The sequence below is a fragment of the Takifugu rubripes genome, chromosome 14 (genome assembly GCF_901000725.2).
Source record: "Takifugu rubripes chromosome 14, fTakRub1.2, whole genome shotgun sequence".
NCBI classification, from domain to species: Eukaryota; Metazoa; Chordata; class Actinopteri; order Tetraodontiformes; family Tetraodontidae; genus Takifugu; species Takifugu rubripes.
In genome coordinates this window covers 3,952,498-4,020,716 of record NC_042298.1, presented here as the reverse complement: position 1 = coordinate 4,020,716, position 68,219 = coordinate 3,952,498, and the positions used below count along the sequence as shown (strand labels likewise).

The following is a 68,219-nucleotide window of genomic DNA, read 5'->3' as shown; positions in this document are numbered from 1 at the left end:
TCCTGAAACATCCTCAGAAGTTCCTTCCTTATACTGTCTGAATGGTGTGCCGCAAGGTGACCCAGAATTCCCACCACTGAGCCGATCTTTGGCACTCTGCTGCCTTTGTCCACCACCATCATCATGAGCCCTTGGTCCTTAGTACCGTGAGAGCAGAAGTCCTTTAATCCGCAAGCCAATACTCGGCTGATGATAGTACCTGGGAATGCAGAGCCGATGTGAGCCACCACCCAGTCAAAATGCGGAGAGTGCTGAACTGACGTATCTAGAAGTGCATCCACACAAGCATCGGGACACCAAGCCAACATGGCAGCCAAGCACTGGGAGTAGGCCTCCATGAGAGATCGCGTGGCAGCACAAGACATCCAGAGCTGGAGCAGCTCATTGAGGCTGGATGAGTGTGGGGCCACCCTGCGGCCAGCATGTTTGCTGCTCAGCTGACCCAACAAGTCCACAGCCCAGGTCGAGACCAACGGAGCCCAGGCCCGGGGGTTCAAACGGATAAACTCGGACAGCACACTGTGAATCTCCTACAGACAAAAATATAATTACTGTAGTAGGGAATGATTTGACACATTTTATGATTTGCAAAACACAATTAATATAAAGTGTATAATTTTTGGAAGGTCATGGCGGTGTCTTCTTCTTGGTTGCATCAAAATTTGGCATATTTGGAAAATACTGTAATGATTTGCTCTCCAATTATTATTGACCTTTAATTTATTTTATAATACAACATGAGCTGTACAGGAAGTCCATGTCTCAACACACCTGTATGATGTCTTCTAGGTTGGAGCTCACTCCAGAGCTGCTATCACCATCTGTCTCCAGGTGGTGCAGGAAAGCAGAGACGTGCTCATCATACACACCTCTTAAGTGCTCCAGCACAGCACCTCGACAGGCTGGAACCAAACGCAGCAGGCGCACAGCACAGCGAGCATGTTCACGGACGCTGAGCTTCCGTCCTTGAGCAACATCAATACCATTGATGAAAGACTTGATCTCCTGAGAAAGTTCCTGAGCACTAAGGGAGGGAATAGAGTTAAATAATGGCAGCCGTTCCATTTGAACCAGATAATAAAAAAGGTAATAAAACAAAAGTGAAATACCTACATGTGTGGGAAGAACAGATAAACTGAGACTAGCTGGTCAGACATTGAAAATGTTTGTGACTCTAACGCAGATGAATTTATGTATGTATAACGTGTAATGCAATTTTAAAAAAATTAGAATACTTGCGATAAGGATTAGTCCTTAATTTAGTTTAATTTTTTATAAATAAATAAAATATAATCAACAGCTAGTAAACTATAAGTCAACTGAGCCTTATAGAAGGTATATTTTAAATGTATAAAACTATCAGTTCTAAAATTCCAGTTCCTTTCTCTCCACTGCCACACTCACCTCGGGGTCTGCGGGGTGTGAGTGTGTGTGCTCTGCATCGCTTTTACTGGATTAGCGTCGAACGCCACAGACATCGCTGGAACATTTAACGTGAAGTCGTCACATCAAAACAGCCTCACGGCTTTGTTGCGTCCGTCCGAGCAATGGCCAGCGGTTTATGCGCTTTTCCCGTTAAGATTTCAGAACAAATATTCACCGACAGGGCGCTCCAAAACCGGAAGTTGTGACTTCTTCGTTGAAAGTCAGACAACCATTACAAACTAGTGGTTAATCATTGGCGACATCTGATGGTAACAAATAGAAATGATCATCCATTGACTTCTGGAAAAGCTAGAGCACGGCCTCATAATGTAATTTATTTTAGTATTGTTACGTGTTTGCTCATTCTACAAACCACTGTCGCATCATGATTTTATTTTTGGTAATTTTATTTTTTTTAGTTTTACGTTATACATTTCATTGTTAACTTGTTTTTTTGTTGTTAACTTTTTTATCGATTCCGTTTTGGTGTCCCATGTGTTCTCAACATTTCCTCGTTTGTTATTTTGCAGTTCAGTTACAACACTTTGTAACCCAATGGTTTACATAAAGTTTGTTTTAAAAAAACGCATGTGTAAACCAAAGGGTTTACATAAAGTTTCTCTAAAAAAAACACATCCATATCACAGCTGATCCTTGGTGCGGCTCGCGCTGCTGCACTGACGGATATCGAAGGTCACAGGTGAGACGACAAACCGGGACTATTTTAGATGAGCTGTCCGGTCATTAAAAGGCCTGTTAATGTCAGATGTAAACATAATTAGAATGTCTTTTACATCAGTGGCGTCGTTGCGATGCAGGCCCACTGCGAACTCCTTTGAACTCCTCTAACAAACTGGTTTCGTTCTCATTATTTCGATGAAAATCGCCTTTCTTTGTACTTTATGAATTCAGTAGAATCCACGACCTTGGTTGGCTGAACTCAAAATACTGCGATTGCTGCGGAACACATGCGTAATTTCGTAATACTTGACAATTAACTATGAGACGTAAACAGGAAATTACTTTTTCCTGCAGGTGTTGAAAGTTCGGGCTTTATAAACAGAACTCTGACATGGCTCCAGTCCTGGTAAGACTATTGTCTCTGGTTTTGTTGTGTCCTCACTTGTTTTACGTTTAAAAAAAATAAAAACAAATAAAGTTTAGTTCAAAGATAGGGTGTCTGACTGCTCTTGTGTTCTCTAGTATGATGAGAAACCAGAACTGGGAGACTTGATAGAAATACACCGCGGTTCCTATCAGCACTGGGCCGTCTATGTTGGTGATGGATTTGTGGTTCATTTGGCACCACCATGTAAGTTCACCACAGAGGTCACGACTGCCTCTGTGCATCTTAGTCTGAAACTAAAAGATGTCCTAAAGTCACTGAGAATTATCTGTTTCCCTTTTTCCCCACATCTGGTTTTCACAGTTGAAGGACGGGGTGGACAGTCCAGCAGAGTCATGTCACTCGTTGCTGATCGGGCTGTCGTGAAGAGAGAGGAGCTGTGGGATGTGGTGGGAACCGACAAGTGGACAATCAACAACGGCTTGGACAACAAGTATCAGCCCCGTCCAAGTCACATCATCGTGAAGGCAGCCTGCGAGCTGGTGGGCCAGCAGCTGCCGTACTGCCTCTTCAGAGGCAACTGCGAACACTTTGTTAACGAACTCCGCTATGGAAAAGCAGAATCTCGGCAGGTGAGTGCAGAACATTTACAATCACATCTCCTTTGCAGCACATCTGAAGGTCTCTCAAGGTCACTGGGCCAAAGCACAACGCTGTGGTTGTAAGCTTGCAGCAGTTGTTTTTTTGAGAACTGAGTAGAGAAAGATAAATACACGCCAGCACCTGAAGTCTGATCCATGTGTAAAAACATGCTGTCGGCATTGTTGTGGCAACCTTTGGACTTACCCCATGTGGACCAGGATAGCTAACATCTGCTTACTGGTGTTACAAACAAATTCTGAATTATGACTATCAATAACTCGTTGGGTAGATGTTAAATCTATGACAGCAAATCTTAATGACAGCATGTGTCATAAAACTAAATAACACCCATGTAAACACAGATGAATTAGTCAAGCAGCAGTTAAAGAACAACAAAGTGAACTGTTGTCATGGCCACGTCATGGTTAAATCCATCCCTCAGACAGTCTGCTGAGAGCAACGAATACTGAATCACGACTAAAGAACAATAAGGCTTAAATATGGAATAGAGGTTTGACAGAATTTAAGAGTATATTTCTAAATGAACATCACATTGTACACACATTTAATGAGCTTCTTCTTTTCCATCTGCAGGTGCGCACGGCTGGTGAAATGGTCCTGGCTGCAGGGGTGGTTGCTGCGGTGGGGTTTGGGATCGTGGCTCTGGCAGGAGCTCTTTTTGGAGGCAGCAAGAAAGAAAACAACACAAAGTGATTAAACCATCAGCACTAAACCTCAACATGTGCTTATTAAAGCTGCACCCAGGAAAAAACACAATGTGAACACAAGCATCTGTCTATGTCATAGACTCTATGTCATAAAAGCTTTCTTGAAGGTTTTAGCAAATAAATAGGGGCACTTTTAAAATGAAGGCTTTTTGTACACATAGGCACAAATAACAAGTATTTTACTGACTAAACATAAACTGCTCAAATAAAGTTAACAATTGAGTCACAGATATGGGAACGCAATAAAATATTCCAGTTAAAAATCCTTGATTATTTCAATATGTCGTGTATATTAAGATGTTCAATATAACTATGTTTTAATGTAATAGTTAACTATATAATCTGTAATTTGATGTTTTTGTGGTTGTATAGCAGAATGCGCCCTTTGTGGTACCTTATCTAGGACAAAGGACAGTTGAAGAGCCCAAAATGAATTCAAAACTTTTGCACTTTTCTCCCGAAACAGCATCTCAGTTTAACCAACAGTCTGTTTCCTTGTGTCTTTGTGAATTAAAGATCATTTGTGTAAAGAAATAAGCTTGCTCATTTTATAAAAACCTCCCTAATCACTGGTCTTTTCCTTTACCTCTTACCATGAAAGGATCACGTTTAACTGCTTTCCAATTCCAACTTCATAAAAAAAGCTCCCAAAATAAACTAGCATTTTTCTTTCTTGAATTTGCATATAAAGAACAGTTGTGTAGTTTAAAGTCTGCACCAGTCAGCACGCCTTTCAATAAAAACTCATGACACCTAATCAAACACTGTCAAATATGACATGGTACAAACCAAAGTTGTCATTATACATTATAGATTCTATTATCAAATATGAGGGACAGTTTTTTCAGCTCCTGTATCCTGGAGCAGATCCCGAACACACGAAGATAAACTTTATTCAAGTACACCCACAACTAGCAGAGGATTCGGTTAAAAACACCAACCAGGTGGAGACCAGGTCGTGGCACACATGCCTCATTCAGTCATCAGGACATGCATATCAAGGACGTCTGTGTTCAGGCACACCCAGGAGCAGTAAGGCTGGGCCAAATCCTGCCACCTAGCCGTGGCATTTTCGCTGGTAAATGCCACCGATTATGCCGCTGTTTGGGGCAGATAAGACGGCTAATGCCCGGTCTGCCTGGGGTTATAGCAGCGGTTATAACAAGTGGTCACTGCCACTAGGGGGCGCTTGAGACACAGGTGGCGACCATAAAGTTACTGTGAACATGCGTGTCTGAAGTGTTTTAATATTTCTAATACACCTTGGTGACAACAGCGGGATAAATGTCACTGTTTGGATGCGTTTTCAATGTAATTGGTTTAAACATTACTCTATTGCATTTTGTCCTTTGTATGAAATCTTATTTAAACTCAGGACTAGTTGCAATTCTCTTGAACAAAGATAATTACATTTTCATTCAGTTGTTACACACGGTGTGTGGCTCAGCACCATAAACTTTAACTAAAACTGCAACATAACCCAAAGTAAGATCTCTGCGTTGACCAGACTTGTTACGATGCAACATTAGGCAACATAACTTGTTTGTGTACTTGGGTGCTTCTCACAGCCTTCACAGAGATGCCACAGCTGATGCTGCACGTTGTGGAAGATGCCGTGGCATGTAAACATTATACATGAACATTGTTCATACAGTGCTGAGAAAACAAACAAAAAAATGGAATAACCTGTCTTTCATGTAGGTTATCTTTATATTATATTCAGTTATATATCCAGAATATGATATGAGGTCAACATGAAACAGTTGACTGGTGCCACCAGCCACAATTTGCACTCTTGCTGCCAGCTGTGCTTTCAATGGGAGAAGAGGAGAAACAGGAAGTTCTCCAGGAACTGCACAGCCGGCAGGATGTGCGTGAAGAGTCCCCGTCCCCATTCCCGTCCCCTGCTTACATTTGTTTTTGGGGGAAAAGGACTATTAAAAGTTAGATGACGAATTAGTTGAAAATTAAAACGTCAAATTGTTTGCAAGATTTAAGGAGATGACAAATTAGAAAAAAATATATCTCTGCACATGCACACTTTTATATTTCTGTATATTTTGTATCTTATTTTTTATAGTTTATTGAAAGATGTTTTTTTTATTTGTTGTCGCTTTCACTTTGTCTTCTTTTGATTTGATTTCCAACTACTGTATCCAACAGAATTGATGTGATACAGAAAACTATTTCAGTTAAAAGATGGAAATAGATTTCCTACAGTGTTTTAACAGAGACTGTTTCTCCAAGAAGTGACTATTAAGTAGTAACTAGGCAGAAGTGCCACAATTAGTGGGGTTCTTTAAGATGCCCACAATCAATCATATTTCAGGTGCTTTCCCTGGACATGATTCCTGCTCATAATGACAGAGCCAACTTGTCATTTAAAAGTCAGAAGTTCGTACTTGTGCCCAAATGCCAGCCAGGTAGCCTGTTCCGCTTCTGTTCTCTCAGATCTGCTTGATTAGTATGTGAAGGCGCTCTGTACTCTGCTGAATTCTGCTGCCAAATTCATGTTAAAACCTCTACCAAAGACTCTAAAACCTTATCTTCCTGTTTGGATCCTCTTCCTTCTGTGATTGTCTTGCTTGCACACCCTTACCAGCCAATATCCCTCTTGATGTGCATGTATAGTCCACTCTTTTGAGTCCCACCGCTCCCTCTCATCAAGGCCTCAGGGGGCTGTTGTCCTCTGATCTGACAGTCATCCCCTAATGTCTAGGCAGACCATTATCAGGGAATGAATACATCGAGACAGAGCCTGAGACCAAACCTGATTTCTTGACTTTGCAAATAGTTGTGTGCAATATTGGGTTTAATCTGGAGTTTTCTGACTGAACTCCCAGTAGTCCTAAATGTGTATTCAGGAGAATCCCTCCCATGACGTGAATGTTCAATGCTTTACAGTCCTCTGATGCTAAAGTCACTTCAGCTGTGCCTTCTTCCAAAGCTGTAATCCACTTATTGGCTCCATCAGTGAGGCCTGCCATGTCACAGGATGACCATGGCTCAAACTGTTGTAGACCAGAGGTTTTAGTTATTCTAAAGAAAGGGGATCTTGGTTCATCATCACCCTCGTCATCCGGGTCACTGTCACTGTGAACTGCACGGCGGGGAAGCACTTTCCTGCTGCGGAGCATCATCCTTCTTGTCTAAACTGGGTTCCATGTTTGGCTGTTGCCTGTGCACTTTACATCTGCTGTTCTGAAGACCAGCTTGATCCAATTTGGCCCGGAACTCTCTCCCCCCTCGTGCTCTCCTTATTTCCTCAGCTATTGGAGAGTAATCTAGGAGGCTCACGTTTGTTATGTGGGTGTTTCCACACTCATATCTCACTCTGACTCTTCCATTTCTCTATCAGGGGCCTACAGACATCTCTCTAATGTCTTCCTCTCTTGGTTTTTCTGGCTCTGTTCTTCCCACTGGCAACCGAGTGACAACTTGTTTTCCTTCTGGTTTGTTGTCTCCTTGTAGTGTTTTTATCAGCACAATTCTATTACTGACAATAATGCCAGTTTTCTCCTTCCTGAGTTGCCTGTAAAGAAAGATGACCAGGATCCTTTATTTGTGAAAACAAAAGGAAAAGCCAGGCGATTGTGAAAATGTGCCATCATAATAGGAGGAAGATTTTTTTTCCCCAAACAAATGATATTTAATTCACAATGACATAAGGAACCAAACTTTTGGTTAAACTGTGACAAAAGTGCAAAAGTTTTGAATTCACTTTGGACTCTTAAACCTTATTGTCCTAGATAAGGTACCACAATGTGCACATTCTTTTATACAACCACAAAACCATAACCTTGCATATTATGTGGTAAACTATTGCACTGGAATGTGTATATTAATCATCTTAATATGCACAACATAATGAAATAAGCATTATCAACTGGAATGTTTAAACACCTTTTCATATATGTGGCTCACGCGGCTGCGTGGGGCCGACCCACCATGGGCCGACCCACCATTGGACCGACCCACCATGGGACCGACCCACCATTGGACCGACCCACCATGGGACCGACCCACCATGGGCCCGACCCACCATGGGACCGACCCACCATTGGCCGACCCACCATTGGACCGACCCACCATGGGCCGACCCACCATGACAAAATGAAAACTATTTCACCAAATATGGTGAACACTGCCCAGGACTTTACAACAAATGACAAATCCAGACTGTTACAGTAAACTTTGTTGTTGTTCGGATCACTAAATGATCCTAACAGATCGACATTTGGAAGTCGACATTTGGTAATCTATAAAGACTTATAAAGGTTATTTTGCAGTTCAGTTACTTTTTTTCAAGTGTTTATGACATCATTGTGTAACCTAGTGGTTTACATAAGGTTTCTCCAAAAAAAACCATCATTCGTCAACTGCTGATCCTTGGTGCCGCTCGCGCTGCTGCACTGACGGATACCGAAGGTCACAGGTGAGACGACAAACCGGGACTATTTTAGATGAGCTGTCCGGTCATTAAAAGGCCTGTTAATGTCAGATGTAAACATAATTAGAATGTCTTTTACATCAGTGGCGTCGTTGCGATGCAGGCCCACTGCGAACTCCTTTGAACTCCTCTAACAAACTGGTTTCGTTCTCATTATTTCGATGAAAATCGCCTTTCTTTGTACTTTATGAATTCAGTAGAATCCACGACCTTGGTTGGCTGAACTCAAAATACTGCGATTGCTGCGGAACACATGCGTAATTTCGTAATACTTGACAATTAACTATGAGACGTAAACAGGAAATTACTTTTTCCTGCAGGTGTTGAAAGTTCGGGCTTTATAAACAGAACTCTGACATGGCTCCAGTCCTGGTAAGACTATTGTCTCTGTTGTGTCCTCACTTGTTTTACGTTTTAGAAAAAAACCCCAACTAGTTCAAAGATAGGGTGTCTGACTGCTCTTGTGTTCTGTAGTATGTTGTGAAACCAGAACCGGGAGACTTGATAGAAATAGACCGCGGTTTCTATCAGCACTGGGCCGTCTATGTCGGTGAAGGATTTGTGGCTAATTTGGCATCACCATGTAAGTTCACCACAGAGGTCACGACTGCCTCTGTGCATCCTAGTCTGAAACTAAAAGATGTCCTAAAGTCACTGAGAATTATCTGTTTCCCTTTTTCCCCACATCTGGTTTTCACAGTTGGAAGACGGGGTGGACAGTCCAGCAGCGTCAGGTCACTCGTTGCTGATCGGGCTGTCGTGAAGAGAGAGGAGCTGTGGGTTGTGGTGGGAGACAACCAGTGGAGAATCAACAACGGCTTGGACAAGATGTATCAGCCGCGTCCGAGTCACATCATCGTGAAGGCAGCCGGCGAGCTGGTGGGCCAGCAGCGGCCGTACTGCGTCCTCAGAGACAACTGCGAACACTTTGTTAACAACCTCCGCTATGGAATAGCGGTATCTCTGCAGGTGAGTGCAGAACATTTACAATCACTTCTCCTTTAGGTTGGTGTGAAATGAGCAGAGGGAGTAATAGGATACAGACTAAGCTCCACCGGGAGGTGGCGCTACAGTCACAAGTGGAGGCTTCACTATTGGATGAAAGATAATAAACTTTAAGGTCATAAACTAATTTATATGAACTTGAATTTTATAATTGCAGGACTTTTTACAGGCATAACAGTCCATTGAGACTAGAATTAACCCTGTTAATGTTGAAGGATCTGTACCTTCCTCATTTTCCTGAACGTCACCTGTGTTAAGACCTTTACTGCTGAATATATTTATTTATAAATGTATATATGAATGAAAGGAAATCTAACGTGCTTTTTCATTTTGGTCTGCAGGTGTTAAAGGCTAAACTTCTGGCCCTGGCAAGTTTGCTTGCTACGTCTTTGCTGTTTGGTATCGTGTCTGGAGCAGGAGCTCTTTGCATGATCTAGAAATAAAAGCAAAAAGTGATTAAAAGATCACCACTAAATCTAAGATCATGCGATCCGCATCCAGGAAACACCATGATTTAAAAACAAACGCCTCTTGTTTCTGTCGTATTTTCCTTCCTTATGGCTTTCTTCAGTAAAAAGATGGTGGGTTAAATGTTGGAAAAATTAAATGTCTGATACTTTTTAACATGCAAAAGTATTCTGCAGAATAAAGAACAAAAGGCCAAACAGAAGTGGTTCATGCTGAATGCTTGTTTGGTGGAAAATGCAAAAAGATAACTCGAAGTGGCCCAAAGGCGGCAAGAACGGATCAGACCAGTTGCCAGGGACTCACCGATGTTCTTCTCCACAGCCTGGTCCTGCTCAAGGTTTCTTCCTGTTAAAGGGGAGTTTTACCTTCCCACTGTTGCTTGTTGGGGGGGGGGTCAGGCCCTGGGATTCTGTAAAGCACCTGGAGACACAGACACTCTATAATTAAAGATGATTTATTGATTGATCGCCGAGTCTTCATTTTACCACTAAGCTGACCAAACCATCGGGCGCTGGTGACCAGGAGTCTGGGGCTGAAATGGCCAGTTGATGAGTAATCGGCCGCAGGCGTCACTGTCACCAGTGACACCTGCGGAAAAGTGGCTCATGAAGTTGCTGATGCAGTTACATAAGCAATTGTACACACAATATTAGCATTTAGATGACACAGAATGCCTTTTCCAAATAAATTAACTGGGGCAAATACGAGAGTGGTGCTGCAGTTTTTCCAGCTCTTATCATAGGAATTGGGTGCGTAAGGGGAATAATTTGAGTTTTCTCAGAGAAACTACTTTTTTACTGATGAGCCTGAGAGGGGAAATGTGGACCTATATATTTGCTAGAGTAGATAGTAGCTCCTGTGTCCATCATGAAGACATGGTCCTCTCAACGGATTCTGTGGACAATCAGGTGGGATAGAGTTCTATTTCCTTGATTTGTACGCTCATTAAACTAGTACAAAGCCTGAGAGCAAAGGTCAGACAAGGTTGCTTAATTTGTAGCTGCAGTCTGGGCTGGAGCCACCAGGAGGTGGCGCTACAGCCACCAGTGGAGGCTTCCCTCTTGGATGACACCACAAGGTGCCTCGAAAATTGGTGCTTGTTGCTGCGGTGGGGTGAGAGCAGGAGCTCTTTTTGGAAGCAGCAAGAAAGAAAAAACCAAAGTGATTAAAAGATCAGCACGAAACTAAACACGTGCTCATTAAGGCTGCAAAAGGATGGTGGACTGAAATAGGGGCACATATTTAAATAAAATAGGGCTTTTTATGCTAAAGAATTTCATTTAATGATGATGACCTTAGCGACCTTTTCACAATCACTGATTTTTTGCTTTCACAAATAAAGGATCATTGGTCTTTATGACCTAAAATGTAATATTGTCACACATTAGAAATCAGCAACAGCTTTGTAGAATCTGCACATCAAGTACAGATGGGCAGCTTCAGGTTTGCACCACTCAACCTTTTTTCAAAAGAAAGAAAGAACTGTTAACGAAAAACACATTTATTTCCTAAACCTGTTCACATGCAACACGACTTCCACCTTCATCAGTAAACAGGACACCCCCACACACCCCTCCATCAGCTCCAGTGATGATGGCTAATCTTTACAGCCTCTTGAAACAGACGTCACAACGGCCCTTTCAACACTCTCGGACATGAACCGTTTACAAAAACTGGGGGCGGGAAACACTTTTTAAAATTGTTGAGGCTTTGGAGTTCTACAGAGGGGTCCTGCACGTAAAGGCACAATTAAAATCCACTTTGATGTCGCCAATGTGACAAAATGAAGGTGTGGAACAAAATGTGATGTGTAACCCCCTTCGCCCTGTTTTCTGAAGGTTTCAAAATAAATCCACCTCCACGTCCTCTCCATCAGAGCAGTAACCCACCACGGGATACAGGAAAAGGCAGAACACAAATAAATTCTCCTACCAACCCAGTTTTTCAGCGGTGGATTCCACCCAGTTTCCACCAGGATTTCCTGTTTGCATCCAAATGTTAAACTGAAGTCCTTTGCCACAGAAATGCACGAGAGCATGCGCTTGATTTAATTTTAAATCTCTAATTTGGTGAACTAAAACATTCACATCCATTGCAGGTGTGGAACACTTTAAAACGTACATGATGATAATAACAGCTGTTTGTACTTTCATATTTATATATTCTGCATTATATGAAGGTCTCATTCCCTCTTCAAGACCTGAAAAATCATTTATATACATTGAGTTTACAGCCAAATGTTTGGCTTCAATAACAAAATGGAGGGGACGTCTAGTGTGATCTGCTGCAGTAGTTTGATCTGTGAAGCATTTTAAAGAGCTGGACTGGACATTTCCCCCTTCAGTCAGAACAGCTGAGCAGCCTTCAACAGGAAAGGCTGCTCCCTTGGGACTCTTGTTCCTGGTCCTTTGTTTTCTGGAATGCCAAACTGGAATGCTCCCTTGTAGGGCTGTTTACTCTGCTGCATGCGCCACCTTCTCCATCATCCTCAGATCTCTCTGTCCTTCTCACATCAGTCCAGCTTGCGAGCGCCAAGTTTAAGAGGACCTTTCGCAGCTTTGCGTTCCGCCCGTTTGGCCTCCAGCTCTTTCCTTCTCTCTTCCCGCTTCTTCTTGTTCAGCTCAGCCTTACTAAGACCTGGGTGGTCAAGAAAAGATGGAGATTTTTGCAATGCAAAAGGATCCAAAACCAGAGATGGATTTATATCTGAGGTTTTACACTTTTAATTCAGGGTCCAGATAGAGACCTACCCTGGTTTCCATCCACTGACTCCCAGCTCTCCTCAGTTCCCCAGTCTCCCGTTGGCTCAGAGCCCCAACCTTCTGCAGCCTGGCATGGAGGAAACAACACAACACTGAGCTGATCTGACCCGATCACAGCGACTCTCCTGTTACCATCAGCTTCAAGTCTCCATATAGAATGTGGAACATAACCTATTTCAAGAGTTTTATTCAATAAGAAGTTTGTTTGATGTCTTCACTTAACTTTATTTAAATATACAGTATCTCTCAATTTACTCAGCATTCAGAGATAAACTGCATATGAATGCTTCACCTCCACTACATTTTAATACCAATAGCATGAAGGCTGATTCTTTTTTCTGTTAAACCCAGCAAAAGCTATAAAAGTAAGCTATAAAATTGAATGCAAAGAATTATCCCCCATCAATTCCAGAACTGGTGATTCCTGACCATGAATGATCAGACCCCCGTCCCTTCCTCACCGTGCTGCTGGGTGGATTTCTCTGGGACAGGCTGGCAAACAGATCGTTCTGATTTGCTGCCTTTGCCGCTCCGCTGTCCCAGTTGTAATCGCTGGCTAACCGCACGCCATCGGGCAGAGGGAGCGATGCGTCTGTCAACGTCACGTCTGCGTCGTCCTCTCCCCAGTCGTTGCCCCATCCGTCCTCCCCCGCAGAGCTCTGTCCCTGCCCCTCTTTCTCGTTGGACCAGCTGTCATCAGCGTCCCAGCCCGAGCTGCTCCAGTCAGAGCTCTGCTTTTTCATGGCTGTGGCGGCTGACCTGGCCACCTGTGGGAGCAACGACAGTAGTCAGTGGGTTTAGAAAGCCAATGTTGCTCGGGATAAAGAGATGTAACATGATAAAAATGCTCGTACCCCTCTGTCGCTGGCCTTTTTCTTGGATGATGGAATTCCTGACCAGTCGGTGTTCCAGTCTTCTGGATCTGTGCGAGTCTTATCCGGCTCCTGCGTGGGAATCAGTCAATATTCTATATCTGAGATTGCATTTTGAAATAAATCCTTGCCGCGTGTCCTGTCCTCCAAGCCAAACCGGAGCCATCATACCTCCAAATTTCCCCAGTCCTCATCCTCTTCCCAGCGGTCTCCAACTTGCTCATCGTCATTTCCCGTTACGTCATCAGAATGAGACTGATTGGCCCGATTGGAGGTGGCGTGGCGAGTGAGAGTGGCTGGGGACGTTTTTTCTTCAGAGCCTTTTGCCAGAACAAAAAAAGAGTCACAGTTCTAGACTGGAACAAGCAGGACATCTCAAATGTAATCTGCAGCAGCCTGTACCAGGTGGCGGTGCTTCATTTGTTGCTGTGGTAGAACCGGAGTTGCTGGGCGGTCCGCTACCATCGGCCAGAGCCCCATCTGTCCCGGGAGCGTTGCGGATGAGTTTAGAAGTAATCGAGGACATACCCGTGACGGCCCAGCCAGCCCAGCTGGAAGAGCTCCCGGCGGGCTGAGCCGAGGACGCTACATCCTTTTCTGTCAGAGAAACAAAACAAGTCCAAAAATATCAAATTAATTCATTTTGAATTCATACTCATGTTTTTAGACTGAAACAGAGCCACTCATGTTAACAAATACACGACATTTAAGCAACAGCGTCACCTAGTGGTACCTCTCGGATCTTAAATCGATTCAGGCAAATCACTTAAGTTCATGGTGTTTGTAGTAAACCTAACAAACAGGATCTTAACCAATAAATAATCTTAATTGAAATAAAAAAGACTCATAGGTTTCGTGACCCTGATTTAGGAACCACCGAGCTTTTTAAAGGTGCCAGGAAACAACAGTTTGGCGTTACAGACCTATATCTGCCAGCTTTGTGGGGTCTTCGGATACGATTTCCAGCTTAGACAAGAAACTTTTGATGGCTTTAAAAGCCTGTCAGGGAAAAAAAGGCATACAAACAAACAGAAAATGACATCTGTACATCAACAAAAGTGTTGTTCACAGTTTAGTATGATGGCTGGGGATTCTGGCTCTGTGATATGCTGCAAATCTGATGGGTGAATGCGTCACAATACTAAGAAAAGATAAATCATGCTGCAGAAATCAAATCTCTTGGTTGTGTGTACCTGGTCCCTGACGCTCTTATCAGGGTCGACGGCTAAAGCGCAGAGTGTTGGAAGGATGCGTGCAGCAATTTCCGTCACACTGTAATAGTTATGCGTGGCGGCAAAACCCAGTACTCCAGCAGACCTGGAAGCTGGAAAAGGGTCTTTAGAGGCTCGAGAGAAGGCGGAAATTAGTACACGTTGTCGGGTCTGTGAAAGAAAGCAATTGTTTTTTTAAATGTACAACTAATTCAGGAACAAATTGTTTTAAAAGGCCGACTTTTTTTTACCCCAGTATTAAGGTATGAGGCAATTTTGCCCAGGCAGACTGTGGTATTGCACCGGATCGGTCCCTGCTCATCTCGGGCCTGCAGGCGGGCAAAGTGGCGCATCAGCTCCTGGTTTAAGTTGGTCTCATTGAGCTTTGGAGCCAGCAGCAGCATAGACTGTGTTGAGTGGGAAAGACCTCATGAGCGCTACAAATCAGCATCCAGTAAAGACATTGTGTGTCATTAGAACTCTTCTTCTGTGGTTTCAAGTCCAACATCTACCTTAACAGTTTGCTCTCTGATGGCAGGGTTGGTGTCTGTGAAACCGTGGACAACATGAGGGAAAATCTGGGAGTTGACAGCTGCTTCATTTAGATACTGAATGAACTGTTCCATCTGGGACAGAGAAGAATGTGTTTATAGCAAATGAATGAATGAAGAAACCAAAGGTTTATCTCCTAACTAGACCACTGCAGGGACCTTCATCACAGCTCAAAACAGACCTGCTGCAGCAGTCGTATCCTCATGGCTCTGTCCGTGGAGGAAAACATCTTGACAATAACAGGGATGATCTTCTGTTGGTATTCTTCTGCTGACAGGAACTTCCCAACCTGGATGGATAAAGAAGAACCTCGGATCAGATGCCTTTTCCAGTGTCATGCAAAGTGTCTCTGTGAGTTAGTTGGGTTTTTTTGAGGGGGGGGGACTTTAGTTAGAAGTCAATACAAACTGCTTCAAAGGAAATTAAGGCCTGACCTTGAAAAGTGGAGTGAGGACCACAGCTCCTGCATTTCCAAACTCAAAGGCAGTGAGCAGCTGGGGCAGGACCTTGTGCTTACAGAAGTCTTCAGGAAATGAATCTAAATTGTCACTAAGGTCCTGGAAGAACTGCTGCTTTTCAGCTGGCTCCTTAATCTAAAGAGAAAGTTTTATTTCCACTTTTATTATCATCAGAAATTAAACAGTGTTTCCTGGTTTTCTACTACTGCTGACAAAAATTACTCCATCAAAGTTTGCTACGTGAGACAATTAGATAGGTATTAATAACATAGTAACAGTCTGCTGACTTCAAAATACAATGAAAGGTGTGGACCTGTATCTCTTCGAGGAACAGGTTGCTCTCCACAAAGCTGCTACTGAGGAAACCTCCAGGCGCTCGACAGTTCTGGAGAAAACGGGCTGGATTGGGCCTAGCTCGAGGGTTAGCCCCCACCAGCTCGCAGTAGTGAGGGACCAGAGTCTTGGGGATCTATGGGCATGGTGACGAGGACAGAAACAGGACATAAGGCTCAGACAACAGGTTTTCTAGTCACTTTCACTAAAGAACCTTTAGTGGAGGCTGCAGGTTATTTCCTTGAACAAAGCTTCCGAATCGATGAGTTCATCCCAGTCTTTTTCCATTCGGTATCACGAAACATACTCAGGAAAAGGTGTCATACCTTTCCCAGTGAGCGAAGAGAGGATGTGCGAGGCAATGGACCATTGAACACCTCCCAGATCAAGCAGCCAAGCCGCCAAACGTCCCCAGCCCTGCGATACACAGGCAGAGTGCAGTGCATGAAAAAAGGCTACACACCATTACAGGTTATGTTATTTAATCCCTCTGTAAACTGTTGAGATCTCACAGGGTCAGTTTTCTGATTAAGTGTGTTCACGCATGTTTGTCCAAATCATTTTGAGCCCAAAAATAAAGGTTAATTTCCATTTTGTTATTTATTTGAAGCATTTCCCTCTTACCATTTTTCTGCACCACTACTGCTCGACTCTGGAGGGTCGTATTTCTCCATGTCTGGATAAACAGCTTTAGGAGCAGGTAATGAGATGCCACTGGGATCACCTTGCTCAGGAACCACATGATCAAGACCCCCAAGCTTCCACTCTCCAGCTCTGTCCACAAAAACGGCCCAGATGCCCAAATTGTTGTGGAGCAGGTGGCAGTCGTTAACCAGGAAACTCAGTGCTTTCTGTTGGTGGAGACAGTTGGCACAAAGGGTAATCAGGGCTGAAAGAGGACACATGGTTCATTAATGGTGCCCCTAAGACTGTATGATACCACTATCTGATGAAGTCCCCACGAGACCTCCAGATCCCCAGCTCCACCCTTCTCTGCCTGAGCCTTCAGGTGGACAGCCAGTGGTGTCACCTGCTCAGTCACCAGGTAAAGACTCTTCTCAGTCTGAAAACAGAATCAAAAATAACACTCCATACATAGATGTATGAACATTCTTTTATAATTCCTTTTACTAAATTACTACCAAGACTCACAAACTGAAGAATGGGAAGCTATTTACGTGAAAGTAGAACACTATAATTGCTACCATTAGCATTTGTTCACTCACCCCAATCTGAAAGTCACATGCAGAGAAAAAAAAACAGGGTGATACGTGAAAGAAAATGCTACGTTGCTTCAGGTGACTTAGCATAATTAGGCTCTATGCTGGTTTGTGGTGGAACATAACACAGACAAAAGAATATATACCTCTAAGCCATCAACATAAGCCAAGATATTTGGATGACGCAGAGTCTTCATGCGCTTGAAAGCAGCTTTGGCCAACTGGGTTTGCTGTTCTGTCCCTTGTGCTACCTCGTAAACAAACACAGACACTGGCTCTCCGTTGGTCTGAAAATACAGTTTGGTATAAAATGAATCGTACAAGCAACATAATCGCCGTAATATGTTTCACGCGTTTCTCCCCTCAAATTGATTAGCCAGAAAATTTAAAAGATCTGTCAATGCGGATGAAACAGGAAGTAGGTGTTTGTTTTCTGAACCGAGTGGAATTGATCGAAAACACAAAACAAATCTAGATTCCGCATTCCAACTACAAAGCAGATGACAACATTGTCGATAGGTTTCTGATGAGGGGTGAATATAATACATACTACCAAATATTATTTAGAAAACGGGAGTGAAACGATGTGACGTGGCGAGAAATACGTGTCTCTTGGAGTAAACAACGCTGAGGCTAACTTAGTTAGCAAAGCAAATTCGTAGATAAAACAAGCCATCGATGCTGACACATTATGTCTGATAAATAGGTAAAAGATAATGAAAATCTGGCATGAAATGACAACATTGGAAAAGTATGTAAAAGTTAAAACATCCGTTTGAGCCGTTTGAGGCGCAAATGCTTGCTAGTCGGCTAGTGCCAGGCCCTTAAACAAGGATTGCTAACAAACTTGAAGCCGGGTCTGCAGCGATCTCTTTTATACCTTTCGCTTCCCCCGATGTAGAGTCCATATTCCCGATTTCTCCTGGGTATCTGGGAGAATTTCATACGCAAAATCTTTGACGGGATCCCTGGCGAAAAAGGACCACATCTCCTTCTTCCTACACACCTCATCAACACACAACTAGAAGCGCTGGGCTAGCTCAGAGTACGGCTGCATAATAGCCTCGGGTAAAAGCTACGTCCACAATTAGTTCCGCGACAAAAGTGACCCGTTTCTTTTCAAAACCTGCAGCACTGTAATTATAAAAACATAATCCAAACATATAAAGTTTAAATTTTTTTTAAAAGTTTGCAGTTTTTATTTTAAGCGTTGTTGGATTTTTTAAAAATGTGATTAAAATCACATCTGTCATTTAAATGTAGAACTCCAATATGTACTGTAAAAATAAACCAGAAAAGGAAATGTGAGATGACACAATGAATTTCCAATCACATTATCACAATTGCATGTTTTTATTTTTTGAAAAAACATGGTCCACAAATATGCCATTTTTACAATATTAAAGAATGGTGTTTAAAATAGTTATAATAATACATGCAAAGTGTCATTTTTACTGACATGTTTAACCATAAAATTTTTGTTGAGAGTTCCCCCCACAGGAGTTAGAAAATATAAAGCAGTTACAGTTGGGCAATGTAATTGTTTTATTAATATTGTGCACCATTTTGGTACAATAGGGTGCAGCTAGACATTGAGTCACATGTTCAGAGTTATATTTAAAGGAACCATTATAATGGACGACTAAGCTCAGATGCCTTGTCAATGTTGGTTCTTGGGTTTATCCTGAGGGGAAGACGACTTTGGCCTAATCTTGTGGAATACATTTATATGAAATAAAAACCACACACCACATCCAAAGTGCAATAGTTTTATTACACAGGTCCAAGTGTCATCAGCACTGTCAGAAGGGTTCTGGTTCTGACTCCCGTCAGAGATCCTTTGGCCTGTTGTCCCAGCAGCTGGTTTAAAGCACACATTAGGGGACCCAGTCAGAGACATGTCCTGTGATGGGACTGTCCAGGCAGGAAGACCAGACAAGACTAAAGAAACAGGAATTGATAGTTAGCACATTAAAAAAGTGTAAAGAGCTGTGCTTTGAAAGAACACAGCTGAGGAGCGACGGGTTAAAGTCATCTTACAAAACCACCACGTTCAATTAAGTGACCAGCCCCCCCAATCAGTAAGTTTTACCAGGATTTTTTATTTATTTATTTTAATCTGAAATCATAATAAAAGTTTGCTCTGCAGCACTTAAAAAGCAAGACACCGCAGGGGATCGAACCCTGTCCCGACGATGTCAGGAGTGCCACCACCGGGGTCTTTTGCTTTTTGTTGTTGCTGTAAGGGCAAAAGCAAAACCTGGAGGAACAAACGAGACATTTGTTCCTCCAGGAAAAGAAAACCCTGGCACACCGGGCCGCTACATTATCGTCACTGCGAGGGGATTTTTGCTCACTCTTGGTCACGAAGCTGAAACTAGAAAGCAGGAAACCATTTCCCCATCCCCATCATGGCCCACAACAGTATTTGTATGAATTCCAAGTTCTTAGGTCAGCACTGCAGCCACAATACCAGCATCCCTGGTGATGCTCAAAGCCTTTTATCCATCGCAATTTGGCAGGAAGGATAGTGAAGACTCAAAAGTTTACAGCTGTAACGTGAAAAGAGAGACAATTTAGGCCCCCCCCCCCCCACCCCCCCGGCACAAAGCCACCAGCATGACGCATCAATCATGTCAGGATTTGTCCCACTTACGTGAAGTTTTAAAATTTGTCATGATTGTCATTTACCGCAACGGGTGCAGCAGCATTTACCACCACGACGGTCAACTCTCCGAGCAAAAGAGAACGAACCCTAGAGGTTGATGCAACACCAAGTTGTCCCATGACTCCTTGCAGTGGTTTAGCCATCTGGTTCAGTATCAAGTTAACCTGAACAAGATAACTGAAAAGAGAGAAGGTTGCCCGCCCGCCCACCCCACAGATTCCCAATACTGCAATGTGTGATATTGACCACATGGATATCATGTCAACTTAACTGTTATGCAGAGTTGATGTGCATGCAGTATGTTACAAAACAATTAAAGCCATGGTTGGTTAACGAAATAAATCATGGTAACCGAAATTACTTAACTTCGCACCCACGAGAGTGAAGTGATGCAGTATTAGTGTGACAAGCTTGCAGCTCTTGATCGTAATGTGACTGGATTCTCAGCGTTCCATCACAGGTTAGGCCATCCCAGATGATACATTTAGACAATTTAAGGTAATTTGACCTGAGAAACCAAGGGGGGGAAAGAAAAGAGGCACAAACACAGACAGCAGGCCTTCTGCGAAGAATGTCGGGGAGTTCGGATTTAAGCTCAAGCGCACAGGGGGGGTTGGTACTTCATTCAGGGGCCACACATGTGCCGACAGGTTCCACAGATGCTTAGCATTCAGAGGCGGGTGAGATTGGAGCAGACGGACGAAAATGATCTGAAACAGAGTGATCTACACAACACACCCACCACACAATACAAGGATTCAAATTTCACTCATCTTATGTTTAAGATGAAAGGCTACAGGGTCCCATGGCCAAAAGAATGCTAGTAAAGCATCGAGTCTGAGAATTAGGTTAAAGCCAAATCCAGTGTCATTTTTGTCAACTACAACATTGCAGATTTTAATGACAGATTAAGCCGACATCTTACTACATGCTCCAGGTTAGAGGCCTTCACTCGTACGCGAGTCACTCTTGCACTGAGAGATTTCTGTGAAGAAAAGTATAGGGATACACCCAACCAAAAAAGGAAATGCACTCGACTACAGCAACACACTTGCGTTGCATTCAAGACCAAATTAAAGCTGCACCATGCGCAGCTTAGCTCAGCTCCCAATTTTTGGAAACCACACAGTTGCGCAGTTACAAAAATTGAATAACCTGCCACTTGCACATTTGCACAAGGGATAGAAGCTGAGGACTTGTTCCATAGAGAAAAGAAACCTGACAGGGCTCGTTTCAACCTGGGCCGGTTCATTTCAAAGGAAAAGATGATTTCCGTGTTGTCAAAGTTGCACTGCATTCTTCCTTTGGGTTGTTCTGAAAGATTAAACAGGCAGAAAAAGACCCTACCCCCTACAATACAGGACCACTTATCCTTACTAGAATGTTTCAATCAATTAGGGCCCATTAAAATCAACCAATCAAACTCAAAGTGAAGTTCACCTAAATTGCACATTTCAAGCTCAAATGTTTCCCCTCAGGGCCAAGGGTCTCCTTTCCAACAAGATTAAATGGATTCAACTTATCTGCCTTTAACTCCCCTTTTGAAAAAATGCAGGTCACTTCCGTGCGCTACATATCTCCAAGCTTTATTCACACCTGAAAAAAGCACAAGAAAGCTTCCCCACACAACCCCAAAAGAACAAATGCATACCAACTGTATTCAATCACACAAAGCTATGCATTTATTATGCAATAAGAAAATCCTTTACAGATAGTTGACTTACTGTGTTGTCAAAACAAGACATAGTAACTAATTGCAAAGGAATGGCAATGAGGCATTTAGCCAGACAATGAAAGTTAAAAAAACGTGACACTTCAGATGACCTTACGTGATGCTTTGATGCGCAAGGAAAGTTGTACATACAATGAGTTAGAGTTCCTGATGGTCTTGGGTATTGAAAGCACACAGGACACACCACACTGAAAAATGCAAAGGAAAGGGCCTTTCCCCAAGAGTAACCCCCCCCCCCCCCACAACGGTAGTAGTACAACGCTACAGTACAATGATTTCATTTTTAAAAAATTGAATGACACCATTTCCAGAAAGAGCATCTAAATACCGCAATAGTGAAGGATTCCATCCGCAAGAACTGCCGACGTAGACTTGAACGTTGGCTTTTCAATAGTGGGCCATACAACCTAATCTGCAAGAGTCAGATACACAGCCCACTCCCAACCCCACAGGTGATGTATACAATTTCAATGACTTCGAGGAAAGAGACTCTTTACCACACTCCCCAGGAAAACAGAGGTTCTTGCTAGCGCACACTAGTTCAGTAGTTGCTATCCTGTGGGGAAAGTGTCCACTGAAGGTTCCTGGTATGTTGGATGTTCCTAACCATTTGCCCTGTATCAAGGAGCTGTAAAGTCTAGAGAAGACTGGTTAAAGCCCCAACCCCCTCCCATTACCCATCAGATAAACACTGTCAAACACATGGAATTGAAGTCTTCCAACAGACCAATACCTTTCTACGGCTCTTTACACAGCTGTGGATGTACATGATGCTGATCCATAGCACTATAGTAAATAGAGAGCTCAATACAACTACATGGGATTCTGTCGTTCCTGCTTTAGGGGGCCGGGCCTGTGGAAAAGACTAGAAAAGGTGCATTTAAATGCCCCCCCCCCCCTCCTCCCACAAATCTAGCTCAATACATGTCATAAAATGCAAAGATGGCAAACTAATGTACTGGATAGTTACACCCAAATGTACACATGCAAAAACTCACTGATAAGTTAAGAGGTTGATGTAGCTTATCTGCAGCACCAAGTTGTACTGAAGCTCTGAGGGGTTGCAGTTTACACACACCGACTGGTTGCACGGGAAAGCATCCATTCACACCCCGATGCTGAAAACTTCTCTTCTTTACGGAGACCTATGAACAATGGAACGCCTCTGCCACGTGTTGAGGAAACTACTTCGACCGCAGGGAACTGCAGGGAACTCCAACAAGCCGTTCCTTGTCAGCACAATACCAGGGGATTCACGACAGTGGACCGACCAAGACACGCATGTCATCTCACAAGCGGATGGCGATCACGGTAAAAAACACTTTACAAGGATTTCCTGAAAAAGGGAAGAGAAACTGTGCAAGAAAATTTGTTCTACACAACACTTTATGGAATGGCGGTTTAAACCTAATTCCTGAGAATTTTTCAAGGTTACCTATACCCAATATACAAACCAAAGCCTCGCTGTACACTGAAGCTACTTGCACCCATTTCCCCTCACTCGCTGGCTGGCTTGTTCTGGAAGACGTGACCTTTGATGCTGCTACACTGTCCTGAACCTCTGGCTCCCTCTGGCGTACAGACGTGGACAACTGCTCTCTTCAGCCCAGCTTCCCTTCATGCCCTCTGGTCCTGCCCTGCCTGGCACCGCACTGGTCCTCCCACGCCCTCTGGTCCTGTTCTGCCTGGCACCGCACTGGTCCTCCCACGCCCTCTGGTCCTGTTCTGCCTGGTACCGCACTGGTCCTCCCACGCCCTCTGGTCCTGTCCTGCCTGGTTCTGCACTGGTCCGCCCACGCCCTCTGGTCCTGAACTGCCTGGTTCCGCACTGGTCCCGCTCCGCTTCCGTCCGTTTTCGTGCCGCTCCCGAGATCTTCCGCTAACTACTAAGTCCATTTCCACCCCCATGACTCAGTCCATTTGAATCCCCAATAAAAAAAAAATTAACCATCTGCGTGACATCCTAGCTTTTAACATTTAACTGCAGCTCCGCTGAAAATCTAAAAAAAATAAAAAAAAAAGCCTGCGCTTATTCTATTTATAGAGCCACAAGTTTACTCTTGTGTAGAAAATAGCTTTTGTTACTTTAACTGGCTAAAAACCAAGCCACGCCCTCTCCATACTGGCAGTATTCAAAATAGCCCAATGGCTAACATCAGCTAGCAACTACGTCACAGCGCCCATATTTGGCCTACTGTTTAAGAAAGGGCTCCAACTGTTTAGGAAAACCACAATATCTGGATTAAGAGTTTCTTCGAATTGCATTTTTAGGGAGAAAAAAAAAACCTTGACACTCGACAAATCTACCGCCTATATTTGGGTCGAACAAACGGCTCTAGCTTGGCTGGCTGGGTAGGCGCGCAATAACCAAAAAATACCAAAAAAATAAAATAAAGACCTGGCTCGACAAAATGGCTAGCTTCCAACAGAAGTCAAATTAAAAATCCTCCACTCAAAAGAATGAACAAATCAACTACCAGAACAATGAGTCATATCATAAACGTCACTTCCTCCTAACAATGAGTCTAAATGCTTAAATAAAATAAGGAAAATACTAGACAAAAGTGCGTACACCTAACAATAGTCTATTGAGACCTTAAAAAAGAAATAAAGAAGCTGAGTAGCTCTTTTTAACCTGACGCAGAGAGGCCACTTCACAAAGTGGCGTGTCGATGCAGGTCTGACTTGAAATGGCGTCACTGTCTGTATTTATACAGCTAGGTGACTCGACTGCGCATAGTCTTCCGCTACAAAAAACAGTTCCGATTTAACACGAAGACCAGCAACGGTCTCAGTAAATATATCTTCAAATTAATGTTAAAATGATTGTATAATTTATCATATGGGTGCCATTAGTATTCTGTTGTGTAACCTGCTCAAAACTTTTAAAAATGTTTTGACTGAACAACGAAACCGACGGTAAACCAACGACACTGTTGTTTCAACATGGTCTATGTAAAATAGACCATTTTATGTAAAACAGACCATTGAGAAAGCCATTAACGTCTTAAAGGTAACTACATTTGTCATATATTGTGTCCAAATAGGTAGAAAACAGAAGTATTAAAGATATAAAGGCTGACGTCACGAAAAGAAAATCGGCGCGGAGTAATATTTAAACTAGCAAGAGGTCCAGGCAAACTGGATCAGACCAGAATAATGCAGAACTGGCGGATCTACTTTCCACATTACTGCAACGGTTTTTTTTATAATCACAGAACAAAAGAAAAAACGCCAACTCATCTTTTCTCTTATCTCACGTATTCAGCATTGTGCCCAACACCCAATGTTGGGCACAATGTTACCGGCTCTTTATTTAAGTACCCATGTCTTTTTGTACACTGTAGTGTAATTTTGTACTTATAAAGATTCTAGATTTTTTTTGTTTTTTATACTGCATCCATTGCAGTGTTTCATTTGCATAATTTTGTAATGCAGTCTTACACACGCAATTTGTACGCAGAGAAATTTCCAGAAAAATCTACGGGTGGAAAATTACCAGAAGTGTTATCGTATGAAATGTTCCACGTTTTCACCGGCAGGGGGTGCAGTGAATATACATTTGCCAAGTCACGTACTGCACGTAAGCCACGCCCCCGTTCTCGACTTTATTTCCATATTGATTGTAAAAGGACAAGTCCGGGCAACCTCCCCGATCTATTTTCATGATGGCTGTGGCATTGATCACACACAGCTGGGTGGAGTCGGGCTTCTCATTGTCCTGCCAGACAGGACAAAATACAACTTCTTTTATGTGCTAATTTAATGCTTGAGGAACTGATTCTTACTGTGGCCACAGTGAAACTTTGCTTTGTCTCACAATCAGGTCTATTCTAATGGTATTTGACTGATTGATAATAGCATTTACCTGCCTTCCTGTGTCTGTGAAGCATGATTTTTGTGGGTCTCCCTTGAAAAGAAAGTTAATTATCTAGTTATAGTGAAGATAAAATAATTTGAAAGAAGTTTAAAACGAACACACATGAAAAAAATACTACCCGTTTTAAAACAGGAAATAACTATAGCTCTGTGTTTCATATGACTGATTTTGAAAGTATGTTGTTTTGTTTGTTTTTGTTTAAAAATCCCATAAAGATTTATTTATAGATCTTTCATAAGTCTGAATATCCATTTGTTACTGTTTACCCAGATTTTTTTTTTACTGTTATTAATGTGTGTCTTTCGTATTTACACTAAATGTATCTTCTTTATTTGAAGCAATCCTTTATATTTATTCTTAGATAAAACTATATAACATTTCAAGTTGCAATCTTTCATGTCACAGGGCAACACTGATAATCGGTTATCCAAGAGTTTTTCTTTCACTTGTTTCAGAACTCTCCAAAACCTAGAACCTGTGACCTTTTGCTGTGGCATGGGCACATTGTCCTTGTGTTTGCAGAGGTTGCAAGAGAACTTCAACAACCACTCTCTACCCCCAACCCAAAGAAGTTAAAAACACCTATATGTGTGTGTGTGTGTGTGTGTGTGTGTGTGTGTGTGTGTGTGTGTGTGTATATATATGTATATACATTCCAACGTTTCATGTCACCTGCAATTTGATTTCCCTTTTATAGTAGCAAACTAATCAAATGTCTTCATTCTACACATAAAAGCATTTTTATTTTTATCTTCAACTACCGTATATATTCAGTAAAGGTAAAAGTAATCGTGATAAGTGTGTAAACTGGGGATATTTGTAAATATTTGAAGGGTTTAACGAGTGTAAATAGATCTTGCAAGTGAATCATTGGTCCAGTGTACAAACTTTGGAATTAAAGTGAAACATAGACATCTGTCAGATCTAGATTTGAATTAGGTGTTGATGTTATCATTACAGGGAAACTTGTGGGAAGCAGAACAATTTCTCCACACAATAGCAGAGAACTCTAAGGTACATTCATCGGTTAGTGAAGACAGCAATCCTCAACATGATTTTGACGTTGTTGAGCAACACCTTGATTATTTCTAAGATGATTATTCACTACGATTCAGGAGAAGATGATTCCAGTGAAGATTAGTCACTGTCTGATGTAGAAGAACCTGATCACAACTTCAGTGAAGACCATGTTGGGAGGAAAGAGAATGAGCCCCGAGTGCACCAACTTGGGCATAAATGACAGCATGTTGAGGATAATGAGGAGACAGAATCCAATTCTCATTACTTTACTCTCTTAATTTGATTAACAAATTGTTAGTGTGATCAATAAGCATTCAAAATAAAATGTATTCTGTTTGTGTTATAAGAACTGGATGAGGATGAGCCAGGATGTGAAGGGCCCAGGGCTGAAAAGAGAAATGAGGGCTGTGGAGAAGGCAGTCAACTTCGTTTCCACCTAACAATCCCAGTTGGGGGTGAAAATGATGATCTGAAAGATGAGCAAGCAGACTGGCAGCCTCTGGATTATTATCATGTCCCTTCCTCTACTGACACAGGGTCTTGTGATCAGTTTGGTGGAGTCAGAAGAAGTAAAGTTGTGTTTAGGGCTTGAAATAACAGTGTAGCTGGTTTCTGTTTTTGCAATTTTATTTTGTGTAATCATTTTTAGTGATGAAAGAAACATCTGGGTTTTTTTTTTTAAATATTTGAACATTTGAATCAAGTTTATACTTTTTAACCTCTTGCCTTTATTGTGGGTGACAATGATTTTGTAGAAAACTACTTAAATGGAAGACTGAAATGTTTTTGTTTTTTTTTAGAATAAATGGTACCTTTTGATCCTTATTTATAGATTCTTAAATAGTAAGGTAAACCAGCTATTTGATATGAGGACATAGTTATTTTGTACTTTTTCTACAAAGAATACACTGAATTATAATTTTTAGGTCCTTCTCATCCAAAATAGCTATCATAAATAAAAATGTTCATCAAACAAAGCACAGGGCTCGAGAGGATAGATAAAGCAAAAACAGTCATTATGTAAGTTTAAAAAAATGTGCTAAAACTAAAATCAGTCATAAAGCTGCCAAATGATGTTTGATGTTTTGAATTTTCTTTGTCACAAACCTCATTAAAGAGGGAGCATGGAGTCAGCGGGAGAGCAAACATGGACAAAGACTTGTTTTCCAGGATAAATAAACTGTAAAAGATTCAGCTCCATGCAGGCCCGGTTCGATTGTGTCCTATTTAATGATGAAGGTTCAATGAGCAGCCAGCTGTTACATCAGCCACCATCCATGACATGATACAGTCCTGCTATTGAGCTGTCAGTCCAGTTTCTGCAGAGAGGAGCAAACTACAGGACAGAAGGGAACAATTCAACAAATGGATATTTTTCGAAAACATCTGGAGATTTATTTTCTGCCCAGTGAAATTAAGGGGACATTTTAAATAGACACCTCTGTGTTTGAAAATTTAGATGATTTAAAAAAAAAATCAAAGTACCAACGTACATTCTACCACTATTTTTAGGATGAGAAACAGCAGGAGGTTTACTGAGAATTCACGATTTCTGTCATCAGCAGACGGATAGTAAGAAGCGAAACAAAAATATTCAACCCAGCTGAGCAGAAAAAGAGGAGATGGAAAATTATTTCAAGCCAGTTCACAGCCTCCACGGTCATGATGAGACCAAGCCACGGCAGCACCACCATCACCTTCACCATCACCGCAACTCTCGGTCAAACAGGTACGGCCATCAAATGCATCCTGATCAGTTTAGTCTTAAAATGTTACGAGGCTTGACTTTGACCTAAAGAATTAATTTCCTTTAGTCAAAACTGAATCTAATCTGTGATAATATGGACGTACTATTGTGGAAATTTAATTCGTTAAATATGAATAAAATGTAAAAATGTTTGTGTTTTGCTGTTGTAGGTACATGGTGCTTGATGACACGGACAGAAGCCATCGTCAGTCCATCCACGACGACCTTCATCACAATGTCCGTCCTTGTCATCAGTCACATGTTCACCACAAAGAGGAGATGCTTTATAAGAATGAAGCACCTGTGGCCCTGTCCAGGGCCTCTTCGTCATCCCTCTCCTCCTCTTCCTCTTCCTCCACCTCCTCCTCCTCCTCTCCCTCTTCTTTTTCATCCTGGTACACCGATGGGGATGCAAACAATCCCTACTCTCTTCATCACGTTGTGCAGCAGCAGCATTCCCAGTCCTGCTCCAACATTGCAGATGTGCGCAGAGGTTTCAGAGAGGACAGCGGCAGTGAGCCGGTTGTTTTTGCCACCATAAAACAAGGAAAGAACACCAGCGTTTTCAGCCAGTTACATGGTTCACAAGAGACAGGGAAGCCATTTTCTTCTCTGGATCGAGGCCACAGCAGAAGCGAAGAAGCCCTCCAGCAGGATAATGTGTGCATGCGTGGTGAGAGACAATCCAGGGAGCCGCATGTGACCAGCAGACCTCTGTATAAGACGGCAAGTTTGAACCGAGGCTTGACTTTCAGCACTGAGGACATACTACTGGGGGTCTCTGGGGGCCCCAAGAGAGCAGTGTCCTCCAGCCAGCTACCCAGCAAAGGCATTCTGAAAAACAAAGAGCCTCACACTGACATTCGCAAGGCCAAGTCGATGGAGGTGCTTTCCCCGAGACTTTCCAAGGGGCAAGATCCCAGCGGGCAGAAGGGGAAGGGGATCACACAGGCCGAGACTGAGCAAGCCAGGGCAAATTTTGTACAAGGGAAGCTCCAATTCTCAGCCTTCCTGGATGAGATTACAAAACAGGTCATGAGCGCATCTCATCTCTCCAACTTAGGGGTCAACCACAAGGCAGCTGGGAAGACAGCAGCCCTGCCACAACCTTGTGGCCCAGTCAAGCCTCAATTGCCACCCAAGAATTATAGAAAAAGCTCAGGAGAGGATCGGGAACCGAATCCAGAGCGACACAGCAGACAGGAGAATTCAACTCCAGGCAGCTCCCGGAAACACTCGGACAGCTCTAACGCCGACAAGCTGCTGTCATACACAGCTAAAGCGCACCAAGGTAGTCCCCCGCCTCACTCCTACCCCCACCACCCCCGACACAATACTCGCAGCAGAAAAGAGCGAAGGGCGTCACCCATCAGGGGCTCACTGCCAGAGGACGGATACACCAGAAGCGGCCTTCATGTGACCGACGGCACCAGCACCAGCCCCGAACCCACCCAACCAAAACTGCGCCACCACCGCAAACAGCCGCCCGCCGCTCCTTACACTCAACACCCCCAACCCTTCATCCTGCCCCAGCCTCAGCAGGTCCCCACTGCAGGACCCGGTCACGGGTCAGAATCCTCATCCACAAAGTCTGATTCATCCAGGACGAGAGACACGGCGTCCACGGCGACCAGTCACAGCCTGGAGCTGGGCTATGAACACCACTCACCCAGCGTGGGCCACTGCAAACAATGCAGGGTGAGCACAATTCAGAGAGACTAAACCGAATGCTACAGCTTTGATTCAATTTGACCTCTTCTTCCTTCATTCTGAGCTAAACAAATGGGAGCTGTTCCACAGCAGAGGTAGAGCAGCTGAGTCACCGGCCTGCACCACACTCGGCACGCTGAGTCATTGCTGCAGCAGATACAGCCTGGTGACGTCAATGGAAAAAACTCCCATTTTATTAGTTTAGACAGTTATCACCTGGCCTTGAGTCAGTATTCTTCATTTTAAACTACTGTTGCAGCCAAAATGGATGGAGAAGAGGAGAAATCACATCACTGTTATTCAAGACTGTGTCAAGTGCTGTGAGCTAAAATCTCCTGAAAAATACAGATAATAATGCACATCATTAGGTCTTTTTCATGTGGCTGTGTCCAGGATTTGATGTTTTCTGGTAATGGGCGGTTAAAGTCCAACATGCACGTAGTCACACATACCTAAAGAGGAAAAAGACAGTTATCGATTCATCCTCTCAGCGTTTGTGGGCTGCCGCAGCTCAATAGCTCATTCCATCTGTCATGTCCTCAGTAATGGATTGATGACCCGTTCGGAATCTATTGTGACTTTTCCACAATACGTGCAAGGCCAAAGCTTCATTTTATGCAAAACATGACCAAAATATACGCAATCATCTGTGTTATGGAACTATTCCTGTCAGTGCACTCCCACCTCTCATATAACACCTAAATCTTTCCTGAAGTATAGACATCATTTTTCATAGTCCATTTAAAAAAAAAAAAAAAAATCATTTAACATGATCTATTTTTAATATTCTCTTCCAGGCCACTCCCTGTGATGGCGACCACTTCAGGTAAGGATTCAGCTCTCTTCAGTTTGAGTAGGACCCTCTTTCAGCCCTCTCTCCGTCTCTCGTGATGGGTCGATGCTTATTGATCACACTAACAAGCGTCCTCTCTGTCCCTGATCCTGTTTCAACAGGAAGGGACGTAGTTATGGAACTCCTCTTACATAACACCAATACATATGGATATTGTCAGTCCATTATTGGAAGAATCCAACATTGTATGTGTGTATGATTGTGAATTTAGACACAGACATAATATAAAATGTAGCATAGAGGAAAAGTGGAAACTTGTCACCATATGAGCTACTGGAAGCCAACCCAATGATTTATTCAGTGAACTGTGGATTGTAACTATACATTCTAAAAGCTTTTCACTTTCCATGGGCCCAGTAATCACGCCTCTGTGTGCAGGGCCCTGCAGGAAGAGAACGCCGACCTCCATCAGAACCTGCTGCAGACGGTTGTTTGCATTGAGAGTCTTGAGGAGGAGCTGCAGCGCACTAGAGATGAACTCAGCCGCGTCAAGGAGAAATACAAAAGGTCCGAGACACACATGGCATGTGAAATGCACATGTACACTCACGTGCACAAAAAAGTGGAGTATGTATGTGGAAATGGTGTCCCGAGGGCACGCGTATGGAGTCCGGAAATAAATGATCAATAAAATCAAGTTATCCTATAGCTTTACGTAACAGTTTCTATAGTGTCATCGATCTGTGGAACACTCCGGGTGAAGCCCATGTGCATGGAGGGCGAGTAGGGACGGGGGGCCTGAAGGCAGATGTCAAGGCTGGTCAGTGAGACTGTGTTTTGTCACCCAACTGTTGAGCCTGTATTCATCTGCAGGCAACAGCTGCAGCCCAACAGGCCCAAACGACACCTTCTTCAACAAGAGCAGCAGGTGTAAGTCAGGGCCAGCTGCTCTATACAGTAATCACTCAGAACGTTAGTGGCCCCCCTAAACAACTGTCCTTAGTTTGCAGAACAAGCACTGCATGTCAACGACACACATGTCCCCGCCATATATTATTAACATTCTTCTTTAATGCTTCTCTTTGTGCTGCAGCCTCCTGGAGACTCACTCAGGGACCAAGCAGGCCAATAACCTGCTGGGGGAACACCTTCACATAGCGGTGAGATTTCCTGCACGGAGATAAGAAACTAACAGCGGAAACAAAAGGGATCTTATATGCGTTCTCAAATTAACAGCCACTTCACAGTAATTGTGTGTGTGTTTACAGTCAGAGAGCCTGAGCAGTGAGAGGAAATACCTACTTACTCGTGTTTCACAGCTGGGCTGTGAGTTAGAGGACGCACATACGACCATTGCAGCTCTGGAAAACATCAAAGTGAGCGCAGTGGCCTCTACTGGACATATATGCACACTACCTCACAGAGGAAACCTCATGTAACATTGTTCTCTAAATCCAAACAGAGAAATTTTAGTAACCACCTGGAATGAAACTTTAAATTGACCCTTTTCTGCACATCTTTATACATTGACAATTAATCTTTATTTGTAGTTTAGGAGTGATCAAAAAATGAAGCCGTTGTGTGCAAATACATCTGAAAAATTGTATTTAGACTTGTGTATCTAATTTACATCCATTTTTGTCTCTGCTAAAAAATCTATCGCACCTTAAAGCCCCTTAGAGGCCTTACTGGTGCAACTGGCTTCCTGGTGCACCAAGTATAGGGGTGGGGGTGGGGGTGTGTCTATTTTGAGTATCTGCTGTCAACAGAAATGTCAAAGCACTGGTAAACCCTGATAATTCCCGATCACTTGTTAACATTCATATCAACAGACTATTGCACACTCAAACAGACTAAAATCCACATTAAAAAGTAAATACATTTACTGGTGTATCTTGAGTGAGAAACATGATATTACCCAGCATTTGGAAATGACGTTTCAGCATAGATAAATCCTGAAGTCCTGCGGAAATCTTTGTCTTTTCCTATTCAGGTGCCATGTTTGATGAAGGAATTACTTCAAAAGCATCTGAATTCATCTGTGGCTGTGGCCAGCCCTGTTGCAGGCGGCCATTCTGCTGCCACCCCAGCCGGCGGCCTAACCCACGCTCTGAAGGTGGAGGCCCCGGCACAGAAGTGGCTGATGGAGTCAAAGGCAGGACCGCAGAGGGTCACGGCTTTCACGCCCTTTAAACAAGAGGTGCCACAATTTAGGAATGACCACATCTCGGGCCAGCGTGAGTCCAACCACAGCCCACCTTTCACTTTGGAGGACCTCAGTGCAGATATCTACAGGAAAATATCTGCCAGGTATGCAGCCAGGCCGCAGCCTCTCTATCCCCAAAGCCTGACCTCTAACCATGCTGACAAGCCACCCAACTCCCAGCAGGCCCACATGGGTGGTGATGGCTGGGCTGGCAAGGGAGGGGCACAGGTCACACTTTTAGAAGAGGATATGGTGGATGTGACATCCATGTCAGCCCAGAAGATCCTGGAAGAGTTCATGCGACAGCTGCAGCCTCATCAGGAGATAGAGAAGAGAAGGCAGGAGAAAATGGCTGCAGAGGAACGCACAGACAAAGGAGCGGACTGAAGCTGTGACAGCAGCGGAGCAAATGAGTAGTGTATATGTCAGTGCTGTGGATGGAAATGTTCAGCATCATCTCCAGACTCCTCTATAAAAGCTCTTTTTCTTTTGCTTGTACATACTTTAATTACTGCCCTGCTCTAGTATACCAAAATATGAGCATTTCCAAACAAATCTACATTCATTCCGAGAGGGAATGCATGAAAAAGTGCATGAAATTATAATGCTGAATGTAAATTTTGTTGGGGGGTATGTAAATTCTTTTAATGTTCTTTACTTCTCATACCCTGCCCAGAAGGATTTGTCTTCAGCAGGTGAGAGGATTTTACATCTTCCCAACATCCCTAACTGGCTAAAATTCATTTATTGGCATTTTTGGTTCATGTTAGCAACAAATACTTACGAGATCGAGACTTCAGCCCTAATTTATAACCTTTTTCTTTCTTTATAAAATTCTGTTCTGTTAATCAGGTAATACATGCCAGCGCATGACCATGTGTTCAGTAGAAAAATGTAACTACTGTATCTTGTAGATTCCCTCTCATCAGTAATAATTTCATTCCAAAGTCGTATCTCAGTGCCGAGCAGTAGCATTAGCAAACAACGTCGTTACAATAAGAAGCAACCTTTATTTTGCTGAATATGATTAAGAAAGTGAGTCTTATATTCTAAAGGCTTGATGAATAAATTTAGAATTGATCCAGTGATGAATCAAAGTATGTATGTATGTGTGTATGTGTGTGTGTGTGTATTTATTTATGTATTTATTTATTTATTTATTTATTTATTTATTTATTTATTTATTTATTTATTTATTTATTTATGTCCCTTCTGTGTCATCAGTATATTCTCCAGTAATCCTGAATACTGCTAGTTTGCATCAAGTCAACGTGTAATTGTGACATTTCGACTCTATCAACAATAAAATCTAATTAACTTAAACAAGGGATTTTTTTTCTCTATATTTTTCACAGGAACTATTATTGTTTCGAAATCATCATCTTTCCACCAGGGGGAGCCAGAGTCTTGAAGAAATTCCAAAAGTAATTTAAAAACATGACTTATAACATGGAAAGTAATGAAGTGTTAAAAATGTTATGTAGTTAATGTATGTTAAGTTCTTTTTTTTAAAAAAAATAAATAAAAAAATTTCGACTGGCTTCATCCTGCAACTGCAGCTGTCATAAATACTTATGAGAGCAGTTTAATCCTATTGAATCAGGCCTGCTACCACATCCATAATCCCACTCAGGCATAACTCTCTTCTCACTGTCTACTTTCACTTTACGTCTTCTGGCCTCTGCACACAATCTTCTTGAGTCACTCCACTCAGTTTTGGTCAAAATACTTCATATTTTAATGTTATGCAGCCTTTGACTTCTGCTTCACCCTGCAGCATCAGAGAGGCGGTTGTTATGACAACGCACTCCTTCTCAGCACATGTAGGTTTTAGATGCTGCAAGTTTCTTTCAAAGCGTCTCATCACATCTTTGGTCTGACGAGGGCTTAAATTAATGATGGGCGCTTCTTCCGAAGCTCTTTGAAATTAAATCTGTGACTTGAAAGAGCTCTCCGAGGTCGTCCCTCCCGCGTGACTCTTTCATAATGAAATTATTAAGTATTTCAGGCGTATGCACAATTTCCCACACCCCCAATTTTCTGGGGCAACTTAATAGTCTATGCCCTCCGTTGTTTGAACTGGGTTTCAGGTACGTTCGCCTGGTCCAACAACACAACTGTTCCGCCCATTGTACACGTCAATCATGCAAGTTTGCTGATCAGACACTGCCCTGCTTTCCCATTGGCCTCTGGAGTTTAATAGGATCCCGGGGACTCTGTCCTGGGGGATTACGGCTCCAAACTAGTGACTTTGGCCAGTATCCGTGTCCTCCAACTATGGATACGGCGGTTTAGGGGGGCGCCGCTCATATGTAGACCCATAAGGGTGCCATTATAAACATCACACTAAGAAGAAAGCAGTGCTCCGAGCTTTGAAAGGGGGTGTTGTTGCTGTTGTGATTGGTCAAAGGAGCAAAACCCCAAATCTCTGGAAGTCACATCACTGAAAAAGGAATAACGTTTTTGTTTGTTTGTTTGTTTTTACACTGCTTGCACATTGCTGCAGTCGCTTGGATTACAGTATTTTGGGAAATTTTTGCACCTAACGGCAAGTGTTTGGATTATCCCCTCGAGGTCGACCGTGTCATGTACATCTGAGAGATCTTCCTACTTATCTCTTCCACCTGGAACAACTTAGGCGAGCTCAACTTGTTAATAACTCGCCAAACGACGACAGCGAGGCCTGAAACCACCTCTCCTGCATTTGGGATTCTGCAACCCTCCAGAGATCAGGCCTCTTTCCATTTGTCGTCTCTGTTTCCGGGGTGTGATAGCGAACCATGGTGCTGTTGAAGCTAAAGTTCACCCAGCAGCGGCGGGTGCGTCTGGCCCAGGGGCTGTGGCTGCTGTCCTGGCTGGCCGTCGTGTGCGGGACGTTCATCTTTTGTCTGGGTGTTTACCTAAAGACAGAACTGATCCGCAGGGCTGAGGTACAGGACGTGTCCTTGATTTATATGAAAACATTAGCTCAATAATCTGCACAGAAACATTAAGGGACAATTAAGCACAGTCGCAAATAATGAGAAAATACTTTTGGCAATGGAAAAAGCAACATAATACAGATTTTAAGGCTTTAGTTACGTTTACATGGGCGGCAGATGAAGGTCACAGCTTCTATAAGACAGTCGATGAACTGGATTGATCAGCTGACCTGGGGGTGATGGAGGCATGAATATCCAAAGTCTTATTGACACAGTCGTAGGGAGCTCAACTATCACAAGTCTGATTACTGCGGAATTCTCGGGACTGAGTTTGCGTTTGACTATGCAGGATGAACACGTCAGCGAGCTGAGCTGGAGTGGAGAATGTTTGCTCTCCACAGGTCTGATAGCTTCTACGGTTCTTTGCTGGCAGGACAGATATCACAGGATGATGAGGAGCTTTTAAATCTTGATCATAATGAATGCTTACTTCAGAAAAGTCGGCTGATATTAAAGTCAGTTCTTAGAGGACTTTTGCAGTAAGCAGGGCCGGTAATTACATTTGTACATCATAATTCCATCGAAGTCCGAAGCTAATTGAATCACTTGGCTGCCATTGTCAATTTAAAAGAGATAAGGCTAATTGTATGCAGGATCATTATCTGCTCAAGTGAGTAGAGGAAATGACAGAGTGGCGTTTAGATGGCTGCAGTTATCTTGCACTGCGCTCTTCCTCTCTTTAGGTGATGGACAACACAGAGATCCACGTGGTGCCCAACATCCTGATAATGGTGGGCCTGGCCTCTATTGGCACGAACTGGTTCGCCAGCCGCGTGTGTCAGGACTCCCTGGATGCGAGCCGCTTCCCCCGCTGGAAAATGCTCCTGATGGTTTGGTTCGCCGTGGCCGCGCTGCTGTGCTACCTGCTCATCATTGTGGTGGTGCTCAGCTACGCCCTGCAAGGTCACCTGGAGGAGTCCCTGAAGGTGGGGGGAGGATGGGGTGTAGATTATTTGATCTCTGTTTGAGGTTAAATCAGGCAGCGTTGAGACAAAACAAAACAGTCCCTTTTTGCTCATAAACCACGGTTCCTCTCTGCATTTCAGGTGGGTCTGAGGAACGGCATCCGTTTCTACAAGGACACGGACGTGCCGGGACGCTGTTTTCAGAAAGAGACCATCGATCGTCTGCAAATGGAGTTCCGCTGCTGTGGAAACAACAACTTCAAAGACTGGTTTGAAGTTCAGTGGGTCAACAACAGATATCTGGATTTCACCTCCAAAGAAGTCAAGGAGTGAGTCAATGAGCAGATTATGGGGGATTATGAGGAGAACGACTAGCATCGATTGGGACCATATAAGAATAACAGATGGCAGAAAGATTTGAGGGCAGACTCATGGTTGCCAGGAGACTGGAATAGCAAAGCGAAGACATTAGTGGTTCTGATGAGGTCCATTATCCAATGCAGACAGGGGAAAAGTCCAAACTGTGCTTTATTACAGCTCAGATCTGCACGTAATAATGATTAATAGTCAAAATAGTGACTCAAAAACTGAAGGTCAGAACATCCCACAAGCTGCTCAATACATTGGGCTTGGCTAACCACAAGGAAACAACACTGGATCGCCATGACAACAAGAGAATGTGCCACAGATGGGGGAAAAAGGAAGCAGAAACTTATTTCCTCTTCTCTTTGCAGTCGTATCCGAAGTAATGTGGACAGCCGTTACCTGCTGGACGGCGTTCCTTTCAGCTGCTGTAACCCCGCCTCCCCGCGGCCCTGCCTGCAGTACCACCTGACAGATAACAGCGCCCACTACAGCTACGACTACCACGCAGAAGAGCTCAATCTGTTCACTCGCGGCTGCAGAGAGGCTCTGATCAAATATTACATGGGCTTGATGAACTCGACGGGCCCGGGCGTCCTCTCGGTCATCCTAATACAGGTGCGTGGACAGGAGCATCGAGACCGCTTTAACCTCTCGACAGTACGGATCGTTGGTTAAACCTCTTTGTGTGGTGAAAGTCAACTCTGAGAATACTTCTTGATTAAAATTTTGGCATCATTTAAAACCAAATGTACTAGAAGAAACTACTTCCATCAGTGTTAGATGCACCGTGGCACGATTGTGCTCAGGGTTTGAGACACATTGTCGATATTTTGCTGCTGTTTTTATACTGGGTCAGATGCTCAGAGCTGGGTTGGATAGTCCCCCATCACGAGGAGGGACGTCTCAATCAGTGGAGCCGTGACTCCGAGGAACCAGAGATAATGCGTCGCTTCACCAGTCTGTTTGATAAGGATTTCACAGCCTCAAGTGATGGTTTTTTCCCCGTGTCTGTCTGTCTGTCTGTCCAGATGTCGGTGATTCTGAGCATGCGCTTCCTGCAGACGGCCGTGGAAGGAGCCATGGCCTTGGAGAACCCAGAGGAGGACAGCGAGGGTTATCTCCTGGAGAAGGGCGTGAAGGAAACCATGGAAGACCTGAAAGCCAAAGCCCTCGCCATGCTCAAGTTTGGTCAGGTTGAACCCAACGCCGACGGAGAGGCCCCCGAGGATGCGGAGAAGGGTGCTGATAACACGGAGGAGAAGGCTGCATCTTCTGCCGCCAGCTAGAGTGGAAGGCCACCGCCGTACGACCTGTGGAGGGAGGGGTGTGGGGCAGGGAGGCGTCTGGGCTTTCAGATATAGAAGACCTGTTGGGGTTTCTGATATGTTAGATTTCATTTACGCTCCATCTTTGCAGCACTCCCAACACACAGCAGCACTTAGGGAATCTTAAGGGCCCCTCACAGGAGACACCATCTCGCTGCAGGGTCTCACCAGGGAACCTGCTCAGGAGAGGCGTAGCACTTTCTGTTGTAGTAAAAGCACATAAAATGTAAGGTTTCGGTTGGTTTGGTGACACTGAGCTCACTCTTCCTCCCATCTGTATTTGTATAATTCATCACCCAATTGTGGAGTTTGTAACTGACTGCTTGGAAACATGAAACATATTTATAATGTAGAGGTTTTTAACTGCTATGTAGTGGTCGTTCCCTTTGGTAGAAGGGTTAGTGAAGCTGGATTACGTACGTGTGTGTGTTTGAGGGAGGGTGTGAGTGCTTGTTGTGTCCTATGTGAAGCTGTCATCTCTTCTATTCCCGCAGCTCTGCAACAATCTGATAATCCCGGTCACGTTAATCTCAGAACTGCTGCAGCAGCAGTATCCACGCACAATGACAGCACACACAACAGACACAGCACACCCATACGTTGGAGGGTATCTAATAAAGCAACATGCAGTTTTCAAAGGCTTTCCATTTGCAAGAAAAAGAAAATTCTATATACGGTAATCATGTTATTATGGTAATCTCTCCTTGCTACAGGTTTCCCCCCCATGTGTGCTCATTCTTCATAAATAAAAACTCTATTACAGAAAAAGCTGAATGAATGTTTTTTTTAAATAAAATGGTCGTGTTTCATGGAAGAATTGGTGAGAATTGTAAGTATTTTGCTAGTTGTAGCTACAGCCTTAAACTGTATTTATTAAAAAGAATTATAGATCTTATGCAGAGCTCAAAAGGTTGTTTGCAGTTTACTTTACATTCACTTACTGTCGAAAATTCCAAATAACTCAGTTAAACCAATTTGACTTCAACTAGTATTCACAAATTTTAACCAAAACCCTCCATTTCTGTTTATGAAATCTCCAGTTAGTTGTACTAAATTAATAAAAGAGCCAGGACTCAGCTGCAGGCGTCGTTTCAAAGCAGATGATGCTACAGAGTGCTCTGCAGCAACAGAATATCGCCAGGGACGTAAACACTTCCCTGGAGACAATGCCACGGTAACGATGATGTAATGCGCCTTCAAACAGGGCTGAATCTTCTCCTCCCTCCACCAGGTGTCGCTGTCGCACAGACTTGAAATCAACGCTCATGTTAAATGCAGTAGCTGACAACAGTCAGTGACAGTTAGTCCCCAACTGTGTAAAACGTGCAGGGATCGGACAAATGGGAATATAATCATCATGAATATCCAGACTGTTAAAAACTATTGTCATTGCACCGCGCAACCTGTGGAAAACATCACAACGTGACGTCGAACATCCCTAGATACATAGATACAAGTTTATATTAGTTGAAGAGAAGTCTTAAACCATCTCATGGCATCACCCTCGTTTATTGTGTCGCAGCACATCTTCTATAATTATGGTTATCAAACATGTTTGTATAAAGGTGACATACTTCAGATATTTTGGTTCGTGGAAAGGCGCTTTGCTTTTGATTTAAAGGCAGTTGTGCCTGTATGATGCTTTCAGCTCTGACGAGGGGGTGAAAAAAAGCAGCATGTGCGTTTTGAAAATTCCGGTGTGGTTTTGCAATGAAACTGACACACAGAGAGGAAGAGGGAGGGGAAGGGCCGCACAAATGTCAAACTTCACTCGACACTAGATGGATTCTCTGCGCCTGTGATCCACTGCATGCGCGCCGTCGGTAGTATTTTTTTAACTAACTGTCCTCTTGTGGAGTTTCAAGGCTCTAACTCAACAATGGACTCTAATATTTCGGAATTAATAGAAGAATTCATGGAAAGTGCGTTGGCGCAGTGGGTATGTCAATCACCGTTTGTCATTTTGAGAGGAAAAAGTCATAATTTAATGGAAGCGCATCATTTATCACAAAGCTAAAACCAGTAGAACAAACAGGTAAAGCTGGTCGGACTCTTAAATTCTTGCCGTTGTGCAGGCCAACAGCAAAATAATGTCACCACTTCTCCTTTTGGGTGCTTCCCTGCCTCAAAGTCACCAGCTTTGTTTCTCTTCCGTATCCTGTTGGTTGTTTATCATTTTTAAGAAACGAGTGATGATTTAATGCGGCGTCTGCACGAGGAAAAATGCTGACCTTTCTGGACAAAACAATCGGATTAGTTACTGGACAGCTGAGCAGCGCTCCTAACTGTAAATCTAAATAAATAACCACGCAAAATGTATCGGTGCCCCCACTGGACCCTGTGTTGCTCTACTGTAGTCCCCTCCTGAGGAGAGGTCAGAGGTCAGGCCCACCAGCGGCTCTGCAGCTTGCTCACTGAGGGCTTTGCACCACTGTGAGGCAGTTTCAGTGACAGGAGAGCTGGCACCCAGCTTCACACTCACACACACACACACACACACACACACACACACACACACACAAGCAAGGACACATCCACCCCGTGTTTAGACTGTCACGGGGGCCTCATGCTGCTCTGCCTCACCTCAACTGGAGCTTGTTACTGTGTTTACAGACAGTGCAGTTTTAGAAGGTGCATGAGGGAATAACCCTCATTATTGCAGTTTACACTGGCACCACTGAGGGAGAGAGAGAGAAGCGAGCACTTGGCTGCAGTCCTGTTTGGCTGCCTGTCACTGTGAAGTGCTTCTCACTGTGAAAGGAGAGATCCCACCTGTCCGAACAGGTGTTCCGATTCAAGCAACTTCCTGTGTGGAAATGCGTGCGTCATCCAACAGACCACCCCCCGCCCCCTCCCTGTTAGTGTCAGATATCTTGCTAATAAAAACAACAACTTTGTTTTTGCTGTCACAGGTTCAGCTGTTTGAGAAGATGGTGGAGAGGGAGGACAGCGTTCCGCTCTACAGCCAGTACATGGAGGTGAACTCGGTGTCACAGAGTGCCCGAGCTTGCTACACGAGGCTGACCAACGGGATTTTCCTCAATGAGGTCATGAGAGCCATGTAAGCCCAATCAATACACGCCAGATTTACCGCCTTGGTTCCATAGAGGGCGAATATGTTTGATCATAACATGTAAATATAAACTCAGATTAATTAAAAAAACCCAGAGGATTCAAAGCTGCACTTAGTTAAAAGACAGGCGTTGAATATTTGCGTTAAGCAGGCTGCAGCTGGCTGAATGTACATTCCTGCATGTTGTTAGCGCTGCTCTTCACGCACGAGCGCTCAGTGTCAAGATCTTTGTTGATTAATTGCAAAACATGCCACAACATCATTCAGCGCTGTCATCTGTAACACGGGGTCTGCAGAACGCACCGCCTTCATCCACAGTTTGATGCATTCCTGTTTGGCACAGAGTGCAAAAAGTTTGCATACGTTGATTTGTGGTGAATTTATTATTCTGAGATTTAATCAAATCCGAACAAACCTTGTCAACAATTCTTTTTTATACCAGCTGATTCCTTTGAGCGGAGCAACTGGTATTTCCACATAAACCTGCGTGTGGATTTTTAACAGCCTCATTAATGTTTTATTCACTCCGCTTAAGTGCAGCATCACATAAAGACTTTTCATGTGGAAGGATGAGCTGTGCAGCCACTCCGTACGCCTGCTGCCTTCTCACTGTCTTCTCCGTGTTCTGCCCAGAGACCCACACCCCAAGGTGGAGCGGCTGTATGAGACTGACAGAGATGATCACACGCTGAGAGTCCAGAACTTTTCCATTTTAAATCGACACATCAGAGCCTTCTACCAGGTAGGGGGAGGTTATTGGGGGAAGGGTTTGGGGGTGGTCAGGGAGGAGGAACTTAGCTCAGCTGAGGTTGTGCACGTGCAGCTAATCAGCCTGTTTTGCACCATGTAGTCATTTGAACACGATTACAGGAAGTGGCCACATTAGCAGCTCTGACTTTCCAGGAGGACTGATTTGTGTTTGCGTTGCCTAAAGGACTAATTGTCTCTGTGTTTGTGCACGATGATTATCTATACACCGACCTTCACCCACCTAACACTGACCTTCATCTCTCCTTGTGGACAAAAAATTAAAAAAGGAAGACGGTCGGAACATGAATGCCTTCCACCAGACTTTAGCATCAGCCCATAATGCCAGTGTTTGGTTTTCTACTTGTTTAGCATCTAGCACAAGATACTGCTGTTATAGCAGTTTTGACCTGACCGTGAAGTATGAGCTAACAGCTCATAACAAGCTCAAAACAAGTGTTCCCTAACTAAGGCCCCTCTTTGTGTGTCTGTTGTGGAACTGTGGGAATGTTGCAACAGCGTGAAACAGGCTTCATTAGCAACCAGGATATTGATGGTGTTCTGTTTGAGTTCATTTGTCAATATTTCCTTCTCATTTTGGGAAAAAAAAACATTGAAAAACAATACCTGAACTCATTGTACATTCATATAACATAACTATTTATGTCTCCAGACTGAATCTCTCAGCTAATCTTCTAAACTAATTAGCAGCTAATTGTAGCCACTGGAGAGTTTTTCCTATTCTCATCGCAGCTCAGGGAAATAAATCAAATCAATAAAAGAAATTACAGGAAATGCTGAGACCAACTTGTGACCCATGACACACTTCATTCTTGTTTCAAAATTCTGAAAGCCCCATCCAGTGTCTGTTCGAATAATGACTTAGATAACTCCATTCTCTTGCTGCGACACTTGAAGCCACAAAACCAAGTCAGGGAGCACGAAATGGCTCCATTGTGGTTGGCCTGGAATAACTCATAGCTCATTATAAATAGAACTGTCTCGCAACAAAAAAGAAAAAAGAAAAGCTGAGACGTCCGACAAAGTCATAACTCAAGGCTACGCCAAATGCTGAGGGGGGGGGGGGGGGGGGGGGGGGGGGGGGGGGGGGCTCGAGTGTATCCCTGCAAGGTTCTAAAAGCACTTTACCCATGTGAACACTGCTTATGACGGTGTCATGGAAAGTTCGGGGCGGCGCGCTGGATGATATTAAACAGCGTCCTATCAGGCAAATAGGGCAACAACAACAAAGGCGGGTGATTTCTTTGTCACCATTGTGGCTGCGGTGTGTGAGGGAGGAGCACGAATCTGTTAAACGACAGTACAATCTCCTTAATGGTGTGCTCCGCGTGCGCCCATGGTGGTAAAGGAAATGACACAATTCCTTCCCCATGGAGGATGACTCAAAAGCTTCTGTTTTCAACAGCGAACACCTCCTCCGTCACCCGTCAGGCGCACCGAGCATCCACCTCACTTGTCACACAATGCAGCTCGCGTCTGTAAGCTTTCACTTCCTGATTGGTTGAGTCACCCAGAGGCCCCTGATGGCTCAAACCAGTTGCTAAACACGAGTGATGACTGAACAAGTCTCATCCAACCACAACGGATGAGACCCAGACTGGTTTGTCTACGCTGACTTCTTCACGCCCTTGATCAATTTGGGAACCTTTTGAACACATAAAACTGTCACTAATGGGTGGATTGTAGTCAGATCTATCACCTCTGTTGAGCACCATCATCCCTGGGAGGTCAGGTCTGACTGTGTCTATTTATAACTGCAATCAGAAGCTGGATAAAAGTAAAAACAAAAAAAAGCTGCCAAAAGGAACCTTGAGAGGAAACTCTAATCTAATTGTGCTAAATGACGACATTTAAAAGGCAGCGTTGGAGGACTCAGAGGCACCAGCTCATATGTCTGTGTGTCTTAGGTGCTGCTGATGTGTGTGAGACAACAAGCAGCCTGTCTGTAATTTTCTCAAGGCGAACGTTTGTGCTTCATCGCTGCACACTGGCCGACGCGAGGCCGTGGCGGTTTAATGTCCTACATACCTTCAAGGAAGAGAAATTTCAGGTTGACCGCACACAAGCCTGATAGCAAAGGATGCAGCTGGAGGCAGCGCTGCCCCCCCCCGGTCCATGTCCCGGTGAATGTGAGGGACAGCAGTGACGCCACTGTGACCTCCAGATTCCGTATCAATGGCTGGGAAATTATCTTCCTCGGTGCTGCTGCAGCTTCATTTAGCAATAGTTAGAGAAGAAATCAGGACAAAACTGGCGTCTCCTTCTACAGTGTGGGCCTGTGCTTAATAATAATGGATGCGCTTTAACCTGGTCTGGCAGAGAAACCTCCGGAAGAAGCATCCAGAGGTGATTCCGAATAAAGAAGATGAAGAAAGGGAAACGTTTAAAGCGGACCTTTCCCGCTGAAGTGTGACGGATCCCCGTGAACGGTCTACCTGGACCCGGAAAATGAAGCAGCTACATAGAACTCAGCCATGATTAATTGAGTTATGCGCCCCAGTGCTCTTCCTACTGTCACAAACATGTGGACTACAATAACTGTTTTGCATGGCTGTGAAATGGTCCATATCTGATTATAGATTCAATAAATACATAATATTACAGGGGGGGATTTCGAAATTGCTGCTGTATAAGTTCTGATTTTGCTGCACCCTCCTCCATCTCGGCCCTGAGAAGTTGTTTTTAACCTGATGTGTCCAGTGTTTTCATCACAGAACCGGGTGGAAAGTTAGCGTGTTGTTGATCCGGGCAGGCGGACAGACAGAGCAGCCCAGCCAGCCGCGGGTGACGCCTCATATTTCCGCTCTCTTTTCTGCAGGAGAACATGCAGCAGTTGATTCTGATGCCTCTGCCAAATGTTGCCATCCTGGGTCAGGACCCCCTGACAGGTACAAGATAGCATCACGATCCTATCGGCGCCGTGTCCCTCAGCCCTGACGTAATTATATACGAGTCCATATCTGGACTCTCTGTGCCGCGCATTAAGGGCGATAATGACCCCAGGATGGCGGCGGGGTGGTGGCGATGGCCGGGATAATGACGGCGGTGATGATGGCGGTCCTGATGCTGATGACAGTTATTTCTGCGTCCTCAGAGGCGGCTGTGGAGGAGCTGAGACGACTGTTGCTGCTGCTGCTGGGATGTGCCGTACAGGTGAGCTCAAACACACGCACACGTGCATGCGGAATGCGAAGGTGCACGGAGGCTCAGGTGGTGAAGCTGTCACGCCGGATTCAGGAAGGTCGCTGGTTGCTGCCCACTTCATGTGGAAGTGTCCTTGGGCGAGAGGCTGAACAACAAACTGTGTCCTCGCTGTCTGAATGGTTGTTATTTCTTATTGTGCTTTCAGTGTGTGAGCGTGAGTGTGTGCCTGCAAACACACACAAGTTTAAAGCCCTTTGAGAGGTCAAAGGAGACAATAAAAGCTGTGTTGGGGAAACTACTTTGTTTCTCTGCTGCAGTTCAGCCTGGTAGTTTGAGCAAATGACATTTCTGCCCCTTGAGCAATGTAGTTTGTTAAACTACCGCTAAAATAATACTTAATAAATAAGCGCTAAAGAATGCAACATGTGGTGTAAAAAACAAGTCAGCTGAGACACAACAGGTTTATTGGTGAAACTTAAACTCATCGATGCGTCTTGAAAAACCACAACAAAAACCACAACAGGAACTGGAGGCACTAATATTAGATGCTGGGGCAGAATTACAGGCTCTTGAAGTTATTATTATTATTTTTTTAGTTCCGTTTGGCTCTAAAAACATATTTGCCAACACGCATGCATCTGTCTTATTGGTCAGAATGTATTGTATGTCAATTGAGTTGTTAAATTATAAAAAAGATAGATGAAATAGCCGATGCAGCACCAAATATGAATGTAGTTTAAGTGCTAGCGTATCTACAAGACATAGGTCACTGTAGTATGTAGTTCTGAGTCTCCCAACACCTTTGAAAATCCCCATATATTGTATAACTACAGTTTAAACACAGACACACCTCTCATCTCTCATCTCTGTGTCTGCAGTGTGAAAGGAAGGAGACCTTCATTCAGCAGATCCAGTCTCTGGACATAGAGACACAGGCAGCCATCGCCGGCTGTATCCAGCAGGTACTTTCACGCTGTAATCAAATTAAACACCTCCAGACACCAACACCCTCACTGTCAATATTAAAGGAGATATTAGCCAGCAGAGGTTTTAGAACAGGAGGGTTTTCTTCTGTTCTGTTCTTCTAAATATGATTTAGCAGAACATTCCTCTGCTCTGTGGCCTGCAGACAGGGAGACTGGGACTATTATACCCTCGACTGGGGCTGGAATCCAGTGTGAAAATGAGCTACTTGTTATTCTGCTGGCAGCTTTAAAAGGACCCCTGCGTGCCCCTTGCTGCCACTGTAGGATGAATCCTTCACCCCTCATGTCTAACTCCACACCTCCACCTTTGTCATGCCCCCCACCCTAGAGAATACGTTCCACTCTGTAAAAAATACCCCCTGTAAATAATTGCCGCCATTATAAAAACAGCATGTTATTTGCCAGCGTGCCTGAATTACATTAACAGCATGCTGCCCAGCAGCTTTTTTCCTGCCAGTTTCCTCTCATAAATCATAGAGGTGTGAGCGACTCTTCCTGTGTGACAGCGTGCACCCCCTGCTCGCCGCTCGTATGTCTTTCACCCGAGGACATATCCGACCTGCCAGCATGACCATTATTGCGGAAGCGGCGGGGACTTTTAAACACAGATGCCTCTCCCCAGCGCGTTTGCACGCCTTTCATGCCGTCGCCACCGTTTCTCCTGAGATCTGCCCCCCCCCCCCCGACCCTCGGTCCTCTTTAAAAACCTGGTGAACTGTCCTCGCAGGTGACTCAGGACCCTCGTACAGTGCTGCCGCTCCAGTGGGAGGAGCTGGTGGAGTCTGAAGGCCTGGACCTGCAGCTGGTGTTTAACTCCATGACCAAGCAAATCCAAAACCTGCTGGCCCAGCGGGACTCTTTCCTGGAGGTACCACACCTGAAAGGAACCATTTTCCAGGGGGGATAAATATGCTGGGGCGCCTGTATTGTCATTCTGTCCTTATGGCGTCAACCCAACCTAATATAAGTGCCTGGAAATGATTGATAGAGTAATTCATATGTGAGTTTAATCAAGGGATTTAGAAGGAGAAGGGACTTTGTGTAATATCTAAAGATGGGGGCATGCAAAAGTAAGTAATTAAGTAGAGCAATGTGGCTTTAACGGTGGCGCCCTTTTATCTTTCTCATCTTAAACGAGGTGTCGCCGCCGTCCCCGAACCCAGAACATGCTTTACCTTGTTTCCATAATAGCGCCGCTGTGCGTCGTTACCGCCTCTGATGTACTCAGTTTGATCTGCGCGGACGTTCGCCAGATATTAAATTTTGATGAATTCTTCTTCTTATGAAAACAGGGCTCCCTTCTGCTCCCCCTGTTTAATTCATGTCACTACATAAAAATACACATGGAGAGCAGTAGTTTTGCATAAATTTTACATAAAAGAGTATTAAAGCCCAGAGGTGTGCGCAGTGTAATAACACTGTGCTCCATGTCGGGGACAGTGCGGCACACCAGGCCGATCTGTGGCGCTCTTATTTGGTGGGCGTGGCTTGGTGCCTTCTTTTTTATATATTTTCCGCTGAACAAAGGCAGGTGCAGCTGTGGTTATTGTTCTGTGAAGTAAATTACATTCAGAAGATGAATCAGAGATGAATTCAGCCAGGAGCAGCAGGGAAGCAGCTTATTGCCCTCACGGCCACGCAAACGTGGACGTTCGGGCCTTATTGGGTGTGCTGGCCTCAGAATCTGCCCCGCGCGCTCATAAAGTGCTCTGAAGTAAAACCGCGAAAAGCTTTATTCGCTGTTCGTCGGTGTCGATTTTCATCCCAAGGTAGCCAAAAACAAAGTGGTTTGATTTGCTCCGTCATCTCAGATGGAACTGATTTGTGTGCTACACAGCAACAAATCTGCTTTAATCCTCCCTGTCCAAATCTCCGCCTCTCTGCTCCCCGTCCTTCGCCTCGTCTCTCTCCATCCTGGTCCCAGAGGATGGCAGAGCTGTGCAGGGAGCAGGAGAGCCAGGCAGACTCACCCACAGCACTTCTGAGTAGCCACGGCGAAGAGTCCCCCCAAGGTCTGACGCTCCAGCTGGCGGACAGCAGGGCCAAAGTCCGCCGCCTTAAACAACAACTGTGAGTCCATGTAAAGAGTAAGACCCTGTAGAGTAGGAGTCAAACCTCCTCTGCTGTAATACACAGCTGACTGCATCTCTCTCTCTCAGTATATATATATAAAATCACAAAACAGTGGCATAAAATGTCATTATTGGATGAGAAGCAGCTGTTACCTGTTTTTCAGAGAGGACAAGGATGATCAGGTCTTGGATTACAAGCAGGAGATACAAACTATGGAGGATCAACTCAGAAAACTCCAGAAAGAGGTAGATTCAAGGACTGTTGTCTTTGTCAAGAATTCTACAAAAGAATCCTTCAATAGAGTGGAAACAGCTAAATAAACATGGTATTAGCCCTGAAAAGTGCCCATATGTGGCCTTTGTTATACATTTATCATTCACGGTCAGGCTGCAGCTGTGGGTAAACCTGTGCAGTAAATAGGAGAATAAAAACAGGATGTTTCAGGTCTTTCTGCTGCCTGTTAAGATGAAAAATGGAGGAAGACTTAAACCTCTAGGATCAATAAGACCTAAACAATGCAACGCTTGGATAGAGTTAACATCTCATTCCAACCTTAGTAAAACGGAAAATCAGCTACCAATGGAACTGACAAATGAGTGATCCTGTGAGACGGACGAGCAGCAAGGAAGAGAGAGCTCAGGGTCGTCAATGTTTCAATGCTGACTAAAAGGAATAAAATCAAAAATGATTCACATTCAAGCTGGATTTTGGAACCAGTTCTTATCAATAGTGGCTTTAAACATAAATCTAGGAATAATAACAAGCGGAATTGAACTCCGGACTCATTTGGTATAGAATTGTTCTAAATTGTCATTGTTGTATTGTTGAAATTTCTTGTTTGATTGGAAGAAGGTTGTTGTTAGCGTGGGGTCCTCACAAGGCATTGAAAACAAGGTAGCTTCACGGAGACTAACACTTGATTGTTTTCAGGCAACAATCAGCACCAAATCTGTGGGAATATAATATAATGCAAAACAGAATAGCACCCCTCTCTCTCTCTCTCTCTCTCTCTCACACACACACACACACACACACAATGAGTTAGTCAACATTTGCTTCGTTGCACATACCATCTGACCTCATCCCACTGGTGCATTAATGTGCATGTACTGGTGCGTCCGTGTTTGTGTGTGTGTGTGTGTGTGTGTGTGTGCCTGTAGAATCGAAGTCTGCAGGCTGAAGCGAGAGGCATGCGTGCACTGCGAGATGAGCTGGACTGTGCCCGAGAGCGAGCTGCCCGGGCTGAGCAGCTCCAAAATGAGCTTCAGAGCTGTAAAAACAGATTGCGCAGCCTGGAGCTAACGCGCACACAGCTGAAGGTAAACACACGCACATGTGCACACACACACACACACACAAACACACATACACAGATGCACATAAATATATATATATACAGCAGATGAAGAACAAGAAATCACTTATTAGCGATGTCGGTAGCAACCCTTCATTGCATCACTGCCCAACCATTCCAGGTTTTTTAGCTAGCTATTTGAAAGCTTCCGCTGGTAACCAAATAGAAATGAAACTGACCTTCAAGGAATTCCTGACTCAGGTAGTGCAAAAAGAAAACACCAACTGTCAAACAGTAAATTTGTGTGTTTTGTACATAACTTCAGAGGCATGTGAGTGAGCTGGTGGGTGTCTTGCAGGAGCAGCAGCAGCTGTGTGCAGCCCTGCAGGAGACCAAAGCTCTTCTGGAGGAGCAGCTGGCTGACGCACGGACGCGCTGCTCCTCACTTCGGGACCTTGAGAGGGACAATCTCCTTCTGCGGCAAACAATCATGGATGTGGAAGCGGTGGGTGGGATTCTCGACTCCTTTGCATTTTAGCAGTAAGCACCTGTCAGGCGTTGCCCCGCCCACTGATCTTTGGGCCACGTGCGCTCAGGAGCGGGACACCGAGAGGCAACGAGTGGAGGAGCTGCTGGAGGTGAATGTGACCCTGGAGACGGACCTGAGGCGCTGCGGCGCCGTCCCCGCCGCCGTGCACCAAAGCTTCCTCCATTCTGAACCCGACTTCGAGGAGGAGCTGATGGAGCTGATTGGTCAGTGTGCCGGCCTTCATATCTCTACCTTTCACTTTAGACATTTTAATTAACTGATAAGGGGAAACACGGTGAGGAGAGCATATTTGGAAACAAGACAATATGGAAGTGTATATGTTTATGCTTTCTCTTCTGGCTTTTTTTTTTAATATTCTTTATCTCAGATCAGAAACCACTGAGTGTTGAAGTGGGCAAGGCGTCGATGCTGAGGCTGCTGGGGGCCGAGCAGGAGAACGCAGAGCTGAAGCGACTGCTGGAGGAGCTGCAGGCCCAGCAGGAGGTCAGGGCTTTAATGAGTTCCTGATTAATGCGCCAGCAACTTGATACTAATCTGAAAACCTTTATGGATTCTGAGGAGCACTAATAACAGCAACAGTGCCGCTGTTGACTCACAGGAGGAGTAATTAATGCCAGACTGTTGTGAGATGCAAGTGTTATGGCAGACAGAATTTTTCAAGGGAAAATGGTAAAAAAGAAAAAAATCTAGCCAAAACAGCAGATTGTTAGTCCGCCACAGCCAGGAAACCCCGCAGAGCCACAACTCAACTGCCCTAAAGTTATTTATATTATTATTACTTTTATCACAGTTGGTGTCTCTGACTTCTTTACGATATAAAGGTTCCTCCTTTCCTTTGGTTTGGATTTATTGTCTCTTCCCTACAGGTTGATTCTCCGGACATGAAGGACGAGCTGCTCTGCCTGGAGATGAAGCACCAGAACACGCTCAGAGAGGTGAGCTAACTTTGCTCTTTACCTTAATTCCAAGTAAAATGGTCGATGTTTCGCAGTCGCTGGACCGCCTGAAAACAGTTTTTGGCTTTTTATATGTGACCTTCAGTTCACATGAGCAGAAAAGATGCTTGTGTGCCTTAAAGAGTAAGAAAAATTTTCATTTAGGAACTACTTACCTGTACCCTGAAGAACGAATATATTCCATACACAGCCAAATACGTATGACAGAAGACAACTGCAGCTATTTTCTCAAAAAAATCATTGATGAATTGAACAATTGAAACGCTTAATTACGCTGAAAGCTCTGTTTCAGTATTAACTGTGATGATTACCATCAGTCATCCTGCTCAGGCTAGTTTATGCTCGTCACATTCATCTTTTTGCACTGAATGTAGAGGTGTCTCTTGAAGAACCCCTGTTTCAGACGTTTTGAGTTTTGTCCTGGTTCAGCACAGAGGAGATCAATGAGGAAGCAACCCTGGAGGGAATACAAATATGTGCAAAAACCTTCAACTCGCACTTTCTTTGTTGTCCTGTCACATATTTCAGTTTGAAAACCTGAAAAATGAAAATACCACTTTGAAGAGGCGGATGGAACAGCTACTGTCCGAAATGCAACATCTTGGCGGCAAAAGAGTGGAGGACAGAGAGGAGGAGGTAAAAGCAGAGAGAGGAGTCCAGGGTGCTGAGTCCTGCAGGGAAGAAGGGGAAGGAAAGGTGAGGATGATGGAGGAGAGAAGACGGGAGATTATTGGGAGCCAGAGGGAAGCAGGAGTAGGAGAGGAGGTTCTCCACACTCAAAGTGCCGCAGGAGAAACATGTGAGAAGGCGGTGGTGTCCCACAGGAGGGGAGAGGCAGAAGGAGGGCAAAAGGACAGAGAGAAGCAGGACAACGGGGTGACACCATGCTCAAAGCCCCCAGAAACGCTCCAGAACGCTGCAGCTATCACAGCTGCAGATCAGCCCGCTGCCTCCCCGTGCAGACCTGACCTGGACCTGCTGACAATCCGATTCCAGGAGGCCCAGGAAGAGGCCGACAGACAGGCAAAGGCAGCCCAGGACCTGCGCTCCAAGCTGGCCGAACAGAGCAAGAGAACCTGGGAGGCCGAGCAGAGGCTGGTGGTCCTGGAGGCTGAGCACCAGCATATGAAGAAAGCTGCAGAGAGTCTGGCAGACGCACGCAGGAAGATAGAGGTGGGTAATCGAGAACTAACTCTGATTAATGGCAGGATTCTTCCTGACTTTTCCTGGATGTTTCCACTGGCCATGATCACAAGCCAGGCCCACCAGCACCTTCCGTTGCACAAGCTAAATATCGACACTTCCTGGCGATGCACATAAAGAAGAAACGACTCTACGTTGTGTTCGGCGGGCTGGCCGGACTTTTGGATGAACTCTGGAGTGTTTTTCGCAGGTTCTTCAGTCCGAAGGTCTAGTCATGGAAGAGGAGCTGTGCCGCCTCCGAAGCCAAGCAGAGCTGCACCGGCTGCAAACCACGGTCATCGCCACCCTGGAGGGAGAGCGAGCCGCGCTGGAGAGAGACAGGGAAATGCTACGCAGCTCGGTGGACGGCATGCGCACCGCCCAGCGCAAGGTTAAACAGCACACGTGCACGGAGAACACAGATGTCTGTCATATGAGGGAAGGACCAGGGATAATATGAAAGAAAAACATGAGATCACACGAAAGATTTAATTAAACAACCGGCTGCGTCGTGCAATCATCAAAGAACTTCGGTCTTTGTTAGAAAGTAACTAAGTCATTTATTCACATTATACTCAAGCATCTGGTACTTCCACTTCTTTCTAACATGCCTATATGGGCAGACATTTTGGATTAGATGCAAAATACAGTGTTTAATGAGGGTTTTACTGTTAAATTGCAAGACATCATCCAATTTGCAAGCTAAGGAAAAGAGCAGCGCCATGTCAGCATAAAAGAAATATCATTAAATGTGCTCATGAATACCTTCCATTGAGAGTGATGTACCAAGACCTTTTCTAAAAGAAAGTCCATCCTTTAGTTTTGCTGTTAATTCTGTAGCAACAGGAACATTTTCCGCTGTCTTGGAACCACAAAATCCATTAAATCCGGTTTATTAATTGATGCCAGAACAAGTGAAGCACAGATTTGGGCATTAAGAACCATTAAACAATTATAGCTTCAGACAGATTTGAAAAAAATAATTGAGTCTATTAAACAACAATCCAATAATACTTATTTAAATGCTCTTTTCTTGGTGAAAAAATGCACCCTTCCAAAAATGGATCTCAGCGCTGCACAGGATAAAAGGACACATCAGAAGATTGGTGCAGGGTGCTGTTAAAGACTCCGCAGGGCCTCTTTACTTCGTCTTTTCTCTCTCCTCAGGGAGACCAGTTAGAGCTCACCGTTCAGACAATCCGGTCCGAGCTGGAACGGCAGGGTCGCAGTTTAGAGAGCTCCCGTCGTCGGGAGGAAGAGCTGGAGGCAGAGCTCCGTGAAGCCACCCTGGAGGCTGAATCTCTGGCGAGGGCTCGAGACCAGGCCCTGCTGGAGGCCTCCAGGCTGGAACAGGAGAAGGAGGCCTGCCAGTCAGAGCTGGACAGTCAGCGGAAGGAGGGCAGGCAGAGAGAGAGGGAGGCTGGGAGACTGAGGCAGCAGCTGGAGAGCACCACCCTGGCCTTGGAGCACAGCAACCAAAGAACATGTGCTCAGGATTCTGAACACAGGTACGTGCAGCCATGTTCACTCACTTAACCTTAATTATAAGCTTAGGCTGCAATTAACTTAACAAGGCTTCAGAGAGGGGCTGTTTGGCTGCAGCATGTATTTATCCATAATGTCAAGTCTTTATTCACCCTGTGTCTGCCTTGTGATGCTACAAATGTGTGTGTGTGTGTGTGTGTGTGTGTGTGTGTGTGTGTGTGTGTGTGTGTGTGTAGAGTTGTGTGTCAGCAGCTGTCTGAATCCATGGAGGTCTGTGCTCGGCTGCAGGACCTGGAGAAAGAGCTTCGTGGCAAATTAAAGAGCACAGAGGAGGGGAGACAGCTGCTGCAGGAGCAGTGCACAGACGCTCGCGCTAGCATTAATGCCCTGTCTCAGGTGTGTGTCTGCATGTGTATGACATGCTAGTTTGGTTCCTGACAGTAATTGCTACTGCAGGGATGCGGCGGTAGCTGAATCTGCAAGTTTTAGTAAGTGATTTCAAAGTGACCGTGGTTATTGTGACGTTTGTGGCTGGCTTAAGTCATAAACCCAACAGATAAAGAAAAACATAGTCTTTATCCTGTCATTGAAGATTATCCATTTGTTTTCTTTTAACTCGCTGTTTCATTTTCCAACGATTGCAGTCTTCTAACCTGTTGTTGCACCTTTCGCTCTGTCCCCAGGACCTGTACAGTGAGCGCACACGTTCTCAGGAACTGTCTGCTGAGGTCCAGCGTCTGAGGGAAACCCTTCAGAAAGCAGAGGCTGAGCTTGTATCCACGTCGGCGTCCCTCAGCCGGTCGCAGGAGAGAGAAGACTCGCTCTCCAGGCTCCTTGATCAAAGCAGATTGGACAACAGCAGCAGCAACGCAGAGGCGGTCACTAATTCGGGCTCCTCAAACACGGTTCACGTGTGTCAGTCACTCAGCCAGGAGTCCTCATGTGTGGAGCAGACCCCCGCGACCAAAGAGGGCGGCGCAGGCGAGACAGAGCGACGGCTGAGGGAGAGACTGGCAGCACTGGAAAAAGAGGTGTGTGAATGTGCCTGACAGTCCTAGAATCATATATCAGCCCCTGATGCATTACCAGTTCTGTACAGACGTGATCTACATTATGATGAAATGTTTGCTGCTAAGAGGAGGTCATCGTTATCCTGAACACAGCCTTTTATTACCCGACCTACTATATACATAAATATCTACATAGAATTTCAGCCACTGTTAATCTTCCTTATCTTTCCTGCTGTTCTAAGCTCTGACTCTCAAACATCCATGTACACACGCGTACAAACACACACACACGTACACACACACACTAAATGTGCAGCCAAAGGCAGGACTCTCCAGGACAACCAATGTTAGCAGGTTCCTATCAGTGACTTTGCTCCATAGCCATCATAGGAACCAATAAGATGACTCTTGAATGCAGCTGCTCAGATAATGCTGTGGTAAATTTCTTCTGATGATAGTTCAGATGTGCTGATGAAAAAGGAATCTTCGTAGACACCGACGTGGTTATGAGAGATGTTTATTGGAGAGAACAGTCAGGTATCAATCGGGCGCTGCAGCTTGTCCGAGGGAGGTTTCGTGGTCCCGATGGTGAAGATCTCCGAAATGCTTTGTTCGGTAGACCCTTATATATGGTCAAGTAAACACATTCCTTTCTTGTGACCTCGTGACACAATATAACCAACCAAATGGTATAGAGTCCAGTCTAAGGGCCCAAGAGCCTGTCAACCCCTGTACTCCTTCACAACAATTCCCCATAAGGGAAAAACAAGACATTAAATCCCAAGCACAGAAAAACATAGGTGACAGGACACAGAGGTAGAGGCCTGCTGAGGATCAATACACAGGCTTCAGATACTACAATGCCATGATAAATGTCCACGTTACAATAAATATAGTATTATTAGGAAATAAAAAAGGAAGGAAAAAAAATAGATATATTATTTTTTTCCACAGTATTTCGTATGCCATAAAAAGCATTCGGTAATTTCACATGATCTGTCACACACTGTTGACCACAAGGGGGTGGTTTGTCATTCTTTAGGACCCAATTGTTAATCACACATATTTTTCAAACAGTAAAAAAAAGGCAGCAGTCATTATTTATGTCAGTCGTGGATCTTGCTGCATCTCCGTTTACTTCTGGACCTCCCAAAGCAATTTGAGGACTGAGCAACTTCCCAGCCCCTCTCATTGACTTAACAGTGAGTAGATAATCGGCTGCGCTCGTTCAATCTATTTAATCCTCAGTTGCATCTCGAGCTGCGCGCCTTTAATGGCATCAGCTGATAACAAGGTGGACGGAAGCTCTCTGAATCCTGACACACGTAGTTAAATACCTCAGAGTTTCTATTTTTTTTTCTTTTACATGATCAAAATTTCCATCTGAAATGTATCCAAGCAAAAAGTGAGAGCGATAGAAATCCCCCGGGATCCTGTTTGATCCTTGTGTGGGATTGGAATGAGAAGAATCCAAGTCCATCCATCTATTTACTGTTAACTGCAGCTTAGTCCACACCAGGCTGGCAGAGATGCCGACACTACGGGGTGCCGCTTGCTCATTAGAAATAACCAGTCCTCCCCTATAGCATGGCGAAGATGCAGCCATTTCAGTTGGGTTTCTTCCTCAACATGCAGGAGCTGGGATGGAACCAAATAAAAGCCCAGCAAAACACAGAAGGCGCAAAAATAATCTTCCACCTTCTGCATTTGCAATTTAGGAAAATACAGCACATTATACACAATCCCCAATCAGCAGACTCCTTTATTAATCAGGGCAAATTACAGTGAAGGAGTCACAAAATCTTCTGCAGACTTGCTAATTGGATACTACAGAAATGCTTGAATAGTAAATGGCAGTTGTGGACTTATTTACAATCAGATTTGTTTTTCATTCAGATGCACAGGAGAACATTGCCCTTTGTGTCTGCACTTAAATGTCAAGTATTCATGACAAAGAATGCAGTGGGAGAGCAGCAAAAGGATGCTATTTTCTGCAGCTTCTGCCGTTAAACATGATGAAATTCTCTCTGTCAGAAGGCTGTGGCGGTCACAACACAGGACTCTTTGCTAGCGAAGCTCTCCCAGGCCCAGGAAGAGTGTGAGCACCTGAAAGAGCAGCTGGAGGCCCTGCGACGGCACTCCCTCAGCCTCCAGGAGTCCTGCACCAGCCTGCAGATGCTCAACACCCAGCTGCAGGTCACTGTTAACACCAGAACTGACCCCCGCTCTTTATTTTATCACTGCTTCTCTCGCTCAACCCTTTTCTGCTTCATTGGCCCAGGTGGAACAGGGCTCCCAGAGTTCCCAGCATGCAGCAGTGCTGGCGCGCTGCAGTGAGAGCGAGGCCCGGCGCGCCGCCCTGGAAGCCGAGTCCAAGGTGTGGGCGCGTGAGAGGGAGGAGTCAGCCGCCAGGATGGAAGCTCTGAGGCGGGACCACGAGCGGATGATGGCGGTGCAGCAGCGGCAGGAGGCGGAGCTTGAAGAGCTGCTGGACAAACACTCGCAGCTGAGGAGCAGTAACCGCAGCCTGGAGGCGCAGCACAGGGAGCTGGAGGCCCGGTACAAGCACACGGTGGCATCTGAGAGGGCAGATTATTATTGTCATTAGTGCTATTAATAAGGAATTTAAGTTTGACAATAGCGTTGACGGCGTGCACGAGACCTGGCATTGCATCACTGTCAAGGATGACGTCCTAGCATAATATTAAATGTACATTTCCCTTTTAGAAAAAAATTGATTCCTTTCTACAAACAAACCGTAGCCTGAACATTTCGGAAATACATGTTGTTACCGTGGAAATTCTGTTAGTGAGGAAAAAAAGTCTCACAGGCTCTTACTATTTTTGTGTTGGGCTTTCTGTGGTGTTGGTGTTCGGTAGGTACAAGGAGCTGCTGGAAGGAGAAGCCCAGCTGAAAGAGAGGGAGCGGGAGATGGATCGGCAGAGGCGGGAGATGGAGGCAGAGGCCCAGAGGAGACTGGAGAGCGAACGGGAGCTGGAGAGGCTGAAAGATGACAACGACAGGTGATAAACACGGAGCAAGGTTGAACTGTGGCTCATATATGAAGCGCACTGAAGAGCGACTCATTGTGAAGCCAAGGGGGCACATTTAGGTCACAGGGGGGTGAAAACATCATCAAGAATTTAGAAGGGTTAGCATTTGTGCTAAACAAAGTGACTCAAGCGGTCTCAGCTGACTTGAATCTGGGGCTTTTTAATATTCACTGTATTACGTGTGTTCACTTGTCCAAACAGCGTGGGCCACCAGCATTTAAAGGAGCAGTAATGTTCACGTTCAGGGCCAAATGTTTCACCCCAAAATCACTGCAAGTGCTGACTGAAGGAGTCAAGGGATTAAACCCTCCACCTCACGAGCCGCTGAGCCGAGCTCATTATTCTGCTGCAATTTGGTGTTCAAGTTCAATATCACCAGACCTCGTGGAGTTCTTTCAGGAGCTCCGAAAACAGGCTGCACTACAGAAAATTTTCCAAATAGCCGGTGAGCATAGTGGTTCATCTAGCAGCTAAAGAGGCAGATATTTCCCCACGGAGCCACTGGAGAAAAGCAAAAATAAATTGAATATTGGGCTTAGACTCATCGGGAGCTCACGACTGGTGAAGAATAGTAATTGAACTGGCATGTGCAGCGTTGAGCAGATTGATTCAGGGAAAATGGGAAGCTGGTCAGTGAATGAGCGGAGGAGGGCAACAGCAGCGCTGATGAGGGAGAATGAAAAGCAGGAAGAGGTGAGGAGGGAAGGTCATGTGACTGCAACAGGAGAGTTAGGCATTAATGCAGGGCACCAGGCTGGAGAGCTGCAGAACCTGTCTCAGAACAGAATTATGGGTTTCCCAGCTTATAAATAAGCACACGCCATTCTGGTTCTGGTTCTGGCCACGTTTGCACTACAGCACTTGTAAGAGTGGCAGACAGGCGCGGCGCCATGATTCCAATGTTGGATGGGCCACTTAATAGAAAAAAATGACACTGACGTACTTAGAGTTGGAAATAATTCCTACCTTGTATATGTTGCTTTGAAAGCACTCACGCCGTCTTCTGCTGAGACGAGCTGTAACCGTGCGGCGCTCCGCTCCCTCTCCTGTTCAGAGTTAATCTAGCTCACCCAGAGGACCTCTCTCTCTCTCCCTTTCTCATGCTGGCCGTGTTATATTCTCTGTAATTGTTATATTTCTCCACAACTATCTGAACAGCTCTGCTACTTCCATGTTTAGAACAAGCTGTGCTTATGTGTTTGCAACCCTTATACCTGCTACATCTCAATTCCTCTTCCTCACCTCGCTCTCCACATGCTTTTTATAAAACGCCACATCCTTGACCATGCTGTATTCTAAAAATGGGTACTTCTCATACCAGTGAGGAGAAGCTCCTGGCCCTGTGTTCAAAAGAGGAAATGGATACTTGGATGTGTTGATGGTGTCAATTGCCAATTTCTGCTACCTAAAATGTAGTTCTGGGCATGTGCAGTGATCATTTTCACAACTATAATGTACAGTAGCCAACAGAACGACAGTAGTGAAAGTCAACAAAGCAGCAGAAACTAGCAGAACACAGATTCATCTCCAGCTGACAGGTCCACCAGCAGCTCCTTCTGGCCCACCAACAGGGCCCTCCTGCTGCGCTGAGCCTGGACAGGCTTGTGGAAATGGTGTTGACACTTGCGATGAGGCCGCATCTGGTGACTCATTTCAAAGTCTCTTGACATGGTTTAATGTCCGTGGAGCCATATTTTACCTGCAAGCTAACATGTCCAATGAGCTCAACCGTTTAACCGACCGTTTGGTTGGTGGATTTGTAGGCTGCAGACCCAGCAGAAGGAGTGGTTGGCACTGCAGGCAGAGCTGCTGGCTCAGGGTTCGGTGCTGAAGGGGGAGCTGAGTGCGTCCCAGCTGGACCGGACGCGTCTGGAGGGTGAGCTGAGCGGCCTGAGGGAAACCAACCAGAGCCTGGACCTGAGCAACGCGCGCCTCACCAGCCAGTACCAGGTATCAGGCAGGAGCGCATGTGAAAGTGGTTCTGGGCACAACTCATAGGAATTTTTTCTTGACTGGTGTTTCTCGTCCAGCTGCTAAATCAGCTGAAGAGCAACATGGAGGAGGAGAACCGTCACTTAATGGAGCAGAACCAGACTCTGCTGAAGGATAACCAGGCCTTGTTGGAGCAGAGTCTGGTCCGTTGCGACCAGCACTACTCCCAGCAGAAGGAGTACCAGTGAGTACACACACACACACACACACACACACACACGAGTCTGTGCTCGTATCATTAAAATACCCACCAGTAGATATTTGAGTCTGATTTCACAGGCCAGCGGCCTTCATCAATCATCATCCTAAATGAGTGATAGCGCGTTAACGCACAGTTAAAGGCTTAAAACACTGAAAAACTACCATTTTATGCTGCTCTGTGTGAATTACCTTTTAATTAATGCTGAATTATAAAAAAAAAAAGTGCTTTACCTTCAATGTTTAATGGGCTAAATGGATCTTAAACTTTAAACTGTTAAATGACTGATGAAATAGGATGAAACCTGATTGAGCCTGAAGCTCAAGCGGACGTGACAATGAAAATATTAAAATGAATTAGTATTTTTATCAAAGTAGTGAATAAAAACATGTGAACATGTGGGAATCCATTGGCTGCTAACCTAAGAAAGTGAGTGTGGCTCTTAATCAGAAAGATAATTAAATTTCGAACCTAAATCTGCTGGATTTGAAAACAAACTGTACGTCCTGGAGGTTTCCCTCATTGGGATGAGTGCAGCTGTTTAAACAGAATTACGCCCTAAGCAGACATCCATCGCTTTTAGAGGAAATAGAAGACAATGCTCGTGCAGATTTAACACATATTTTACTCAAAACACGCCTCTAAACAATTAACTCCAGCCCATTTGTGCCCTGCGTTTGCAGGCTAGTAGCTCCATCAACCTGTTAAAGCATAAATGCACCTCGGCTACAGGCCTCCCATCACTCAGACAAGCTTCCTTCAGTGTATTCTGTAATTTACGGTCTCATTTCACACCAACTCCTGCTGAAATCCATCATATCTGTATCAAGTGCCCCACCTGCAAATGTTTGCCAAGTGTTAAAGGAGAAAAGGATTTCCAGTCTCACAGACGAGGGTTTTGTTCAGTGATTGACGGATATCCAGTTTTCCTGGATAAGTCATCGATACGCAAGCTTTGAAACAGACAGAGTATCAAAAACAGCATCCAGCAGTGCGATGGAATGAGAGAGAAACTTGCCAGTGAGCCTTTCGGGTGAAACATCATCAATAAAGATTGATGGGTGTATGTAGCAAAAACTGATCAACGCTGGGAGGTGAGTCAGCAGGCTGAGGAATCAGTGTGGAACCTGTGGTCTGAACGGATCCTCCATCTTCTCTGGTGCAAACTGTTCATCTTAGCTTGGGGCTGCCAGTACGACCTAGTTCTTTGGACCTGCTATAGAAGCAGAGCCACCTGCAGCAGCTCACGGATGTATTCATAGACGCCTTTTGTTCTGTCAATTGTGCCTGTTCACTATATATGCTTTCATGGTTTTGTCTGACTTTAATAATTTTAGTGACTGATAAAGGTTATTATAACTGAACAATAATTGGTCCGTTAGTCTATCACGCTTAGGGCTGGATAGACTTTGACAGAGATATATGTGAGTCGTGCAACAGAAACAATTAAAAAACCTCCTTAAACTGTTTCTACTTCAAAGAGTCCCGGCAGTCAGGTTCCACTTGTCAGTAATGGATTTATAGTCAGAGGCTAATTTAAAGACTATATGCACACCTCCATGTTCTGCTAGTGACACAAAACCTCAATTACTCCCTTCCTTCATCTTCTGCCTGGCTGCTTTGTTTGACTTTTGTGTCTTTCTGCAGGGAGAAGCTGAGCGAGCTTCGCCGGGAGAAGCAGAAGCTGGTGGAGAAGATCATGGACCAGTACAGGGTTCTGGATCCCAGCATGCACCCTCCAGCCAACAAGGCCAAGTAACGTATTTAAGCATACCCCTCCTGACCGCATACTCCCAGACCTCGTCAATTGAGGATGCAGCTATGTGATGAAGAAGTTGACACGCCGCGTGAAGATGATGTCACCGTGCTCAAGTGTGGGTGATGTCATTTGGAGTGTGACATCAGCAGCTTTGTGTCTGCCAGTAGAACCTGAACATCTCTTTACATCAGAAATATGGGCTTTACTCCACAGCTTGTAATTCTATAACCTGATCCATGACCATCTGAACATTTCAAGCTTTATGAACCACTAAACAGAAGACAGGACCAAAGCTGCAAGGGTTGTCTCATTAGGACAGTTACAGAATTCACACATACTGTACAGTAAGCAGCATTTTACATTTTAAAGAAGCAGAATCAGCAGTTTCCAGAAGGAAGTCAAGATAAGTGTCAGAAATTCAGAATCTGGCACTAGAAAAGGCTGCACGGCTACATTTGAAGAAGCATCAGGTTGCTTCAGATGTCTGACAGCTGGAGGGACAGTTCAAAAATGACTCAACACACAATCCGCAGGCTAATCCTTTATCTTATAACATGCGAGGTGTGATAGATGTTATCTTAGCTGCAAGTGGATGGAGCAGCAGGAAAAGAGTTTGTCTGTAATGTTGAAATGACAATTTAAAAGTGAATCTGGGATCTGCGAAAAGCGGCTGATGTGCAGACTGACCCTGAACCTGCTTTGGGTCCTAATATTTCATCAGAAAACAAACCCATTAAAGTTCTGTGAACACACACACACACACACACACACACACACACACAATCTCCTGTCTCATCCCTCTTTGTAAATGGTCCCTGTCTCCTCTGCCCTCACAGGAAAACTAACAGGTTTGCAGACAAAATGAAGAAGCTAATCAAACCCCGAGTAGGAGGAAGAGAGGGACGTGCCATCTTCACTGCTGCAGGCAGCGTGGAAAACCTGGCCGACGGCACCGAATTTACATCTGACAGTCACACAGCTAACCCTGGTGAGACCACACACACACACACACATACACACACACACACACACACACACACACACACACACACACACACACACACACACACACACATATACACGCACACACAAGTGGCAGCAGACAGGGTTTCACAAAGATGCGCTCTCGCTCTCAGCCCATCAAGCGGGGGTACATGTGCGCATACAAATCAACTCATGACTGCCAAGTGCCGGCAGTGCTGATACCTCACTGTTCTCCTCAGATCGCTACCTGGAAAGCGCCAGGTCATTCTGAAACTGGCACTGCCTGTCAACGGCAACGGGAACACAAACAACAGTGGTTCAGTTCACTTGTTGATGATGCGTTTCTAAAGCTACAGCCTCCAAGGAAGTGACATCAATCAGACATAACACGATGACCACCTGTCTGATATTCTGCAGGTCCCACTTTTGCCACTAAAAACAGGACTCCAGTACTCCCCTCATGTGTGCTGTGGTCTCTGTCACCAGCAGCAGATCCCTTAAGTACAGTAGTTTGTGAGGTGAATCCCACAGATGTGTCCCACAGACCTCAACCCTCTTCCATCCATTCCTGAACCTTGTTTTTTTCATCCTGCTGCAGCCGGCAGGAGTATCGTTTTTATTAAAGGCGCTCGTGGTTTTTAACAGTACTGATGTAGGTGTCAAAATGACATCCACATGGATGACAGGAACCGAGGTTTCCCAGCAGAACATTGTCCAAAACATCATGGCTTGTCTGCTTGTACTGCCCACAATACATCCTGCTACCATGCGTTCCCCTATGCACGTGAATATACGTGTGATGTGAATTCTCAAACTAGGCCACCTTCTTTCATGGCTCTGCGGCCCAATTCGGACCCGCAGAACCTGCGATGGAATGCGTATCCTTCCCCTTTTTGGAGCTCTTCTATTGGATCCGACGACCTTCACCTTCACTGCCCGCGTCCACTGATGGGCCCTGATCACCCATGACCCCGTCGCCACAGCCATGGGTGTGTTCAGCAGAGTTAGGGGCAGAGGGGGGAGCTAGTGCGGCCTGGTAGAGGAGGGGGGAGGAGCCCGAGGTGGACATATGAGGGGTGGGAGGTATCCCCAACAATGCTGGTGGCTCTTGGGGCAAGACGGGGTGAGGAAAAGGGGAGAGCAGTTATTCACTTCACTTCCTGTCAGCGCTTGTAACAGCTGATGGTTGTTGATTCTGTACATTTCTTCATTTCTATATGTTATTACATAGTAAACTTTGCACCTGGTCATATCGGCAGGGGTGTTTTCTGGGGTGCACAGGCTCCCCACAGTACACAATCTGACAGTCTTGTTTCATGATGCAAATTGTGATGCGTCCAGTAGACACGCTTACCTTCAGTTCTGGCTACAGGTGATGGACTCTGCTAGCCCGCAGCCAAATCAGCTGGAAATGATGTGAAATGACGTGTAAAGTGCATTTAAAAGCTGAATAAACAAAAGGAAACGGGAACTTGTCGCTAAGCTTGGACAACGACGTACTTTCTTTAATGCAAAAACTCAACAAGCCATCATAAATTCACCGTATAAACCAGTGTTGCATCCAACAGATTATACCTTAATGTTTGAGTGGTTTATTTCATTTTGTGACTTTCACAACTTCACCGTTGTTCTTCCAATTACATCAGTGCTGATAGTGTTCCGTGTCTCTTCGCTCTCTTTAGCACTCCTGGAGCAGACACATACAGTAGTTTATGTTAAATGCCATAAAAGCAGAGTTAATTCAGATTCTAATCAAAATTGAATTACGGCATGAGGTGACATTTAAAATATACAAAGGAGAATCAATTTATTGCATTAGAGGAATTAAGATTTAAATCATTCCGCAAAACACATTGCAGTGAACTTATATGTTAATTATATAGGCTATGTACCCTTTTACGTGGAGCAGACAGAATCCTTTTATATTAATTTTTATCCACATACACAGACTTTGGGGCTGTCCGCAGGTCAATTATCTTTGCATTTAGTTTTGTTTGTGCGCCACCAGAATGTAATGATGCTGTACTTTCAGCTTGCAATACTGTTGAGGCTCTTGTAAATTAATTATTCAGTTATTACCATGACCTTTGTACAAACAACAGTAATATGGAATCAGCAATAACCTGAATTAATTTCTCTTTCAGACCCCCGAAGCGCACCGGGATCGCCTGTTCCTGGGAGAAAAGTGGAGCCAGACATCTCAGTTCCTGGGATTCCAACCACGCGCCCGGGGTCAGGGGGCCGGCGTAAACTGGGATCCCGTCACGGCTGGGGGCTCGGATTGGCCAGAGGGGGCTCTGGGCTTTCCCAGTCGTTTAGTCCCGGTGATCATAAAACACCACCACTCCTGAGGCTGCGCTCTGCTCAGAACACCCAGGCGGTTGTCTGGGAGGGAGAGGGGGATGACCAGAACACGCCCGGAGCAGCAGACGCGCTGCTGGAGTCCAGCTTTGACGAGGCTGAAGGTAAAAGAAAGAACGGGCCATTTGCTCAGGCCTTTTCAGTGTCATCATTAAAAGTGCGTTCCGTTTTTTAAGTTAAGCAAATCAAATCCGCTCAGTTCTTTTTAAAAAAAGCTCCATTAGTTTCTAATTATCTTTATTTTTCTGCCTTTCAGACAATCAGAACTCCAGCAATGTTCCGCAACAGTCAGAACCACAGTCACCTGTACACTGAAACATTTCTCCCTCTGCTCCTGGCAAAGTGGTTTATTCACTTTACTGTAGGGTTGTTTTTAAAAATAAAGTCTTTCTCTGGTTTGAATAGAAATGAATCAATCGCTCATTCAATGTCGATTGATCTTATGAGCAGACTGAGGGAACCACGCTGGCTTGTTTTTCACGCGTATATGTCAAACCGAGGGTCTGAGGGTCCCGTCCTGGAACCTGACAGCAGCCAGGGTACCTCTGGAGGTTGTTCTCCATCATCATCATCATCCTCTCCAGACTCTCTGGAGGGCACCAGTCGGGGATTTGTGGTGGATGTGAGGTCTGGCCTCACTTGTGGACACTTGAGGAGTGTGGGAGTAGGCGGCTGGAGGTCTTGAAAGGCTCGGCAGTGCTTCTCCTCTTCTTCCGTAGCCTGTGGAGTGAAAACTAGGGAAGAAGAACTTCTTTGCCCATTCACACACCAGCAGGGTGGCACCATTGGTTCATTATCTTTCCCTCTTCCTCCCCACCCCAGAGGAGCAACTGGAGTTACACTGGGCTGGTGACCTGTTCCCTTTCCTGTTGACACTCCACACCTTCAGAGTACCGTAATATTGTGCATGTGCAGGTTTGTAGCGTCACCTAAACCACCTCTTATCAGCTTAGTGACAGCTTGGTAATTTGAATGGGTGTGTTGATGCAAAGAGGACCCTGATGTCCCTGAGTACAACAAACATGATGAGAAATGAAAGGTCAGAATAAACACAAACCAGTCAAAGCTAGTGAGTTTGTTATTGTCTACAATTATGATAACTAAAAGTTCCACATCTGTTGTGCTGCTGATCTTTAATAACCAAGGGCTGGATTTAACACAGGAATCAGAATAAGTACATAAATCCAACGTTGAGTCTGCTCGTTAACCTCGGACTGGCTCTGTGGACAGTGGAATCAAAATGAAGATGCCACACCTAACACCCCCCATTGGCTTCATAATCCCCCTTCATTTGAAAACTGCTGTGTAAATCCCCCCTTCTGACCTAATGACAAATGATTTGCCCCAGAACCGTAATGAGAATCTTCCTTTGCTCCCTTCACCAAATGGTGTCAAGGCAGGGACGAGAAAGTCAGACAGGCAAAGACAGCCTGAGACGCGCGGGCACACACACACACACACACACACACACACACACACACACACACACACACACAAATGTCTGAACTTATAGGGTGAATTAGCATTCAGCTCTGCAAATGAGCCGACCTCAGCGTTCTTGAAGATAAAAGGAATATCTTGTAACACAGAGGGGCTCCTTCCCTCCACTGATGCCCAGATTAGGATGAGGATATGTTTGCATTTCCTGTTTTTGAAAGTGTGTGTGTGTGTGCGTGTGTGAGTTTTGTGTGTGTGTGTTTCATCCTCGCTAGTCAGCCCCCCAGCAAACACACATCTTGAATTATGATTTGCAAATGAGAAATGGATCTCTTAATGCAATTCATGAATTATGTAGTTGTCATGGCGACATTAATCAAAAACACAGGCCTTCTCCTCCGCTTCATGCAATCTGCAGAATTGACATGCGCGGCGGGGGCTGCGCACTGAGCTGGCTGAGCGAGCGCCAGGCTAAATGAAGGAAAGATATTGGCTGCGTTTGTCACTTAGAGGCTTATTATGGGAACTCTGCAACACTCACGCGGCCTCAGGCTCACAGGCAGCAGCACAAAAAGTTCAGGGTAAGGCTTTAAATTTTCAGTAAAGAGCCTTACCCTTTTTTTTGAACACCCGAGGGCCGAGGACGAGTAGGGGAAGAAAAGCTCAACATTTCAAAGAGGATGGATGGAGTTTAATAACATTCTTGAATGAATAGCAAAAGAGAAGCACAGACTCGGTCGGATAACTGAGATCTCTGATTTTTGGTCTCCTCCATGTTGCATCACCTTCAAACCTTAATGGCGACATCTTGTTAAAGTATCTCTAGCAAATGAGAAACACCTTAAATTAACCTTGCCTACCAAAGAATCCTTTGATCAGTGTGAACATTAGCAACATTGACTTTAGCATTAGCAAAGATTAACATCTCCTTTTATATCAAGCTGGTCTGCCAGACAGAACAAGAGCCAAGACCAAAATGTCAATTTTTGGTTTATTTTGAAAGTGCTATTCATGTTTTATTTTCCTTCCCTTTTCTTGCTTTGTTAAAGATCCCCATTGTTGCGTGGACATGGGGCTAAAGTAGCCAGGTGATCTTTGATCAAGAAAAATTCAGTTAAATACATTTTGCTCCAGGCAAAAGAAGCCAGCGAGGGGGATCATTGAGAGGAAGGAGGATACAATAGGCAGAAAATATCAACTAAGTGGTGTGTGTATGTGTGTGTGTGTGTGTGCATGTGTGCGTGTGTATGTGTGTGTGGACCCTGCAACCTCTCCTCCTCACAAAACTGTCGGAAACTCTGAGCTTTCAGCAGGCTTTTACTCGATGAGGTTAACCCGAAGGTGAGCACGCTTGTCTATAACTATCCACTCTGTTTCTATCCTTCCCT

The 68,219-nt window shown here is 44.7% G+C and overlaps 7 protein-coding genes across 9 annotated transcripts in view; 5 read left to right on the top strand and 2 right to left on the bottom strand.

Annotated features, from left to right (window-relative positions):
* ints5 (integrator complex subunit 5) overlaps positions 1 to 1,670 on the bottom strand; it is a 4,553-nt gene extending 2,883 nt beyond the window's left edge. Inside the window, exons 1-3 of the mRNA XM_003970235.3 lie at positions 1,405 to 1,670; positions 772 to 1,024; positions 1 to 530 (exon numbers count right to left, since the gene is read on the bottom strand). The exon at positions 1 to 530 is cut by the window's left edge and continues 1,438 nt beyond it. Of these exons, the coding sequence (XP_003970284.2) occupies positions 1 to 530; positions 772 to 1,024; positions 1,405 to 1,478 (857 nt within the window). The 5' untranslated portion in view covers positions 1,479 to 1,670. The remainder of the gene's footprint in view (positions 531 to 771; positions 1,025 to 1,404) is intronic.
* A 332-nt stretch (positions 1,671 to 2,002) lies between these two features.
* LOC101061653 (phospholipase A and acyltransferase 3-like) lies at positions 2,003 to 4,395 on the top strand. Its single transcript, XM_011610524.2, has 5 exons — positions 2,003 to 2,125; positions 2,461 to 2,512; positions 2,629 to 2,737; positions 2,855 to 3,123; positions 3,728 to 4,395. The coding sequence occupies exons 2-5, from the start codon at positions 2,498 to 2,500 to the stop codon at positions 3,845 to 3,847; spliced, it is 513 nt and encodes a 170-aa protein (XP_011608826.2). The 5' UTR covers positions 2,003 to 2,125; positions 2,461 to 2,497; the 3' UTR covers positions 3,848 to 4,395.
* A 3,596-nt stretch (positions 4,396 to 7,991) lies between these two features.
* On the top strand, positions 7,992 to 10,249 carry LOC101061427 (phospholipase A and acyltransferase 2-like). 2 transcript variants are annotated; one of them, XM_029847705.1, is made up of 5 exons: positions 7,992 to 8,296; positions 8,632 to 8,683; positions 8,786 to 8,894; positions 9,012 to 9,280; positions 9,658 to 10,249. In XM_029847705.1, exons 2-5 carry the CDS (start codon positions 8,669 to 8,671, stop codon positions 9,751 to 9,753), a joined length of 489 nt encoding a protein of 162 aa, XP_029703565.1. In that variant the 5' UTR covers positions 7,992 to 8,296; positions 8,632 to 8,668; the 3' UTR covers positions 9,754 to 10,249. The 2 variants fall into 2 exon arrangements, with proteins under 2 accessions (XP_029703565.1, XP_029703566.1); XM_029847706.1 differs by lacking the exon at positions 7,992 to 8,296 and adding an exon at positions 8,333 to 8,529 and having other exon boundaries at positions 8,612 to 8,683.
* A 1,020-nt stretch (positions 10,250 to 11,269) lies between these two features.
* scyl1 (SCY1-like, kinase-like 1) lies at positions 11,270 to 18,271 on the bottom strand. The gene is made up of 18 exons (XM_011610523.2): positions 18,073 to 18,271; positions 17,339 to 17,479; positions 16,913 to 17,035; positions 16,597 to 16,823; positions 16,299 to 16,389; positions 15,953 to 16,108; positions 15,616 to 15,774; positions 15,363 to 15,470; positions 15,142 to 15,255; positions 14,881 to 15,036; positions 14,612 to 14,800; positions 14,342 to 14,417; positions 13,821 to 14,015; positions 13,590 to 13,738; positions 13,401 to 13,490; positions 13,008 to 13,313; positions 12,535 to 12,613; positions 11,270 to 12,421 (listed from the first exon to the last, which is right to left on the bottom strand). Exons 1-18 carry the CDS (start codon positions 18,178 to 18,180, stop codon positions 12,297 to 12,299), a joined length of 2,592 nt encoding a protein of 863 aa, XP_011608825.2. The 5' UTR covers positions 18,181 to 18,271; the 3' UTR covers positions 11,270 to 12,296.
* A 6,096-nt stretch (positions 18,272 to 24,367) lies between these two features.
* On the top strand, positions 24,368 to 34,340 carry LOC115252444 (uncharacterized). Its single transcript, XM_029847687.1, has 10 exons — positions 24,368 to 24,605; positions 25,928 to 26,060; positions 26,433 to 26,498; positions 26,588 to 28,221; positions 28,410 to 29,937; positions 30,747 to 30,775; positions 31,181 to 31,309; positions 31,836 to 31,902; positions 32,011 to 32,118; positions 32,736 to 34,340. The coding sequence occupies exons 4-10, from the start codon at positions 28,115 to 28,117 to the stop codon at positions 33,333 to 33,335; spliced, it is 2,568 nt and encodes an 855-aa protein (XP_029703547.1). The 5' UTR covers positions 24,368 to 24,605; positions 25,928 to 26,060; positions 26,433 to 26,498; positions 26,588 to 28,114; the 3' UTR covers positions 33,336 to 34,340.
* A 1,388-nt stretch (positions 34,341 to 35,728) lies between these two features.
* On the top strand, positions 35,729 to 39,272 carry rom1b (retinal outer segment membrane protein 1b). The gene is made up of 5 exons (XM_003970230.3): positions 35,729 to 35,878; positions 36,613 to 36,855; positions 36,976 to 37,163; positions 37,569 to 37,815; positions 38,229 to 39,272. Exons 1-5 carry the CDS (start codon positions 35,729 to 35,731, stop codon positions 38,484 to 38,486), a joined length of 1,086 nt encoding a protein of 361 aa, XP_003970279.1. The 3' UTR covers positions 38,487 to 39,272.
* Positions 39,273 to 40,254: 982 nt separating this feature from the next.
* ccdc88b (coiled-coil domain containing 88B) lies at positions 40,255 to 65,802 on the top strand. Of its 2 annotated transcripts, none has more exons than XM_011610522.2 (28): positions 40,255 to 40,464; positions 41,438 to 41,586; positions 42,232 to 42,340; positions 45,185 to 45,254; positions 45,461 to 45,519; positions 46,389 to 46,472; positions 47,224 to 47,364; positions 48,421 to 48,566; positions 48,733 to 48,814; positions 49,730 to 49,888; positions 50,222 to 50,368; positions 50,460 to 50,616; positions 50,781 to 50,896; positions 51,280 to 51,348; positions 51,898 to 52,542; positions 52,763 to 52,942; positions 53,719 to 54,059; positions 54,273 to 54,432; positions 54,720 to 55,067; positions 57,084 to 57,242; positions 57,328 to 57,605; positions 57,926 to 58,069; positions 59,863 to 60,049; positions 60,130 to 60,275; positions 61,938 to 62,045; positions 62,886 to 63,037; positions 65,178 to 65,498; positions 65,651 to 65,802. In XM_011610522.2, the coding sequence occupies exons 1-28, from the start codon at positions 40,336 to 40,338 to the stop codon at positions 65,707 to 65,709; spliced, it is 4,845 nt and encodes a 1,614-aa protein (XP_011608824.2). In that variant the 5' UTR covers positions 40,255 to 40,335; the 3' UTR covers positions 65,710 to 65,802. The 2 variants fall into 2 exon arrangements, with proteins under 2 accessions (XP_011608824.2, XP_011608823.2); XM_011610521.2 differs by having other exon boundaries at positions 40,256 to 40,464; positions 57,081 to 57,242.
* The last annotated feature ends 2,417 nt before the right edge of the window (positions 65,803 to 68,219 follow it).

Coding starts and splice junctions, on each gene's coding strand:
- ccdc88b (XM_011610521.2), top strand. CDS start 40,336: ATGCGCGCCGTCGGTAGTATTTTTTTAACTAACTGTCCTCTTGTGGAG. Junction 48,567..48,732: donor CGCCGCCTTAAACAACAACT/GTGAGTCCATGT, acceptor CCTGTTTTTCAG/AGAGGACAAGGATGATCAGG. Junction 55,068..57,080: donor TGGCAGCACTGGAAAAAGAG/GTGTGTGAATGT, acceptor TCTCTCTGTCAG/AAGGCTGTGGCGGTCACAAC.
- LOC101061427 (XM_029847705.1), top strand. Junction 8,895..9,011: donor GGCTAATTTGGCATCACCAT/GTAAGTTCACCA, acceptor TGGTTTTCACAG/TTGGAAGACGGGGTGGACAG. Junction 9,281..9,657: donor GAATAGCGGTATCTCTGCAG/GTGAGTGCAGAA, acceptor TTTGGTCTGCAG/GTGTTAAAGGCTAAACTTCT.
- LOC101061653 (XM_011610524.2), top strand. Junction 2,738..2,854: donor GGTTCATTTGGCACCACCAT/GTAAGTTCACCA, acceptor TGGTTTTCACAG/TTGAAGGACGGGGTGGACAG. Junction 3,124..3,727: donor GAAAAGCAGAATCTCGGCAG/GTGAGTGCAGAA, acceptor TTCCATCTGCAG/GTGCGCACGGCTGGTGAAAT.
- rom1b (XM_003970230.3), top strand. CDS start 35,729: ATGGTGCTGTTGAAGCTAAAGTTCACCCAGCAGCGGCGGGTGCGTCTG. Junction 37,164..37,568: donor ACCTCCAAAGAAGTCAAGGA/GTGAGTCAATGA, acceptor TTCTCTTTGCAG/TCGTATCCGAAGTAATGTGG. Junction 37,816..38,228: donor TCTCGGTCATCCTAATACAG/GTGCGTGGACAG, acceptor CTGTCTGTCCAG/ATGTCGGTGATTCTGAGCAT.
- LOC115252444 (XM_029847687.1), top strand. CDS start 28,115: ATGGAAAATTATTTCAAGCCAGTTCACAGCCTCCACGGTCATGATGAG. Junction 29,938..30,746: donor GCCACTGCAAACAATGCAGG/GTGAGCACAATT, acceptor ATTCTCTTCCAG/GCCACTCCCTGTGATGGCGA. Junction 30,776..31,180: donor TGTGATGGCGACCACTTCAG/GTAAGGATTCAG, acceptor CTCTGTGTGCAG/GGCCCTGCAGGAAGAGAACG.
- scyl1 (XM_011610523.2), bottom strand. CDS start 18,180: ATGTGGTCCTTTTTCGCCAGGGATCCCGTCAAAGATTTTGCGTATGAA. Junction 15,256..15,362: donor GGATACGACTGCTGCAGCAG/GTCTGTTTTGAG, acceptor TCTCTGTCCCAG/ATGGAACAGTTCATTCAGTA. Junction 13,739..13,820: donor AAATGAAGCACCGCCACCTG/GTACAGGCTGCT, acceptor TTCTGGCAAAAG/GCTCTGAAGAAAAAACGTCC.